Consider the following 72,089-nt stretch of genomic DNA (forward strand, 5'->3'; position numbering starts at 1 on the left):
TTAAATAAAGAATATCAATAAAGAGAGATATTATAATAAACAAGAACCAACTGGAAATTCTGGAGTCGAAAGTATAGTAACTGAAATGAAAAATTCAGTAGTCGGGTTCGGCAGTAGATTTGAATTTACAGAGCAGTAAGAACTAGCAAACTGGAAGCTACATTGACAAAATTATGGAATCCAAAGATCAGAGACAAAAAAATTTAAGAATGATGAGTAGAATCTCAGAGAAATGTGTGACACCATTAAACACACCAACACACACATAATAGGAATTCCAGAAGGACAGGGGGAAGGAACAGAACAAATATTCAAAGGAACAATGGCTTAAAACTTCCCAGATTTAATGACAGAGCAATCATCTCCACATCCAGGAAGCTCAACAAACTTCAGGCAAGGTGATCACAAGAAACCTACAAATACATCATAGTAAAAATGCTAAAAGCAAAGACAAGGAGAAAAGCTTGAACGCAGGAGGAAAAGAACTCAATTAATAATGGAACCTCAATAAGATTAGCAGGTGACTTCTCAGCAGCTACAGTGGAAGCCAGAAGGCTGTGGTGTGACATCTTTAAAGTGCTCAGTGAGAAACCTGTCAACCAAGAATCTTATTGTCATCAAAGCTGTTTTTCAGTAATGAAGGTGAACCAAAACCATTCCCAGGTAAACAAAGCAGAATTTGTTGCCAGCGGACCCACTTTATAAGAAATACTAAACGGAGTTCTTCAAGCTGAAAACATGACCATCGGATGGTAATTGAAATACACCCGAAAAAGCAAAAAGCATCAGGAAAGAAGCACTCCTTGCAGCAAGTTATTTTTGGAAGAAAGTTCCAAATAGCACATCTCCTTGGCTGCCATGACCCTGTATCAGGATACAATTTTTTTCCTCATTCCTTTTTACAGCTCTCTAATACTGAACGATTATACCATAGTTTATTCAGTCAATAATAATTTATTGTTTATAGTCTTTTGCTATAACATGGGTATAAGTTATTTTTTTTATTTTTGCAAGTATATTTTTGGCATAGATTTCTATAAGTGGGATTAATGGCTCAACCAGTAAACCATGTATAACGTTGCTAGAGAATGCTAAAATTACTGCTCTGGGGGTTGTATTATTTTGCCTTGCATTAACAACTTATCAGAGTACCTTTTTCCTCAGAGCCTCACCACCATTAATGTTATCAAACTTTGGGGGTTTGCCAATCTAACATCTCAGTGTAGTTTAAATTTGCATTTACCTTTCATTAATGAGCTATGTGGAGTATGTTTTCATAAGTTTAAGGGTCATTTCCATTTTTTCTGTGAACATTTTGTGCATATCTTCTGCTCAGTTTTTAAACTATTAATGTGGTCTTTTTCTTCTGAATTTTTAGGTGCTTTCTACATATTAGGGATAGTAACTCTTTAACTATGATATATGGTGCAAATATTTTCCAAATTTGTCATTTGGCTTTTTACATCGCTTAACAGCATGAACTTTTGAGCCAAAAGACAGTTTGAGTCTTGAGTTTTCCTCTTTGTATTTGGGTGACCTTGGTCAGGTTATTTAACTTTCCTGAGCCTCTGTTTTTCCATTGGTGAAATGAGGATAATAATTGCTCTCGCCTCAAACTTTTGTTATAAAGACTAAATGGTGTTTGTTGAAAATGCTTTGTAAAGTGTTATTCAAATGTGAGTCATTCCAAAGTGATACCTAGCACATCTAATAATATAATTTATACAGGCAGGAGAAAGGTGCCTTCTCTTTTTTTCCTCTCATTCTCTGCTTAGAGGTAACCTTGATGTAATATAATAGTAGTCTTCTCAAATCAGTAAACTAACCTACCTATCATTACATCCACAACTGTAACTGACCTGAAATTAAGGGGGAAGGATAATGATTCTAATCACAAATTAGTAAAAGCAGTGGGCACATTTCAAAGCCCACAAAGTGATAACATGTCAGACTCCATGACTTTATTTTTATCATTCAAATTATATTTAGAAACTTTTTTGTTCATCATTTGATTATTTGAAATCAAGCACTGCTTAAACCTATATAGAGAAAGAGCCCTGAAGTGGGTAAGAAAGAGATTTTGAGACTACAAAACAAACAAAAAGATATGACCCAGCCCTTGACCTACTCAAAGTATTGTCGGATGGGCTAATATTAACATACTTATAAGTAGCTGATGTCTTCATTGGATGTCAATCAGAATTATTGGTTACAAGCATAGAATAATTTTGGCTAATTTAAATTACAGAATGAAAGGAGAGTGGAGACCCCATGGAATTGACAGAAACCATGAACTAATGGAAATATCGGTAACCACAGCCAAGGTCTTGCCTCAGTATCTTCTTAGGGCACTGCCACTGACAAACCATCACTTGATACCTGCCACTGTTCTTGGCAGCCATGAGATAGGGCAATGGAACATCTTCCCCCACCAGCTTTGGCTACAGAGGAAGAAAGCACATTCTATCCCCTGTAACACTATACATAGAGGAGAGGTGATAAGTTCCGTGGAGAAAAATAGGGAGGAGAGAGAATGCTGGGGAATTTGGGCTACAATTTTTAAAAGGGTAAGTGAGAGGGGCGCCTGGGTGGCTTAGCCAGTTAAGTGTCTGACTTCGGCTCAGGCCATGATCTCAAGGTTCATGAGTTCGAGCCCTGCATGGGGCTCTGTGCTCACAGCATGGAGCCTGCTTGGATCCTCTGCCTCCCTCTCTCTGCCCCCTCCACAACTCTCTCTCTCAGAAACAAATAAATGTTTTTTTTTTAAATTAATACAACAACAGCAAAAGAAGTGGTCCGTTTCTGAGTATATTTAAAGATAGAGCCAGTAAGAATTGCTGGTGGATGTGATGTACGGTATGAGAGAAAAAGATGGAGTCCAGGATGACTCCATAACAGCTTCTGGCTTGAGACACTTAGGTAAAGCTGGAGACGGGGAGGAGAAGGCCCAAGGGAGGAAGAACAGAAGTTCTTGGCTTGATCCGTTCTGGTCAGAGCAGCCCTGCCCGACGACGGTGTTCTGTGAGCCGGGTCCACAGGCGACGACGGAGGCCCGGCCGCCAGCTCCGGGCCACAGCGAGGCCAGCCGACCGCGTCAGGCCAGCTTCTGGACGTCAGGAGCCGCTGCTTCTCACTCTCTCAAGGTGCCTGGGGAGATGGGGGCGGGGGAACTCGACGTTCTCTTCTGACTGTTGTGTTTTCCTATGAAACAGGAAGGGAGGCTTCCTGTCGAGGGCGGGAGGATGGCCGAGGTCCGACGCAGGGAAGGTGTCAGAGCCACTGGATGCCCGTAATGGCGGGAGCATTCTAGGGGTTCTTGAAGTTGGTGATGGCGACTGAGCGAGACAGCGCGGCTGTGATTTTCTGCAGCCACGCGCTGCTGCGTGGGCTGTGCTCAGGGTAGGTGGAGAGTAGTTGACACAGCTTTGGATGCAAGAGGTCTGAATCCTAGCTTTGCTGGCTTGGTAGCTACATGACCTTCAGGGCTCTGCACCTCAGATTCAACATCTGCAAAACAGGAGAAATATTAGTACCTATATCTCAGAAGGTTGTTTTGAAGGTTAAATGAGCAAATAGATTAGCAGGTACTCAGAACAGTGCCTGGCTTGAGGCAAGCACTCGGTAGGTATTAGCTGTTCTACCATTTCCCCCCTTTATCACAAAATCAACGTACAATCTTTCCTGACTCAGTGTTCTAACATCCGGGTCTTGGGAGGTGTTTGCAGTGGGGAAGAAGGCGTGAGGAACAATCCCGTTAGTGCTATGGTTAAATAAGGAGATAAAGCAGGAAGCTGAACAAAAGGGAAAGACGGTGAGCACGAGTAGTGCTCCACATGTGAATCTAGGTCTAAGCAGACAGCCCTTCCAAGGGAGCAGGTGCTCTGGGGTGTGTGTGTTTTAAGGTTTAAGGTAAGTTTTGAAAGTGCATCTAAAGACAAAGTCATAACACATTTTTTATGCATTGGGAAGTTTTACTAAGAAAATACACACATCTCATTGCAATTTAACTATCTCAAAAGAGAAAAAACAATTCACATCATCATGGAGTGTTTACAGATTCCCGAAACCATCTGTAATGAGTCAGTCTGGTATAATAACACTCTACACAAGGCTTTCCCCTGAAACTGGTAATTCCCTTAAGCAATAACCACAAGACTATCCCATCCTTCTGTCTTAAATGCATAGGGGAGAAAGGCTACGCAGTGACTTTTGCAATGCATGATTCCCTTGAAGTTAATAATTCATGTGTCGGATGTTATCAAAGGGAACACAATATCAATTGCAAAAATAAGGTTTTAATTTCAGTTAATTTTAAAGGTCATTAGGCAAAGTATAATAAAACATTAGGCAGAAATGCTACTTTGTCAAATATTTAGCTAAAATAGTTTTCAGAGATTGCTTATTTCACACATACATTTTACATTTCTACTTTTTAACTGTTCTTACCTCTTTTCCCCCCCTCACTCTCCCCCTCCCTTTTTTTAAAGTAAGCTCCATGCCCAGTTCGGGACTTGAACTCATGACCCCAAGACCAAGAGTCACATGCTCTACTGACTGAGCCAGCCAAGCACCCCAACTGTTCTCGGTTTTTAATGGAAGAAGTTATATATATGCATATAATACATTAGTTATCAGTGGATCAAAATATCGTTTCAAGATATGGAAATACATCTCACAATTCAAATTCACATTGACATTGACAGAGTCACAAAGTGTATAAGCATTTTTGAAAGTGGTCTGCACGGCAGTGATAGCAGTTGGTGGTTCTGGAAAGATTATCAAAAGTGTTAATGAACCAGCTATTGAGAATCTTTGATGTAAGTTATCAAATTCAAAACCAAATCTTTTATGGTTATATCCAGCACTTAAAATGCTGAAGACTAACAAATAGTTTTATATTGTATTTGAGTTATATATGGAAACAAAGTAAAAATCAAATAAACTGCTAACACACATTAAAAAGGACCTACGTCTATCTCAGAGGAATAGGTGAAGAGTTTTCATCTGAAATAACAATTCGTGAAGATACTGTGTTTAAGATCCTGATGAAATCACCTGTCACGGAGGCCCTTCTTCCTTGCGAGGGGCTGGGGTGAAGAACCCTGACTCTACTACTCCCCAGCTAGGACCTCGGGCAAGGCATTTAACCCCTCTGTGGCTGTAGTCTTCTTTGTAAAACAGGTGCAGTGACAGGAGGTGATTTGGAATAAAGTACGCTGATGCTTATCAGATGCTTAGAAGGAGACCTGGTGCTATCCAAAAAATTGACTTCAGCATTATTTTCTAACTGTACATACCTAACGAGGTGGTGACATTCAATGACTCTGTAGGAATCAATGATTCATTAGAATATACACTTAAAATTAGAAAAATATACACTTAAAATATTGAAAACTGGGGAACATAGACCATAAATTTTCCCTTAGTCTTAAAACTTTACAAAGTGTTCTGAAGGTAGGGATAACTTCCCAAACAGTGAAGTGGCAAAGAAGTTTTTATTTGGAAAAAACAAGATTAAATACTCATACGAAAAGGGGTGTTTATTGGCAAAAACTGTTACATAAATACACAAAGCATCCAAAAGTCATCTGGCTTAATTTGTATGTTTTATGCAACTAAATTATGAACACATGTCCATATCACGTATCATAATTTATCATGTCACTTTTCTCTTGGATAATTTTCCTCATCCAAGAAAGGGAAATAATTATTGTTTTAAAAACTAATCACCAGTTTACCTGAGTAACTCCTGGCAAGAATTATGCACTAAGAGTCATGTCCTAATCAGGCCCAGCTGAATTTATTAAAACTTGAAACAAAGCATTGAGCTTTTTCTCTGCTTCCATTTAAAACATCCTCATTTCGGGGTGCCTGGGTGGCTTAGTCGGTTAAGCGTCCGACTTTCGCTTAGGTCATGATCTCGCGGTTTGTGGGCTCGAGCCCCGCGTCGGGCTCTGTGCTGACTGCCAGCTCAGAGCCTGGAGCCTGTTTCAGTCTGTGACTCCCTCTCTCTCTGACCCTCCCCTGCTCACGCTGTCTCTCTCTCTCTCTCTCCTAGAAATAAATAAAAAAAAAAATTTAAAAAAATAAAATAAATAAATAAAACATCCTCATTTCAGATGAGGGGGAAGTTGTCTGTAGAGAAATTATGTTGGCTGTTTTAAATATTAAATATGTTACTTTATTTAGCATGGTTTAGAGGACTTATTTCATTTTAACATTTAGATGCACATCAAAGTACAAATCACAAATCAGTTGAGAGCCAAAGTAGATAATGATTTTGTGTTCTCTTCTACAAAGTCAGCAATGTGCCTGCCCCTGAACACGTGTGGTCTTGTTTTGGATGGAAATACGATATTGGTGCTATTTCATTACTTAGGATAGTCCCTTTAAATGGAATCCCAGCAGAGAGCTTTGAGATTTATATTAATGTCCTTAAGTGTTATTTACACTCAACAGAGGGGATCCCATTTTGATGAATTCAGCAGAACCCTGGAGCTGTTCAAGAGTATGAAGAAGTTCTTTTTGAGAGCTACGGAGAGGGCTTGGGCACAAAGCTACAGGAACATTTGGACAAAGTGTTTCTTCTAAGGCAAGGCCTTCCCTACTCTTCTACCACCCCTTTGGGCTTTCTCGGTTATCTGAGAGCAGTAAATATATTATGCTCCACACCCCTGAATAGTTATGCTTTGGTCTCAATTCATTAGCAACTTCTTTGCAAAAAGGAAAATGCAGAATCTTATTTCTGCAGAAGCTGATAATTTAAAAAAAAAGAAGAGAAAAAAGGATAAGTCGTATATAAGGCAACCGATAGAGAAGAAACAATTACCCATTTGATAACTAATCTTTTTATAAATGAAAACTGTCTGCTAGGTTTTACTTAATAAGTCACTTAAAAAATGTACTTCAGAGGCACCTGGGTGGCTCAGTCGGTTAAGCGTCTGACTTCAGCTCAGGTCATATTCTCATGGTTTGTGAGTTCAAGCCCTGTGTTGGGCTTTGCGGTGACAACATTGAGCCTGCTTCAAATTTTCTGTCTTCCTGTCTCTCTGCCCCTCCCCTGCTCGCTCTCACTCTCTCTCAAAAATAAACATTAAGACTTTTTCTAAAAATAAAAAAAACCTATACTTCAGAAGTGAACAGTATTCTAGTTATGTATTTTCAGAAAAATCTGTTTAAAATTCTATATTAATTCTTGTCCTTATAAGCATCCCATAAAAACTCTACATATGTAGTTGAAAACAATTACATGGAAGAACATAATTTACCTTTTTTTATATGAAAGATGTACTATATGGGCACTGACCAAACTGCACATCACACTCAAAACTCTGGAACAAAGCCACTCAATGCCTTCTCTGTACGCAGCGGCCTAGACGTCATCTGGGAGTTCGTAAGAAATCCAGAATCTCAGGCCCCATCCTAGACCCACTGCATCAGCAGAAGCAATCAGTCGGCTCTCCGGATAATTGAGATGTCCACTTGAAGACAGTGGTTGGGAGGCAGGGGACATATGCACCAGGATCACCTGGGGACCTGCTGAAAATACACCTGCCAAGGCTGTCCCTGGTGGTCCAGGGGACCTGGAAGGAAGGGGCAGAGGCAGAGCTTCACGGTAGGGGTGCCTGGCTGGCTCAGTTGTACCATTCTTGATCTTGGGGCTGTAAGTTCAAGCCCCACATCAGGTGTAGCGATTACTTAAATAAAAACTTCAACAACAAAAAAAAAGCTTCAGGGTGATTCTGAGGCAGCTCCCTGGTTAAGAAAACATCATTTAAAAAGATTTTAACAAAATCTTTAACATGTTTACCATTATAATCAATAAACCTTACCCTTACTCCTTTACCCAGGCTGTTTCACACCGTGGGTGCCAGGGCCAGAATAGAACATGTGTTCTCACATGTCCCCTACTAGGTTGTTTCTGACAGACTAAGCTTACTAAATTCCTTCTCTGTTCAAAAGAATGAAAATGACCCTCCACTGATGTTTTTAAAATAATTACCTTCTTGCTAGATGAAAGTTTCCATAGAAAGTCTGAATGTTTCTTTTCCAATTTGATGCCATAATGCCAGCAACCCCCTTCCACCATCCTGATAGCTCCTGCCTATATTCTTAGAATTTTTTCTTCAATATACATCCAGTAATTGTTACTTGGTTGGTGAATACTACATGAGAATAGGTCGCTTTTAATAAATATACATTGGAATATATATATGTATGTATTTAACATTTTTTAAAATGTTTTATTTATTTCTGATAGAGACAGCATGAACAGGGGAGGGTCAGAGAGAGAGAGAGACAGAGAGAGAGAGAGAGACAGAATCCGAAACAGGCTCCAGGCTCTGAGCTAGCTGTCAGCACAGCCGACAACACAGCCCCCCCGACATGGAGCTCGAACCCACGAGCCATGAGATCATGACCTGAGCTGAAGTCAGATGCTTAACTGACTGAGCCACCCGGGCACCCCTGGAATATGTATTAAAAGCAACCTATTCTCATGTGATACCAACCCGGATTTTACTGGTTATATGTATATAATTTGTCTTACTTAAATAAGCAGGCTATATGCCAGTTAGCCTTATTTTTTCCTTAAAGTATAATTTCCATGAAGACTATACTAGACAACTTTACTAGGCTTAGTAAAATTACTTTAATTCAGCGTATGGTCCTGCCTTCAATAAACACGAGGCAAAAAACAGGATTTGTAATTATTCTGCTTGTAATGTTAAACTCAAGAGAGTATTTTGGGGGGTGATGGTGTTTTGACAAAGGTAACATGAAAAAACATAAACCTTTCATCTTTAGTTAACAAATAAATTGTGACCTGGTTGCTTATTTTATGGAACAAATTTATTTAACAGACTTCTGACTTCACTCATCTGTTAAATGGATTAATCAACTGCATTTTTCCATACTCCAAATGACAATGCCATTTCGAGCATTCTTAAAATGTTGAGTTATATTCAAAATTAGTATCAATCAATCTCTACCTCTAGATAGAAGGAAATATGAACATAATTAATAAAGCCCTTTTTTTCCGTACAGAACATCACATCTAACATATCAAGGACTGTGGAGAGAAGTACCAAATAACGGTCTACCCTTAAATGAAGCTATGAATAACTATCAGTAGTTAATATCCTAGAATGAGCATTTAAAAGTTTTGTTCCTTCAAAAGCAACTATGTTAAGCACATATAAAGTAATACTACTAATTCTCAAAATGCTTTGGGGTTTTCCTTTAGATCTCCCCAATACAGGGGCACCTGGGTGGCTCAGTTGGTTAAGTGTCCAACTCTTGATTTCAGCTCAGATAATGATTTCAAGATTTGTGAGTTCAAGACCCATGTCCACACTGACAAAGTAGAGCCTGCTTGAAATTCCTTCTTTCTCCCTCCCTCTCTGACCCTACCCTGCTGTCTCTGAAAAATAAATATATAATTTTACAAAAACCCACCTCTCCAGTACATAACCCACATAAGAAAACTGGACTCATGAGCCAATTGTTATCCATTTTAATTGGGATAAAAAATAGCATTTCCTCGTATGAACACCTACCTTATTGATCCCACTTAGATCTAAATTAATTTTGGTGGTTTCAAAAAATTAATGCCATCTTCAGTAGACACAGCTGTCACTAATGGTATTCTAAGGAATGTATCATAGAAACATTGCAATATTATCTAAATAAAAAACAGCACCACTACTGGAATACCAGATATGGCTTCTCCAGTTAAATACTCTCCTTTTGGATGTGAAACACATGACTAATTTGTTGAAAGTCACACGATGTCACTTATAATTTATGCATTATACCCCCTTTGAATCATCTAGAAATAAATAAAGTGAAAACAGGTATTTTTCAAATAAGCATACCTAATTTTCTAGTTGGGCAATAAAATCGCATCACTGAAGCAAATTAAATTTAGGATACTACCTTTATTAAATAAAAAAGTTACACTATGATTTTTATACACCGTTGAAAACAATGACTATTTTGTTTATTTGTCTAGAGGCAGCAGTACTTCCTGTTTCTCTCTCATGGTATTAAAGCTTCAAATTAGGCTCAGAAGGTAAGTAACAGGGTCGATTTTTCACATTTCTCTAGATTTATCAACTTGAAAGGGATTTCAGAGCATAAAGGTAAAATGAGGCAGACGTAAAAGAACACTTTTAGATATTGACAGTTTGTCCACAGAATTTGGTTAAATTTGGCTTCTTAAAATTCTATACTCCTATCCACAGAAGTACATTTTGATTTTAGAGCTGGGGAGAGATTATTACTATAACAGTAAACAGTAAATACTTTGGCAAGCAGGAGTAAGAGCACAAGTGAAGACATTTATAAATACATCTGTAACATCTCTTCGATGAGGTGTGAGCTACAAATCAGAACGAAAGCATCATGGTTATTGGACTTCAGGGTCCTGGGGGGCATTAACAATGTAGCCACCACATCAAACCTCTACAGAAGTATAAATTCATGAAAAAAAACAGGTCAAGCAAAGTGGTGGGGGAGAATAAAACACAGGAAAAAAACCATAAATTTGAGAACATTCTATCTTTTGTCTGAAAAAAGGGGTTCCCTGAAGCACGGAAGGTGTTTCTCAGTGGGTATGCTTCTATTCTGTTATGAGGGGAGGGCTTAATGCAGATTCTGGCCAATCATAAACATCTGGCAGCAGGGAGTCATATTCACTTCGCCATATTCTTTCTCTAATGTACTTGGCCTTGTCCTCAGGTTCTGGGTATCGGAAGGCCATTTTGTTGGCATACAGGTATTCTGTAACCTGAAAAATAAATAAGATTACTGTGTAGGCTCTAAGTATCAGCCTGTTTGAGAGAAAAGGTATTATTAAAACACAGAGAAACAAACTTAGAAGAGTGACATTTTCAAAATACAATATAACATTACTTTGACTCACTTCAAAACATTTGAAAACTATTAAAAACTTAAAAGATGAAATAAAAATGATCTGCAATCTCACTATAAGTCTGATGTGTTTTAAAGTCATCCCCCCCATTATTGGGATTTCCTTGATACTTCAATCTAACAATTATGCCTTTCTCCTCCTCCTCCAGCTCCCATTCTAAACAGTCATCACTACTGAAGTTTATTTCAGCTTTCTAAGAAAAAAAATTAACAAAAACTGAAGGTTATTAAAAATAACTTTTCATCCCAAAGGCTCAACCTTCCTGTATTTTGCAATGGACATGTGTTTCAATTATTTATTTTCTGGTCTATTGTAGGCAACATATTTGTACCCATGGAAAAGACTGGGGCAAGGCATGAGATCAGAGTGAGTTCTCCTTGGTCAGGCAGGCATGCAGTAGGTGACTGGTACTATAAAGAGATGCTCAGTGGCTGTGGGTTGGGGTGGGGGACAGAAACAAAGCACTGACTGGTATCCTGATCCCTTGTTCTTAAAAAGGAAAGCCCCAGTGAAGGAGCAAAGTCTCTACTCTAGGAAGTGGGAAGAGACACTATCCTGGGGCTATACTCCTGTGCCCACCCCTAAGTACAGGTATCTCCTATTTCATATGACCTTCCATCTGGGCACACTGCTAATCTCTTGACTGACTGATAGTTCCCAAATCTTTCCCACATGTAATATCATCCTATAAATTCTAAAGCTGAGCTCTATCTATCCTAGTTCTGGGCTCTAAAATCCTCAATTGTTTCGCAACAGTAAGGTAGTCACACTCTTTAGTGTGGCATTTGTGTATCTGTACACGCTGGCCTTAAGATAACTTTCAAATCCTGTCTTATGCCATGTTCCTACCTATACTTTAGATTCCAACTCAACTGGAGTGGCTGTTAGTATTATTATTATTGTTATTGTTATTATATTAGGATTTTATTTTTAAGTAATTTCTACACACAATGCTTGGGGCCTGAACTCATGACTCTGAGACCAAGAGTTGCATGCTCCACTGAATGAGTCAGCCAGGTGCCCCTGGATTGGCTGTTATTTCTTAAACATATCATCCTTTACTATAATTCCCGATCTTTGTCTAATTTATAAGTACTAAAATAATGCAAAAATAACATTTATAGTCAAAGGGGTAAAAATCTTAGGATCATGAGTACACAGTCAAAAATGTGGTTGATAAATTCCACATCTAATCCTGATGTTTAAGAAAATCTTAGTAAACTAGGAATGAAGTCTTTAAAAAGATAAAAGAATATTTATTTCAACCAAAACCTAGTATCACATTTAATATTAAAATACAAGGATGTTCTTATCAACCAAGTTGCTTAAAGCTGATCTTAAGGGTAAAAAAAAAAAGCAATACATATTAAATAAATAATACAATTACTTGCAGCTGATTTAAAACTCAGACTTCCAAAAGAGTTAATTAAAAGACTTAAAAGAATTAAAACTGGGGGCACTTGGGTGGCTCAACCCCCAGTTAAGTTTCTGCCTCTTGATTTCAGCTCATGTCATGATCTCTAGTTCGTGAGATCGAGCGGTACAGGGCCTGCTTGGGAATCTCTCTCTTCCTCTCTCTCTGCCCTTCCCCCACTCTCTTTCTCAGAATAAACAAACAAACAAAAAGAATTAAGACTGTTCAACAAACCAGTTATCAAATAAATTCATAAAAATTAATACCTCCCCTCTATGCCAGAAATGACCAGTAAGGAAATAAATATGGGAAGAAAAACTGTTCATTATAAAGAACCAAAAATTTTAAATATCTAGGAAAATAAGTATTGAGCAATGTACCACATTTACAGAAGAAAACAACAAATTATATTGAAGGACTTTTTAAAAAAAGAAAAAGACTGTGGTGAGTGAAAAGAGATACTTGGGGAAGGAAGAGTCAATACTAAAAGACAATTGTGCCAATTTAATTGATAAGTATCATAGTTTCATACATAGTTGCAGGGTTTTCTTTAAACTCAAAAAAAACTGGGGCGCCTGGGTGGCTCATTTGGTTAAGCGTCCGACTTCGGCTCAGGTCATGATCTCATGGTTCGTGGGTTCGAGCCCCGCGTCGGGCTCTGTGCTGACAGCTAGCTCAGAGCCTGGAGCCTGTTTCGGATTCTGTATCTCCCTTTCTCTGACCCTCCCCTGCTCACGCTGTCTCTCTCTTAGAAATAAATAAAACATTAAAAAAAATTAAAAAAAAAACACCTGATAGAAAAATTGATCCAAAAGAATGCACAGTTTAAACAAATTCTGAAAAACCATAATCAGAAATACGTAGTATAAAATAATACATAATATATATATCACAATAATAATTATTTTTTTAAGATTTTATTTTTTAGTAATCTCTACACCCAACTCACAACTGCCAGGTCAAGAGTCACATGCTCTACTGACTGAGCAGCAACCCACATATCACAATAATTGTAACAGTGCCTAGTAACAGGCCAACATGGTGAGGAACAGGCTCTCAAGATATAAGAACTGTATGTTAATAAAAGGACCATTCTCCATCAATGGTGCTGGGGCAAGTGGTTAACTACTCAGAAAAAAATGTTTCTCTGTCTCACATCATATTTTAAAATAAATCCCAGAGGGATTAAAAAGTTTTACATTATTAAAAATGCAGGTGGATATTTATATGTTTTGGGAGTGGGGGAAGGCATTAACATTCATAAAAGAATAATCTATAAAGTAAACAGATCATTCCATAAAAAAACTTACGAAATATGGCATTCCACAAGTTAAAATAAATGGCAAATGGGAAAATACCTCCACCATAGCAAACAGAAAGGTCACAACACTTAATATATAAGGAGCCTTTCCAATACAATATAAAAACAAGCACAAGTCGAGGCACCTGAGTGGCTCAGTTGGTTAAGTGTCCGACTTTGGCTCAGGTCATGATCTCATGGTTCTTGAGTTTGAGCCCCACATCGGGCTCTCAGCTGTCAGCACGGAGTCTACTTGGGATCCTCTGTTCCCCTTTCTCTCTGCCCCTCCCCTGCTTGTCCTCTCTCTCTCTCAAAAATAAATAAACATTATAAAGAATTAAAAAAAAAAACAACAGGCAAAAGTCACTAACAGGCAGTTCATAGAATACAATTCTTTAATAAACAAAAAAATTCTTTTTAAAAATGCACCTGTGGGGATGAGCACTGGGTGTTATATGGAAACCAACTTGACAATATACTAGTAACAAAAATAAAATATTTAAAAAATTTAAAAAATGTATTTGAGAGAGAGAGGGAATGAGCACAAGGGGAAGAGGAGTAGAGGGAGAGAGAAAATCTTTTAAGTAGGCTCCACCCCCAGGGCAGAGTCAAAATCAAGTCAGACGCTTAACCAACTGAGCCACCCAGGCTCTCCAATAAAAAAATTCTTCAATCTCACTAATAAAAAAATAAATGCTTTAAATAAAAATGAGATATGGGGCACCTGGGTGGCTCAGTCAGTTAAGCGTCCAATTCTGGCCCAGGTCATGATCTCACAGTTCATGAGTTCGAGCTCCGCATCAGACCTGTGCTGACAGCTCGGAGCCTGGAGCCTGCTTGGGATTTTGTGTCTCCCTCTTTCTCTGCCCCTTCCCTGCTCACATTCACACACACTCTCTCTAAAATAAACATTAAAAATTTTTTAATGAGATATAATCTTCCACTTATGAAGTATGTGAGATTAAAAAAATACTAAGTATTGGCAAAAATGTGGGGAAACAGAGACATTTCATATCTAATATGTACAATGTGAATCGATACTTTTTTCCTGAAGATGATGGTAATATGCATCAGAAGCCTTAGCATAGTAATACTTTTTGTTCTTATGATTAGACATTTATCTTAAGAAAAAACAATCACAAATGTATGCAAAAATTTATCTAAGGATGTTCACTATAATATTTCTAACAAAATGAAAAATGCTTAAAGTCCAAAAATACAGAAAAGGTTAAACAGATTATGATACACCAACAAAGAGAACCCCATGCAGCATTAACAGTCATACAGGAGAATTACTACTGATCTACATGGGAAAAGGCTTACAATATACTTAATGGAGAAAGTGCAGCGAGAAACCAATTATAAAAACAGTCACAGGTGACTGCATATGTATGCAGATGTATGCATGCGTTCAGGAAGAAAAGAGACTAGAAGACAACAATCCAAAATAATAACGTAGGTTACATCCTGGTAGAAAGAATATGGGTCACTTAAAATTTCTTTTGTGCTCTTAAAATGTTTCAAACTTTTCTTTGTAAACTTGTGCTACTTGCGTAAGAATATGCCATTAAAATTTATGAGAGGAGGTATAAATTAAAACCTACCTTAATAGCAATGTTAATAGAAACTTCCTGAATATCAGCAAGTGGTGGGTAAAGTCGCCCTTGAGCCAGCTCTTTATCTGTCAGTTGATTTGCCAGTGCCTGAAAAGAAAGACAGCAGTTTACTTTTGTTTAAATAACACAGAATAAGGATCTAATAAAAGGGGAAAGGGGTTTGGGGAGCAGAAAATAATACAGGTAACATAATTCTCCTTATTTTTATCAGGAATATGCATAAAGGACTGCAGAAATTAAAACTATTCACTGCTAAACAATAAATAATCAGATTTAAGACTTATTGACATATTCTTAATACATACAAAGTTTGGCATAATTAAAACACCTACTATGAAAACCGACATTAAAATCTGTATTAATGTGAGTTTTTCAAAACTCATATTGTAGTCTGGCACTCCAAAAGGCCAGCACACTCCAAATAAACCAGTATTTGTCCATTAAAAATATGAAGGTATCATATTATGTTACCTTCAGACATATATACTACATATATATGTATAGACACTACACACACACACCACATATATACTATATATATATATATGTATATAAAACAGGTACAGTATGTGTCATAAATATGAAAAGGATTCATAGCTTACAATCAAATATCTGAACAATTGTGATAAAAATGAATTTTATGCAAAAGTAGATGGGCAAATCACAAAAGCAACAGATGAAAACCTTCCTTTCCATTCATAAGGCAGATATGACCCATTCTCTCTCTCTCTATGATTTTAATTAGGATCCATTCATCTTTATAATTCATCCTTTATAAAAGAGCCAAACAATACTTAAAGCATTTACCTTTGCAGCTTCTAGGAAAACATGGTCACTAATATGCCGGGTGTTACAGAGAATAACAGCTAAAGCCACACCTAGAAAACATTTTAAATAGTTTATTTAGTAAGGTCACTTTTCAAATTATGAAAGGACCCAAATAAATTCCTAGACTTAAATTAATGGTAACCCATCCCCCCAGAGAGACCCCAAAACAAAGTGGTCAAGAGAGAACAGAAATCTGAGAGTTAAAAATCAAATGATCTTTGTTAACTGTTACAATTCTTATTTACTAGAAGAATTTTAGCAATAGCAAATGGCTTTTCTCAGTTTAACAGTTAGCAAAATTACAATGCATACAATTCATCAACCCTTGTTAGAGGGAACATCAATCCCCAGCCCACCTCTAAACACCTTTCCACTTCTTAGACACAACTATCTAGAGAGGCAGCTACTTTCCATTCTTTTAGCTGATTATTTTAATGTTTCTCTCTCTCTGACAGCTTGCTTGCATTTCTCCTGACTATGGAGTTTTAGAGATCACTGAGTCCTTCCTGCAGGAAATGAGTGTTAGCATTATTTCACACTCTTTCACTTACTGCCTTCTTCCCACACGGCTAGGGCACAACTTTGGCTGACTGAGTATGCAGTGGTTACGTTAGTAGGACTTCATGAGTCTTACCCACAGCTGAGCCATTATTAATACCGTATCGTGACTGTTTCTCCTCTCCTGCATAACGTTTTGTTTTCCCTGAAGTTATGTCCAGCCGTACTCTTCGTTTTAGATTTTCAGTACTTGAAATTATTTCATGCTGAAACACTCATGCAACTGTAGTGTTTCAGCGACCGGACGTATTCTCTTCTTTCATCCTCTAGAAGAAACCTGTGCTGAAGCTCCCATCTGGTACGGTGGCTCTGCATCCCAGACACAGCGTTTATCATCCTGGAAAACCCCTCATCTTCATGGGGACTCCCTTTGCTTCTTTCTGAGTTTACTTCTTAAATCCTACTTCTTCCTAGTTGTTTGTTACTCCTCTTTTTCACAGGATATATCCTCCTGTAGTTTTCTGAAGATGCTTCCTCTCCTGCCCCCTCCTTTTTTACTACTATTCACTTATTTGATAGTTTACAATTCTAGTTTGGAAATAATTTCCCTTCAGAATTGTAAGCATTATTCCAGTACCTTCTAGCAGCCAGCACTGCTGGTGAGAAATCAGAGGTCAATTTGATTCTAGATCCTATTCAGTGATTATCTTTTAGCTGCATCTCTGGAAGTATTAGGATCTTTTTTCATGTGCCCTGAGTGAGGTTCATGACTTTCACACACCACGTCTGGCACTCAGTGGGAGGCCATCCTATCTAGAAACTTGGATCTTTCAGTTTGGGGAAATGTTCATGAAGTTTTTCATAATTTTCTTCCCTCCATTTATCTGTTCTCTCTCTAAAATTTCTATTTTCCGATATTATACTTCCTGGACTATTCTGCTAATATTCTTCATGTATTTTCCACCCCTTGTTCTTTATTCTATTTCTAGGGGACTTCTTTAGCTTTTTCTTTCTTTTTTTGATGTTTATTTTTGAGAGTAAATGGGGGAGAGGCAGAGAAAGTGAGGGAGACAGAGAATCCCAGGCAGCCTCTGCCCTGTCAGCACAGAGTCCAAAATGGGGCTTGAACTCACGAACTGCCAAGATGATGACCTGAGCTGAAATCAAGAGTCAAATACTTAACCACATGAGCCACCCAGGCGCCGCCTTAGTTTTTTCTTATAATCCTTCTGCTATCAAACCTTTCATTTTCAAGAACTCATTTTCGTTTTCTAATAAAAAAAATAAAATTCTGTCTTATTTCTGGAACATATTTTTGTCTCCATTGACAGTTTTTTAACTTTCCTTCTCCCCACCTAATCCCTGCTTCTTCCTAAAGGCTCTCCCCACCCACCCTTGTTTATTTTGGTCTCTTTTAAGAAATAAATTGTTCACGTAAGAGATTTTCCTCAGCTGATTAGTAATTTTTGAGTGTTTCTCATAGATAAGGGTTGGGCACTAAAGAAAGATTCGTGGCTCTGAGACGAGGACGGGGCTAGCCCACTCCGAGTATCACTATGGTGACTTGGCTTTTAATCACCCTACTTTCTGGCACCTCTGTCCTCAATTTTATCTGGCGTCTTCCAGTCTAGAAATTCTCAGTTTTACACTATTCCAAAGGTACCCCAACAGCCAGAGTGGGCAAGAATTAATTATCTAATTACCCAAGGATGAGAAGAAAATCAGGTGGTTAATAGCTTCCTTATTTAATCCAGCCTCTGGATAATATATATATTTTAGAAAGTAGAGCATTTGTACTATCTACAGTTAATGTTGTTACTTAAATATTTAGGGCGAGATCTATAATCTACTTATATTTTTCTTTTCTATTCGGCACATCCATTTTTTTCCTCTTTATTCTTGGCTTTCATATTTTTTAAAAAGCATTTCATTTCTTCCTCGAACACTCTCTCATGATAGCTGGTAAGTTTTTCTAGTCTTATAGTGATTATCATAAAATTTATTACATGCACCCTTATGAAAATTCCATGTCAATCTCTAATTTACTCTCCTGATGCACAATGCAATCCCTCACAACAGTTTAACTCTACTTAACCGACTAGCTATATATTATTATTGCTCCTTTTAAAGAAATCTTTTTGCTCTGGCTGCATTCAGTCTTCATTTTGTTGTTGTCAGCTAAAGCCTCACAATGATGTTCCTGGACGTGGCCTAGTTTTTTTTTATCCCACAGGGGTTTCACCAAGCATCCTGAGTATGTGTACTGACATCATTCATCAGGTTCTAAGAAATTCTCGCCATGAAGCCTACCAATATTGCCTGTGCTTCATTCTCATGCCCATCTTCTGGGACTTTAATAAAGTATATCAGTTAAAGATATACATCTGTTTTTCTATATTTTCCTCTTTTTTCGGCCTCTGGATCATTTCTTCTGGCCTATCTTACAGTTTAATTCCCTTTGGTCTAATCTGCTATACGCCTCATTCACTGAGTTCTTAAAATTTATTTTTCAATGCTAGAATTTAGTGTTACTGGCTGAATTTTTCAAGTTTGGTTTTATCCCCATAAACTAACAGGAAGCATATTTGCTTCATAGCACCTGTCTGACATCTCGAATTCCAGAGTTTTCCTGTTGTTTCTGATACTTTTGGCTTGTGCTGTCTTGTCTGTTTATGTGCCTCTGTATCTTTTAATTTTTAACTGGGAGTGTTTTTCAAAACCTGTGAAAGTAACTTGAAGACTAGGGTAGTGTTATCTTATTCCACAGAAGATTTCTATTTGCTTCTGCCAGGCACTGTGGATGCTGGGAGGCCAGAATAAGGCTTGAGGTTTTATAGATCACTGATGTGATAGTGCAAACTATACCCCTATTCCAAGGTACAGCTGTAGGGTCTCGGCCCCCTCGTGGTTCATTGGAATCCCACCCCTGGCAGGTGACAGATGCTAATGCTGGTCTTCCCTTCGGGAAATGCACCGTTTTACTGCTCAGCCACTTCTTGCTGATCAGAGAAGTGATCAGCAAGTGTAAAACTCCTTCACATGTTGGTTTTCTGAGCTCTGGTTCTTTCCCTAATCCCGATCCAGAATTCCCCTGAGATCAGGAGTTGCAGGCTCTACTGATTGAGCTAGCCAGGCTCCCCACAAAAAAAGATTTTTGAAACATACACTAAAAGTGCTAAAAAACAGATGAATGAATGAGTATCACAGAAACCCCCCACATTACAGTCAATATCTTGTTAGCCTTTTGACTACTTTAAGGTTTTATTTTTATTGTTATTTCATCCAGTTATAATTACTGGACTAGGTAATTCAAATATTATTGGAGGCTTACATTTTTAATTGCTGTATAAACACACTCTTGTCCTCTCGTTATAAAGCCCATGTTTACCTCCACTATCAATTTGTTTTTACACCTATATTTATAGTGCTAATAACGGTTATTAATAAAGTTAGAAGTTTTTACTGTTGTATAAAAATAATCAATTGCCAAATTCCTTATTAGCTAAATAAGATACAGAAAATGCCTTTGTTAAAATGAGCAGAAAGGTATTCTTTTCCATGTTCTTATGCTTTTATGCAAAAAAAATATTGTTGGATAGAATAGCTTGATTTTGAACATTATCAAGTTCGAGAAAGAGATCACTGATGATGGGAGAGTTTCTACTACAGACCTTCGGTCTCAAGAGATAAGTAGGGTAGAACTCTAGACATAAACTGCTGCATGGAAGAAAAAGAAGGAAAGTTCATACACAAAAGCGCTGGGATATTCACAGGCTAAAAAAGTCTTCACTTTGACAACAGTTGTGACATGCTTGCTTGATGCCAGCCTACGTACACCAAAACTCTACCTGTCATCAAATCGTAGAGCCTACTGTCAGCTCTTCAAGGAGAGGCCCACAAGGAGAAAGACACAAGTACAAAAGAAATTCAGGTCAAATCCCTATTTTACTAAACATAATCTTTCATTAAAATGAACGAACAACTAAGGATCACCAGAAATTTATAGAAAGTGAACAGCACAAAAGAAGAAATATTTAAAAGAATTTTAGCCCTTAGGAGACATTTGAAGGGATGCTGCAACCTTTAAATAAAATAAAAGTGGCTATTAAAAAAAAGAGTGACTTTTAGGATAAGAAAAAGGTATTGGGAATAAAAAAATATCTGAACCTACTAACCCGATGATATGTGATATTAAGCAACTGTTAATTTCATGTGGTGTGATACTAGTATCATGGTTATATTTAAATTAAAAAATTACTTTTTTAGAGATATGTACTTAAGCAGTTATGAACAAAATTATATAATGTCTCTGATTTGCTTTAAAATAACCCAGTGAGGAAGGAAAGGGTGGGAATATATGGTTACATGTTGATAACTGCTTTAATGTGGGAGACTGGAGCATGGGACGTCATTCTCCCCTCTGCTTTTGTGTATGTTTGAAAATTTTTATAAAAAAAGATTTTTGGTTTTGTTGTTGTTATTTTTAAAATTTTTATTTTAAGCAGACTCTACACCCAATATGGGGCTTGAACTCACAACCCTGATATCAAGAGTGCATGCTCTACTGACCCAGCCAGCCAGGCGCCCCACAAAAAAAGACTTTTGAAACATACACTAAAAGTGCTAAAAAAAACCTCAGATGAATGAATACCACATAAATCCCCCACATTACAGAATAAAAAAGGCAGAGGTGAATATGTGAAATAAAATTTATAAGAACAAAAGAAGGATTTGGCCATGGTCTAACACAAGTTCTCTAAGAGGAAAACAGAAATAATGGAAGGAAAAATTGAGAAAGAAAAAAAAGTTACGACAAATGCTTTGGAAAAGAAGGTACAGTGTAACTGGCCCACACACAGATATGCATAATACATGGAAATCAAGCCTAAACCTGGATGCAGCCTAGGAAGCTTTCTAAAGCGTTCTAAATCTAAAGAGAAAAATTTTAAATCTTTTTAGGGAGAAAAAGCTAGTACATATGAAGAAACGAGGATCTCAGTGACATCAAATTTCTTAACAGCAGCACTGGCCACTAAAAGGAAAAATATTTTCAAAGATCTGAGAGAATGGGCCTTTAATCTACAAATCTCTACCCAACCAAACTGTAAGTGAGAAGACAAAATAAAGACAGTTGAAGATACGTAAAAACTTGGGAAGTTTAAATCTATGCTTAATAAAAACACTTGAGGAATAGCACCGAGACAGAAAGAGCATACATGCGGGTGAGAGAGGACAGTAACACAGGGCATAAGAAGTAGTCAACTGTGGAGCAGGAGCTAACAAGAAACTAAAGAAAGATTCACTATACTTGATACCTGAAAGACTTTTACTTTTGAGTTTCAAAAATTTTATAACACAGAATTACATACTCAAATCATACTCATTTAGACATAATCTATAATCATACAATTTCAGAGTCAATCCACAAAAAAGCACAGGATACAACAAAACCCAACAGAAACGTCCAAAAACCCTCTCTACAGTGTAGAAATAGTAACCAACCAAACTTGAGAGATGGAGTAAGAACAGATAAGAAGGTTAAGTGCCAGATTTTTCAACTGTGGCAAGCTAATAAAAATGGTCTTGGGGCACCTGGGTGACCCAGTCAGTTAAGCGTCTGACTTTGGCTCAGGTCATGATCTCATGATTCTGGACTTCAAGCCCCACGTAGGGCTCTGTGCTGACAGCTCAGAGCCTTGAACCTGCTTCAGTTTCTATGTCTCCCTCTCTCTCTGCCCCTCCCCTAATCACACTCTGTCTCTCTAAGATAAACAAACATTAAAATTTTTTTAAAAAATGGTCTTAAGTTGTTATCAAAAGGTCTTTAAATAAGTTATATAAAAATACAGTAACTACTCGAAAAACTAAAAGTAGTAACACAAATTGAGAGGTCGAGAGAAGCAGCAAGGAGGTATGTGGACAGTATTATATTTTACAGTAGGAGGTTCATACATATGGGCTACAGCTGGAATCAAGATAAGGGAAGATAAATCTATCAGTGATGATGGTAACCATCAGAAAAACTCAAAGCAAACCACTGGCAGTGGTTACAGCTGAGAAGATAATGAGGTACCAAGAGAACACTTGGGCTGTTTGCATAATCTGGCTATTGTTGATAATGCTGTTATAAACATCAGGGTGCATGTATCCCGTTGAATTAGTATTTTTGCATTCTTTGGGTAAATACCTAGTAGTACAGTTGCTGAATCATATAGCTGTTTTACCTTCTACTTTTTGAGGAACCTCCATAGTGCTTTCCAGAGTGGCACTACTAGTTTGCATTCCTACCAACAGTGCAATAGGGTTTCCCCTTTTCCATATTCTCACCAACATCTGTTGTTTCTTGTGTTGTTGATTTAGCCATTCTGACAGGTGTGAGATGATATCTCACTGTAGTTTTGATTTGTAGTTCCCCGATGATCAATGATGTTGAGCATCTTTTCATGTATCTATTGGCCATATTCTTCTGAAAAATGTCTATCCATGTCCATTTTTAAATTGGATTGTTTTTTGGGTGTTGAGTTTTAGAAGTTCTTTACTTATTTTGATACTAACCCTTTATCAGATATGTCACTTGCAAATATCTTCTTTCATTCCGTAAGCTGCCTATTGACTGATGGATGAATGGCTAAAGATGATGTGATACACACACACACACACACACACAGGAATATTACTCAGCCATAAATGAAATATTGCCATTTGCAACAACATGGATGGAGCTGGAGAGTATTATGCTAAGCAAAATAGGTCAGAGAAAGACAAACACCATATGATTTCACTCCTATGTGGAATTCGAGAAACAAAACAAATGAGCAAAGGGGAAAAAAGAGAGAGAGAGGCAAACCAAAAAACAGACTCTTAACTACAGAGAACAAAGTGATGGTTACCAGAAGGTAGGCAGGAAGAGGGATGGGTTAAATAGGTGATGGGGATAAGGGAGGGCATGTGTTGTGATGGGCACCAGGTGTTGTATGGAAGTGTTCAATTACTATATTGTATACCTGAAACGAATTTACACTGTATGTTAACTGCAATTTAAATAAAAACTTAAAAGAGATACCAAAGGAAGATGAAGAGGCTTAAATAATTTTAAAACATTCTGTTCCTTCTGCATTTTTATATACCATGTAGTACATTAGTTCTGTAATAAAAACAAATTTAATGAATGATATCAATAAATACATTTATAGAGTAAATAAAGCAAACTGGATTTTGCTGAATTCTTTTAGTTTCCCTGTACAAACATACCAAAATTCTATAAATACTACTGTTCATTTTATTCCTAAATTCTAAGGAATTTGGTGAAGTACTTTAACATAATTAAATATTGCTCTTTAACATAAATAATGGTAGCATTTACCTGGAAAAATATATACATTGTTTCCTTGGCCTGGTGTAAATACTTGCCCATCACTGAGTTTCACTGGCTCAAATGGACTGCCACTGGCAAACAAACACCTTCCCTGTTAAGAAAGGAAAGAACCTCAATTTGTTACTTTCTGGGGACTAAAATATTGAGGTGAATCAAAACAATGAATCAAAACAAAATTAAATCCTGTACTAAAACAGACCAATATATTATTTGGGAACAGACATAATTCACTTTATAACGTAATCCTTTCAATAAAATTCTTATTAGATGGGGCCTGGGTGGCTCAGTTGGTTAAGCGTCCAACTCTTGATTTTGGTGCAGGTCATGACCTCATAGTTTATGGGATCGAGCCCTGCATCGGGCTCTGTGCTGACAGTGCAGAGCCTGCTTGGGATTCTCTTTTCCCCTCTCTCTGCCCCTCTTCCTCTTGCACTCTCTTTCAAAATCAATAAATACTAAAAAAAAAAATTCTTATAGAATGAGGGGTTTTTGTTTGTTTTATGTTAGAGAGAGGAAGAAAAAGAGCACAAGTCAGGGAGAGGGCAGAGGGAGAGAGAGAGAATCTGAGTCAGGCTCAACATTTGGACTTGATTCCACAACTCTGGGATCATGACCTGAGAAAAAATCAAGAGCCAGATACTCAATCCACTACTGAACCAGCCAAGCACCCCTAGAATGAGGTTTTATGCTTCACACACATTCAAATAAAGTTGAAAACTGCCCATTAATAAACTTAAAAAACTTGACACTTCTTTTTCCTTTAAAAAGCTTAAAATGTAGATGGGCCAACAAAGGCCACCCTGAATAACAATGATTGCTATAAACACCTGTGAATGAAGGGGAACACAAAAATTAAATTGTGACCACTGACTGTCCGTCTGCTGTTTCAGGCTCTGTACCAGGTATAGCCTGCATAAGAAAGCTTCTGAGATTATCATCTCTATCTCACTGAGATAAAACAATTCTCATAAAACTATGCCTTAGATGTCCAAGTGCTTTGTAAAAAGTCACACATCACAACTGTAGCAGTTATACTTGAATCCAGATTTTTTTTTTATAACTCCAAAGCCCATGATCTTTCCACTGCGCTATAATGCCCCAGTCAGGCAGTTTACACAACAAGCATATGATATACCCACATTATTACTCCAGAGAAATATGGCATGTTGCCTTGTTGAAAAAAAATAAGTCTCCAAATTTGTTGTGTCACTTCTAGTACTATGCTCAACAATGGCATATAATGTTACTAGCATATTCAATATGTCTTTTAAAAAGTTTTTAATGGGGGCGCCTGGGTGGCTTAGTCAGTTGGGCGTCCGACTTTCGCTTAGGTCATGATCTCGCGGTTCGTGGGTTCGAGCCCCGCGTCGGGCTCTGTGCTGACTGTCAGCTCAGAGCCTGGAGGCTGTTTCAGAGTCTGTGACTCCTTCTCTCTCTGACCCTCTCCTGCTCACGCTGTCTCTCTCTCTCTCTCTCTCCTAGAAATAAATAAAACATTAAAAAAATTAAAAAAAAAAAGTTTTTAATGTCTATCTATTTTTGGGGAGGGAGGAGGGGTAGAGAGAGAGAGAGGGGGAGACACAGAATCTGAAGCAGGCTCCCGGCTGAGCTGTCAGCACAGAGCCTGATGCGGGGCTTGAACCCATTAAGATGTGAGATCGTGACCTGAGCCGACACTAGACACTCAACCAACTGAGCCACCCAGGTGCCCTGAATATTCACTATTTCTAAGAGAATTAGATGTCCATGAAATTGAAGAGTATCTGAAAGTAAATTCATAAATCCTTTAAATACTACTTCCCTGTGCCAAATCCCACCTGCCCTACTCCTCCTTGGCAAAAAAACAAAAACAAAAACAAACCCCACAGAGAGCAAGAAAACAGTAGTTCTCAAACGGGATAACCTATCTTGGAAAACTTGAGGTATGACTAAAGTAGGTCATGTTTAAACAGCTACTTGGATTAAATAAAAGGAGATTTATAGGAAACTGAACGATCTCCACCCAGATGGATGGACAAACTGACATGGCAGCTGAACACCGGACAGAATAAGAAGCATGTAGACAATGCTTTTGTCTTCTTTCCTCTACATCTAAAAATGTGTATTATACCATTTTACCAATGGTATAGTGATTATTCTTTGAAGTACAGTGGACCCTCGGTGTTAGTGGAATTAACACTCAAGAATTTGACCCATTGGATCACATGAGCAGATACTTGTAACTGGGAATGTAAGCCTGTGGCAGTGTTAAAGAATTCAAAAGAACTAAATCTTAAAACAATTTGGATGAAAGTAAAAATGTGTTCCTGACAGCTGTCAGATGACGGAGAACAATGGTCCTCATAAAGACACACACGACAGTGAAGATATGTTTGAAGAGGGTAAAAAGAATTGCTTTATGAAATGTGAGGGCAAGAAAGCAGAATTTATTTATGAATTATTTCTATAATAACACCTTTGTATGTCTGTGTCACTAAATAATTAGAAAAACAGAAATTCTACAAAGGAAAAATACAATAAAATTAAGAACCCAACAAAGGATTAGCATTGCTTAAAAAAGAATCTGCAAGCTGGAAGAGAAGTTCAAAGAAAATCACCAGATGAAAACACAGTCTGCAAACAGGATGGCATATATAAAAACTAGAGTAGGAGATACAAGAGAGATGGTGAAAAAGTCTGACATTCATACAACTATAGTCCCACAGGAGGAGAGGGAGAATGCAGGCAAATCAGAGATACTGTCAACACAGACCACAAAACAGGGCATCGAGATAAAGAGCTCAGAGTCTCAGGGGGAATAAATACAAAGAAAAACACATCTACGCTCACTGTAGTAAAACCCAAGACAAAATGGTATATCCAAAGGAAAACAGAAATCAGAAAACAAGAGAATAATGTCTTCAAAGGGCTAAAATAAAGTCTCTGTCAACCTTTATTTCTATGCACAGTGAAAATATCCTTCAAAATGAAGGAAAATAAAACAATTCTCAAGAGAATTCATCAGACCCACGCTCAAGGAAAGTTTTTCTGGTAGAAGGAGAATGATCCAAGATAAAAGCACAGACATATAGGAAGGACAGAATGGCAACAGAAAATATCAAAATGCACCAAAATGAATACTTTGTGTTTAGAATAATTAGGTCTTTGGGGATTTAAAATATAGAGAAAATTAAAATGTATGACCATGGGGCGCCTAGATGGCTCAGTTGGTTAAGCGTCGGACTCTTGATATCGGCTCAGGTTGTGATCTCACCACTGAGAGATTGAGCCCTGCATTGGGCTCTGCACCTGCTTGGGATTCTCTCACTCCTCTCTCAAAATAAATAAATAAATAAACATAAACAAACAAATAAATAAAATACACAATAAGACACACAAGATATGAGAGTGTTAAAATGGAAATATAAGGTAACTGCTTTCAGGATTTCAAATGAGTAGTAATATCAGAATTCGACAATCCATGGGTACACACTGGAATCTCCAGAGTAACAGTGGAAAGAATTACACAAGACTGTATATGTACAGGCCACTAGAGAGAAAATAATAGACGTAACCAACTCATAGTTATCTTCAGTACCTCTGTAAGTGTATATGCTTCTTCAGCCGTGCATTCAGCCTTTGCGGTAGGATTGCTCAGTGCAAATATTACAGGCCTCTCGTTGATGTCAGCCATGGCTCTGATTACATCGGGGGTGAAAAGGCGGCCGGCTCCTGCAACTCCTGTAATACACAAGGGGGAAGAAAGCAACTTCATTACAGGTAAAATAAAACAATTCTTATCAATAGCATTTCTACAATAGGTTGAATACAACAAAAGCACAGGTCGACTCCCATTACGGAGATGGATTTTGTACAGCTGAGGAAATGCCATGGGAACAAAATCTCAAATCTGAAAACAAGAAAATTCTAAAAGTTTTCAGTTAAATACTTATTGTTTACCCCAAACATAGTGAATTGTAGGAAACAAAAGAAGAGCAGAAGACTACCTCCGTCTCTGTGTAATTAATTAGATAAACCTTGCTACCACACAGAGGAACCCCGAGGACATCATGCTAAGTAAAAGAAGCCAGTCACAAAAGGATAAGCACTGTTGGATTCCGCTTCTCTGAGATACCTAAAGTCGCCAAATTCATAGATACAAAAAGTAGAAGGGAGACTGCCCGGGGCTGGGGGCAAGTATCTGTTCAATGGGTGTGGAGTTTCAGTTTTGCGAGACGTGGAGTCCTGGAGCCTGGCCACACGGCAACGTGAAGGCACCTAACTACCCAGCTGTTCATCTAAAAATGGTTAGGATGGCAAATTTTACATTATGTGTGTTTTACCACAATTAGAAATGAATTTTAAAAAGATAAAAACTTGCATCTCAGATGTTAAGTTGTCAAAACTCTGGTTTCATCACAAAATACCAGAAATTCAGAAGGGATAACACGTCATCTTGATGAAAGCCATCTACTTTATGGTGGAATTTAATGCCCTTTTTATTACGCCCCTGCAGTGTCTCAGACACTGTGTTAGGCCACCGGGATATAAAAATGAGCATAACGCAGTTTACAATTGAGAAAAAAAAACAGTAAAGAGAAAATGAGAAAACCTATACCAGGTGCCAAGTACGCAGGGCCACAGAGGCACGGCGGGAGGAAGACCCACCACGACGCGCCCTGGGGGGCACCAAGCAGTGCCTCAGCTGGGCACTCTTCTAGTTCAGCCCATAAGAATGCTCGGACACAACAGTCAAAACAACTAATTTTCAATTCCATTTTATAAACTGCTATGTAATAAAGAGAAATACGGATCTGGAGACCAGAGTTTTAGTGCCTGCTCAGTCACTCCTGGATAGATGAAATACTCATCAATCTTGGGCAGGCTGTTTACCATCTCTGAGCTTGTTTTTCTTATGTAAAATAGGAACTTATATTCAGTGTTTCTCCATGTGGAGGTGTGAAAACCTATTTTTAGGAGTCCATGAGGACTACAATAATTAAACATTAAAAATTTTTGTTTTCTTGACCCTCCAGAGATAGGCTGAATGGACAGATTCTTAGGTTTCCATAGAGAGTTTTGAGAGAAATTGACTGGATGATCTTCAAGATGTCCTTTTGCTCTAAAACAATTATGAGTTCTAATCAATGAAGAAGCTAATGGCCATAGAAACTTATGGTGTGTGACTGGTTTACTATTTAAAATTCAATACGGCTTCTTCAAGAAAGTGATAAAATTATTAAAAAATTATAGATTCAAATCTTACAGCTGTATAGGAATTGAAATAGCTCCTCTTTTAAAGACTGATATTTTCGGAGCACTTGGGTGGCTCAGTCGGTTAAGCGTCTGACTCTTGATCTCGACTCAGGTTATGATCTCACAGTTCATGAGTTCAAGCCCCAGATCAGGCTCTCCACAGATGGCATGGAGCCTGCTTGGGATCCTGTCAATCTCTCTCTCTCTCTGCCCCTCCCCTACTCGTATTATCTCTCTCTCTCTCTTTCTCTCTCTCCTCCCCTCTCTCTCCCAAAATAAATAAACCAACCTTTAAAAAAAAGACTTACATTTCCTGCTATGAACTCAGTGCCATTCTGGCATAGCTGGAAGTCAGCTATGCAATGCCTGACTTTCAAAACGTACCAAAGCTTTCTGCTTTGTTGCCAATGCAAAGCTTTGACTCTGCATAGGACTTTCTTGGTTCAGTCTGTCAGGTGACCTTGGTCTTTTCAGGTTGTGAGTGCAATGGTCAGTCACACCAACTCTAAAAGCAAAGCATGGTCAATTGCGCAGCTTCCAGCACTTAAAAGTGCAAGCAGCATCTGTTAACTGAACTTTACACACTACGACGAAAAGGCTTTCACAGAAAACAAAATCACATGCTGAAAGTGAGATAAAATCAGTCATTTCATTTTTAGTGCTCCTGTGTGAGAGTTATGACCAGCAACATACAGTACGTGATACAATGATTTGTCAACAACTCTACTTACCAATTATAGCTGAAGGCTTGAGTATATTTACTGCATCTTCAAATGTATCAGGTATACGCTCTGGGGCTGAGTGAGCAAATGGCTCCTGATGGCTCTCGATTTTAGCTTTCCGTCCCTGAAATTGTGGGGGGAAATACAGCATTTTTTTTAGTAAATGCTTAACAGAGAATTAATCGAAAAGACATCATTATCCATCACATATTGTTTCTATAATACGAATGTCTTTTCATTCGCATTTCCTTTCTCTTCAACCTCTATCCTTTGCACTTCTATCTTTGCAGTGTCCACAAAACCCACATATAAAACATAAATCCAATCTCGTCATAACCAGAAACTTTCTAGTCCCTCTCAAAAACATACTTTGGTTTACTTTGTTAAGTGCTTTTAAATCCAACAGGGCACAAAGACTTACAATCCCCTTATCTGAGTTAGATGCATTTTGGAATATAGAATTTTTCACATTTTAGAAATGCATTATGGTAATACAGCAAGTATTATAAATCTTCTCACCACAGACACCCCAAAGCAAACAAAACTTATGAATAGTACTATAAATGCCCTCTCTGGTTTTGCTACCAGATAAGTTCAAATCAGTGAGATTTGTTACCAATTTCAGAAAAACTTTGGGGTTTCAGAGCTTTAAGGAATTCAGAATTGCAGACAGACATCATGGGCTTGTACTGGCAAGAGTTCTGAAACAAGAGGACAGGGAATTGTGGCTCAAGATGGCTGAATGAAGACCATGCTTTCCTCCCCAAATCCCAGGCCAAAAATTAGAGAAATGAAATCCTTAGTAGTATTACAAGGCCAGGAGAGATACCACTGACAAACCAGAACAGTGAATTTCTCAGCAAATGAAAGCAAGCACTGAACGCAAAAACCAACCAGGCTGAGAAATCTATTCCCTTATTTTTGCAGAAGAGAAGACCAGGCTGCTGAGGTGAAACTTTCCATCAGAATTCCAGAAGAGCCCCAGATAAGAACTAGCGTGGTTTGGGAAAAGCAACACACCACCATCCGTTGGCTGGGAAGTTGATTACAGGACTGACACCTAGCCTCAATAGATCCAGGTTTTCAGAACAGCGGCTTCCTGTGCCTGCTTTCCACTATGGGGGTTCAACAGGAAACTCTCACAGTCTCAAAAAGGAGGGCAGTGTTTGGGTCACCAGGAGAGACTGGACACCTAAAACCCACAGGTTAGGCTATCCACCCACCCTAAAAGAATAATATACTTTAACTTGCAGATATACAGAGATTCTCATTGGTGCTAATCAATACCATATTCATTCTTGAGTGGACTCGTTTATTAAAAAGAATCACAAAACATCTGTGAAAATGAACACAAAAAGAAGCACCAAACTGGGCACCAGTAAAAATATGTATTCTGCCAACAGCCTTCTCAAAGCACAAGGTTTATAATCCTTGTATTTGATATACAAGCAAATACAGTGGCTACAGCTCGCTTGGGAGGCAGCACAGTCAGGCTGCTCGGGTGTGACTCTTCCATACATGACTTATAAGCGGATGACCTTGGAAAAATCACCTGCCCATTTCAAACTGCAGTTTCCTTATTTGTAAAATTTCACAGAATTTTTTAAAAGATTAAATGACATAATACCTGTAGAGTTTTATCACAATGTCTGGTGCATTTTAAACTACTATTTAAAATTATATATAGTTTAAGCACTCAAAATTTTTTATTCACATACTCTTCATTTCACTTTTTGTACCAATAGTTGTAAGTACTAATTAAGAAGGAAAGATTGCAGGATGGAAACAAAGCACACGGAAATAAGCTTGCCCCAAAGATGTATATTTCAAGTAACTGCTGTATGTCATTATATACAACAAAAATATAATAGCATTGTGTACTGGACAGGTTCTACTATGGAACAGTTTACCTATATTTTAATGTGTTACACAATATAAGACACAAGGCATTTCTTAAGATACTAAAAATGGCAATCAATGCTAGGAGGTCCAAAGGATACTAAATTCATCTGGGATAGAAGCTTCTTATCCATAAACTGGCTTCAAGAAAAGGTCCGTGGACTTCTGTTAAGATAGCTACAAGGGATTATGATCTCCAAATGGTTAAAGAATTTCTGTTCAAACGTCAGATTTCGAGCTAACAATTTAATTAGAAACTTCTGAGTCCCCATTGAAAGCCTAGTTTTAGAAAGGTCAAGTACAATCTTATTTGTATGGCTACCTGATCTCATAAGAGTCAGAGAACAAAGCAAGAAAGAAAATGTCTGGTGCCAACATGAAGACTATGATTTGAATAAAAAGCAACAGTCTTTATGAAAGACAAAAAGTAGACTGGAGATGCCTGGGTGGCTCAGTCAGTTAAGCATCTGATTCTTGATTTCAGCTTAGGTCATGATCTCACAGTTCCTGGGATCAAGCCCCATGTCAGGCTCCAACAGCGCAGAGCTTGCTTGGGATTCTCTCCCTCTCTCTCTCTCTCTCTCTCTCTCTCTCTCTCTGCCCTTCCTCCACTCACGAGTATGCTCTCTCTTTTTCTCTCTCTCTCAAAAAAAAATAAATAAATAAATAAATCAAAATAAATAAACTTAAAAACAAAAAAAGACTGGAGGATTTCTGTTGAGAATATACTGGAAGGTCCCCAACTGGCACAATCTGGATAGTTCGGTGCAATACAGTACTTTAAGGATCGATAATATTTTAAAAAAGCAAACTAAAAACACCATGGTAACAACATTCTTTTGCTTCTCCAAGATTTAAATACCTTACCTTAAATAATAAACCAAACTTGTCAACCATCCAGATTTTCTTTTGTGCCTCTTCTTCGGAAAGGCCATTTTCCACCATAGCCATAACTATGAGGTTTGCAATTCCAAGAGCAGCCTGTCCAAGAAAATATAAATTTTAAAACTAAAGATGAGGGCGTGGCACGATGCTCGAGTTACTTTATATAGGAGGATTCTACGTTACTTGCAATATTTGGTTTATTCTTCACTAACGAATCCCACAGAAGTTGACTGGTTGTAATATTCTCTCTAAACATATTTTAAATTATCTACTTTACAACAGAGATCTTCAATTCATACAAGATCTCTGCAAAATTAAAAGTTCATCATGCCCCATTTTCCAATTCTAAAGGAAGATGTTGGTTTTAAACTCTAAAAGCTCACCAAAACTTACCTCTCCTGCTCCAAGAAATAAGATTTTGTGTTCTGAGAATGACTTCCCGATAAGTTTCTGCGCTGCAAGAAGACCAGCCAGAGCTACCGCAGCTGTCCCTGTATGGGAAGGAAGATTTCTTAGCATAAAAAGGGACACATTAAAAACATTTAAAGAAAGTAAGGGTCAAAAACCTAAGGCTTTCTTTTTGCTTTACCTTGAATATCATCATTGAAGGTGCAATACTTTTCTCGGTATTTTCTCAAGAATCTGAATGCATTATGATTTCCAAAGTCTTCAAACTGAATAAGTGTGTTCTGTCCATATCTAAAAGCAGCAAAACCCATAATGACTGTGTTGCAAATACCACTATTAAATAGCTTTTGTGTCTAATATTCTTTATGATCCCACTTAAAAATAACATATTATGTTAGCCCATTTAAGGGCACCTGGCAATTTTCAGAGAGCCTGTGAAAAACTGGAGTAGAAATGTAAAAAGGTACGACCTATGGGATATTAATTGGCATAAACTATATCCAAGTGTTACCAAGCACATATAAGCATGAAATTAACTCCCTAAAAAGAAAGAGATTTTATCTCTGAGTCTCATAAAGTATCTATTTGACATGTATATTCTCCCTATACTAGCAGTTAAACAGCAACACAGGAGAGCATATTAAGTAAGAGTATATATTAAAGAGATTAAAAAATAATTTCTGCATGAGTTCACTGTCATTAAAAAAAAAAAAGACATCGATCATCTTGGTGAATTTGGGTAGGAAAGGCTTGAAAAGGAGATGAGACTTCATTTGGGCCCTGAAAGAACAAAACAAGAGAGGTAAGGTGGAGATGAAATGGAGAGGAGAGAAGCTGGAGGAAGGTTTAGAAGCATCCCGGAGAGAGAGGAGGATTTGCAGGAAGGCTGTGGCAATGGAAAAGAGGAAATGGATCCCTGAGGCACCCAAGTGGCACTACCACCTGGGTCGGAGGACTGACGGACACTGTAGACGGCTGATGGGGAAAGACGAAGAGTCAAAGATGATATCAAAAGCAAAGTTTTGGCCAGCGGGAAAATGTTGCTGCCATTAATAGAAGCTGGCTAAAGAGCAGAGAAGCAGCTTGTTAAGGGAAGGAGTGGATTTGGACACAAATACGAAGTAGCAACAAAATGTCTAGATGGGATGTTAGAAATGCAGACCTCAAAGAGGGGTGGGGCTAGAGACAGGTTCAGGAGTCATGTGCCTGAAGGTCATGGCTCACATGACTCAAAGAGAAGAGAACTATGGACTCACCCAGTTAACAGACGAGAGCAAGAACCAGTAAAGATAACAAAAGACAGAAAAAGGTGAGAGAAAGACCAAGTAGGAAAGTCTTTCAGTAATCGACAGAAGAGAGAATTTCAAAGATGAAGTAGTAGAAAACGTGGTCAGATGCTGCAGAGGTGGAGAGAGAGGAGGACCGGTGGTCAGCAAATTTATTATTATTTTTTAAATGTTTATTTATTTGAGAGAGGGAGGAAGAGAGAGGGAGAGTGAGCACATGTAGGGGAGGGGCAGAGAGACAGACAGAGAGAGGATCTGAAGCAGGCTCTGCTCTGACAGCAGAGAGCCTGATGCGGGGCATGAATTCATGAACCGTGAGATCATGACCTGAGCCGAAGTCAGACACTTAACTGACTGAGCCACTCAGGAGCCCCATTGATCAGCAAGTTTAAAACACAAAGGCTGCACAAGTCCCAGGAACGGTGCAAGTGAGCCCAGAGGCCAAGGGCTGGAAGACCTGGGCAGGAGGGTCTGGCAAGAGCGGGGAGTACAGACTTCCCACAGCAGGTCAGATAAGTCAGGAAAGCAAGGCAGAGTATAAGGGTGTCACCAGCATCAGCACATCTAAGCAGGCAGGACAGAACTCAAATTCTCAAACATTTAATCTCCTTGTACCCGTCTTCAAAAGAGATAAAGGAAAAGAAAACTGTGGTTCCTTTCTTCTGTTAATTAAAGATTCTTGCATTTACTCAACCTTTTAAAAAAATACCTGTCAGTAATGGCTTTCATAAACTCATCGATCAGGTCATCATAACGTTGTGATCGATCTCTTTTCTGATATAAGCCCATGTAAAACGGATCTTTTAAGAGTGCCTACAAAATAGACCAAATGTAAAAATAAAATCATTTTGTTACATCACCAGTTTAAACATACTCTATAAAACAAGAATTGCAAAACATAAAAACTACTATTGTAATATTTAAAAATTTATTATATTTTCTTCAAGAAACTCTCAATAGGCTTAATTTACTACTTGTATAAATAGCAAAAGCACAGTTTAAGACAGACTAACTTTAATCACAACATTTTCCCATCTTATAGTATCTTCAAAAGAAGAATATAAAAAAATTTTTGTTGTTAAATGTGACAGGAAGATCAAAGGGGAAAAACGGTTTTACTCACTGGATTATCAGTTCCTACATCAATACACACGGGCAGGCATCTGTCAGGCCTTATTCCGGCACAAGCTGTATACAAACAGAGTTTTCCTACTGGGATCCCCATTCCATAGACACCCAGATCTCCAAGACCCAGAATTCTCTCTCCATCAGTCACCACAACAGCCTTAATTACAAAAAACACATACAAATTAAAAGTTGTCAAAAATGGGGTACTAAAGTATTTGAAAAAAGATTCTCTTCATATATTTCACTCTTTTAAAAACAAAAATTGTTTCTTGATTAACTTCCAACGTAAACCAACCAAGCATACTTAAAATTCTAGGATTTCTAGAATCTTGGTGTAAAAATGAAAATGAACTGGGTCTGATTTTCCTCTGTCTTTGGTTTAGGAACAATGCTTCTGACTGGAGGGTCAACTTATATATCTTCACAAAGACTAAACCAGGGAGAGGCAGGCAAACTTCGGACAGAGATCAACCAGAGGAGAAAATCAAGTTTAGAAATGAACATGCTACTCCCACGTAATGACCTAGGCCAAACAAGAAAACACCTTAACAACAGTAGGCGGAAAAGATCTAGAATACAATATACACCTACCTACAAAGTTTTTTAATTAGCTGACCAAATTTTTTCTAGATTGCTAGAATAATTATTCATTAAAGATTATTTTGGGGAGGAAGACATTTTATAAAGGCAAGTAAGGTTACTGCCTGTAAAAGCACTAAAGCTACCAAAAGATCTTAAATAAGTCATCAGATTTTATTTTATGAAAGACAGCCAGACTGATAAAAATTTATATTTATTATAAATGAAACTCTAAGAGTTTTATACTTGCTTCTGGATCTAAATCTATTTGAGGTTTAGAAGAAAAAAGGCATAATAAATCCTCTCACCACCCACCAAAATAAAAGTTTTTTTATGGCATTGTAATGTATTTTCTCTTCCAAGAATAATATTAACTGAAACGGAAAAGGAACACAAAGAGGGTAAGAAACACCAGTGGTATCGACAGTAAGAGGTTCACCTTGTGAACTAGCTCCAATTTCTCACCCAGGGTAAACTCTGCACTGGTCACCCGTTTAGTAATTATTACTATCCTGATCTCCTCGGAGCACTAAATCTGCATGTACGTAAATGCAAAATAAATCAGAGCAACAATGAAAACTGTTCTTGGAAATTCAGAGGTAACTTACAAAGAAAGAAAACACATTGTGAAGAGGAAGGTTGTGCTATTAGTAGTACCTTAACATGATTTTCTGGCCAGTTATCCACAATTGATCTAACATGACCTCTGTCTGAGATTGAAATAAATAATCCCCTGCAACAGAACAAAAACACCTTTGCATTTCACAACAGTTTTTTGCTTTCTGCTAAGTTTTTGTTCATAACTGGAATATTTAGATATTGTAATAAAACATCAAGGCAAAGCATCATTTCTGAGCAGATTTAGCTAAATCACACTGGATTATTTTCAAACATTTTCAACTATTTCAAACTGTAATTGCATTGCTCACACACTAGCTGCAACAAAGATGATTATTATATGATGTGATGGCTTTATCCAAGAAGGAATGCTTCCACATCTCATGTTGAAATAAACTCCATACACCTCCAGTAAAAAGCAGTATAAAAACAAACCACCAATGCAGGAGAGCATAATAATGCTATGTACACTCCTATTAAAAATCACTAAAACTGAAAAATTTGAAATATGAAGGAGCGGGAAGGGAGAGAAGAAAACTACAGTAAGTAGCTTCACACAAAATAGGACGTCCTTGAAGCATTAGGAAGAAGTGAAAAGTTATTTTAAACACACAGCGTATTGTTATCCAATTGGGATAAATAATTCAAATTTTTAAAAAGGAAAAGAAGGGGGTGGGGAAGAAACATAGGGTGTAGAAAACGGGTCAGGTAGATGTGAGGGCCAAGAGGTGCCCAGCGCCTTCAAACTGGTTCTTACACCTAACTTCATCATTGACATCTCAACTTTGGCATTACTATCCTGTCTCAAATCAGTTTAAATAGTTTCTCAACCATAGCTACTTAACAGAATCATCTGATGAGCTTTTTAAAAAAAAATGCCAGGGGTCCCACCACCAGAGACTCTGATCGAACCGGCCTGGAGTTTAGGTCAACTAAACTACTGAGATTTACTGATGATCTTCTGTGCAAAACACCAAACACCACCGCGGCAGTATACTGCGTAATGGACCCGCGGTCCCTGTCCTCACCCACGCTCTTCATGCTTCGTGTCAGTTCTGAGTGCTGGGTACACATCAGAATCACAGCAAGAGCTTTTATGAAACACCTACCACAGGGGCCCAACTCCAGACTGACTGAAATCAGAGTCTCCACAGGTGGCGCCTACACATCAGTATTTTTTTCACTTTCTCTTTGTCCTTTAATCTGGATTGAGAACCACTATTCTAAATGAAAAAGAAATAGAAAAGAGCCGAACAGCTGGGTTAACCTAAGAAATGCTTAAGACTCATTGACTGATGGCAGCGCACAGGACAGAACAAGACAATGTTCTCCACGTGTCTTCCAGGGGATACCTGCAGCACCATTACCAACCGTGGTCATTAAAATCCAGACCTCCGGACCTTTCTCTTTTTCAGCAGAATCTTGGGAACGGGAAGGAGAGGAAGGTTGCCAGGGATCAACACTTTAAGTCCCACAGGTGTTCTGTACGCACATTAAAGTCTGAACGCCACTAGGCTAGATGAGGGGAGAGTGAAGATCAATGCTATCCCACACGGTTTGAATTTGTATATTTGTATCGACATGTAAGCAGGACACGGGAAAGGTGTGAGGACGGAAGAAAATAACAATAGGTTAGAGGAATGTGACAAGAAAACACAAATAATTCAAAAATTTACGAAGAACTGTCCCATCAGTTCCTCCTCCGACCTTCTCAGCTCTCTGATGGATGCTAGCATCCCCATGTTATGAGAAACAGTTTCAGAAGGAGAAAGTGACTTATTGAAAGACTTAAGGAGATGGCCATTCCAGTACTCTTCCTACCCAAAATATGTGAGGTGCTGGAACTATTTGAAATTAAAGTTCATAGAAGTTCTAAAAAAAAAAAAGAACAAACAACACAAATTAAAGCCAACAAAAAAATGAGAATCTCTTAATTTGGGCAGATTGTCAAAATGATATTAATGTTCATTCTGGAGACTCTGCCACCAAAATTAAGAGTACATCCTCCCTTTTTTGGTACAGAAATGCACAGTTCTTCTAATCACCAAAATAAGTTACAAAAGGTTAGGAATGAAGGTTGCTATTTCTACAAAAACAAAGGATATGAACATGCTGGGTTTTTTAAATCCCTTCTTGTCCAGATTAAGCTTTTGTGAGGTGGGAAATGTGATCGACATAAGACTGCGTACGTTAAAGAGATGTAAGAGGGGTCAGGGGGTGCGATTTTTCCTATACAATAGTCATTTACAAATATAGTTTTAAAAATAAGCCTTACTTAGGTCTTCTAAAGATATGTCCATACTGGGAGCAGGCAAGGCCGACTGTTGGTGTGTATACAATTGGCATCAGAGTTTCGATATCATCTTGCAGAATTCTATAAAACAACTTTTCATTTCTTTCCTGTATTCCCATTATATAGATGTATCTGAAATTAACCACAGTAAATAATGTCTGCATCAGTCAGCATTTATACTTAGAGTTTTGGTCTTTGAAAGTTATATGCAAACATCTAAAACTGAGGACTCCCTTCCTCGCCAGAAAACAAAACCTTAAATTATCATTGTTTAACACCCAGGCCAAAGATTAACACAAATAAGAATGTACTTAAATTGTGGATGATGATGATGACAATGAAGAAGAGGAGGAGAGCAGCAGAAACAACAGCTAACATTTACTGAGCCCTTACTGAGAATCAGGCTCTACACCAAGAACTAGATGTGCAAAGACTACCCTTAAGGAACTAATATTCAAAGTGACTAACATAAATATGGAAGCAAAATAAAGTGGCATTCATTCAAATATTTACTAAATACTACGTGCCAGGTGCTATTCTGGACTCCTGGGATGTAGGGAGTGACCTCTGTCCTTGTGGAGTTATAATCCAACGAAGTTACAATCCAATAGGCTTAAAGGCATTATCAGGTCTATATAAAGCATAGAGGTAGCATAAAGGCAATGGTCAATTAATACACACATATCAACAATGACATGGTCAAGGACAAAGTTTAGAAAACTGGAAAATGTGGGCTTGAGAAAAAGCAGTGATGGGGCATCTCACTCAGAAAAGCATGCAATTCTTGATCTTGAGGTCATGAATTTGAGCCCCATGTTGGGTGTAGAGATTACTATAAAAAATAAACTTAAAAATAAAAAGTTGTAGATGTTTTTATCATTAAAAACAACAGTGGTCACCCTGAATTAAATATGTGTAAAACAGACTCATTACTTTTTACTCAAACTTGTTTCTCTTCCTGTTATCATCTGACTAAATGAGAATCCAAGATCCCATTCTTGATTTCTCTCTCTCCTGCTCTACAGAGTCCACCTACGAAATAATTTTCAAACATATCTATTTCCCCCTCTCCACCCTCACCCCTTCCAAGCCAGCATCATTTCTCACCTGGGCCACCTCAAGACCTTTCTAACTGGTGGTCTGTATACACATGGTTTTGCTCCCCTGCTCCAATCTAGTCTTCTCTTAAAAAAGAAAATAACTCTTACCATTTCTATTCTTTTTGAATGCCTTCCAAACACCCATTAAATAGGCTTATGCTTCTAAAATAGTTAACAAAACCTGTGCCTACTTTCTAGCCTCATATTCATACTGAACTTACTTCAGTTTCTCAAATGCACCCATCTCTTACCTTGGTGTTGCTGTATACAACACATCTTCTGAACACCCCCCATCCATGCATAGTCCCATACTCCTCCTCCAGCTCAGGTGGTACTGCCCGTTCTGCCCGTTCCTCTCTCCCACCCCGCATATACACAGATTTTCCTCTTTTCAGATCCCTTAACACCTACTCCCTCTTTTGCAACTCTTACTCTACTTCCTGACTCCTTCTTCCCTCCAGCCTGGATAGTATCATGAGTTAGGGATTATTGCTTTATATACCTCTGTATTGCCAGTAACTAGCAAAGTAAGTGGAATATAACTGGTATGCAAATATCTGGTGAACAAACAGGGAGAAGTGACTCTATTTAGAAGAGGAATAATATCTTCTATGCAGCTACCACAAGCAGAAATAATATCAATAGACAGAAGTTAAAGGGAAGAAGACTGCTCCTCAGTCTAGGGGAGTAAACAGACAAGACCGAGTAGCTCTGTGAAACAGACAGCAGAGACCTATCAGGTACACACGATTCACTTTCACCTCCGATCTAACTTCGGTCACTATTCTGAGTGCTTCATGCTGGATCTTGTCCTCCCCTAGGACTACGACAGTTCAGAAATTCTGAATACCATGAAGGCAACAATCTCCGCTGTGGCTAGCTATCCACTGCCCCCACCTCACAATTCTTCAGATCTCTGGTTCCTGGATCCCTCTGTTTTCTCCTGTTCTATAAGCTCCCTCCTGGCTCCTCTTCTTTCCCCACGCTGGATCCCATGATCAAGTCTCTCACTCTCAACAAATCTTCACCGTTTTGGAACACCCCTGTACCTTTACCAGTGCACTCCCCTTCCATGGGGTCTGTCTTTCCCACCCATGGGCTCCCTGAAGGAAAGGACTGGAATTTCTCATTTTTGTAGTTCTACAACTTAAAACAATGCCTGACACATAAGAGCCCCGAATGAATACTAGCTGAATGAATTAATGTAGCATCTTTGCCAACCCAACAAACCCCAAACCGGAATTAATGTTACATTTCACTTCCATGTAAAAATAACATTGCTGGGCAGAATGACATCAATACAAACAAGATTAAGCCACTAGGTCTTCAGGGCCTACCTACCCATCCCTTTAACCTGTCCCTGTTCAGCTACACTTTTTGGCTAAATGGCTATTCTAAACATTTATCACTGTCCTCACCAATTCTATTCAATGTTGGCCCTTTTAAATCTTAGCCACAACCTCCATATTCCACATCATAGAGAAAGTCAAGGTCAACACGGTGGGATGAGCTCTCACAACCTCCGCTCTACAGCTTGCATAGTTTATCCATATTGTGCCTGTATTTATCTTTGCTCTTGCCCCAGAAAATGACCTGTTCTTTTTTCTTACACAAGACCAGCCTCTACCTCTGCACTCAAACCACTGTTCTCTATCTTTGTACTTGACCCTATTCCCTCTACCTCTGCACTTTTCATATGCAAGGTCAGCCTCTACCTCTGCCCTCGACCATACAGCTTCTACCTCTGCACTCAGCCCAATGCTCTCCATCTTTGTACTTGACTCTCTGCCCCTTTCACTTCTCTGGCACCTTGTTCTATCAATTACCTTTTCTTCTGTGTTCACTCCCCACAGCGTGAGCACCTTCAACTTCCTTCTAGCCTGAAATATACCTCCTTAAACCCAAGTCCTGCTTTACTTACTGTTCAATGTCTTTCCTATCCCCTTACCTAACTATGTGAAAGTCTGCATTTCCTCTACTCCCAATCATTTCTCAGTCTACTGCATTCTCCTTTTTGCCCCATCACATCAAGGAAGCCACTCTCACCAGTCATCAAATGATAATCTCCCATATTTAACAAACCCAAAAGATATTTTTAATTCTGCATTCAGACTGATCCCTCTACCCAGAATACCATGCTCTTCTTTCTCATTTTGCCTGCCACCTATAACATACTGTTTAAAACTCAGCTCAGGAATCACTTCCACCAGGAAACTTTAACGGATTCCCCAAATTCAGCTAGGGGGTCCCTATTTTGTGCTTCCAGAATATTCTCTACATGTACCTTTTTCTCATTGTCCTGCACACAGTTGTATAGAGTACAATGACCAACACAGTAGAACTATCTACTGATGAGCTCCTAGAAGTCAGGGCTGTGTATTACTGGGGTGATAATACATTCTAGTTTGTCTGGGACAGTTTCAGTTACTCCTCTTTTTCACTCCTCTGGATTGGATGATATATTATACGGTCACCTATCTTTTACCTACTTTATGTCCTCAGTGGCCAGTACAGTGGCAAACACAAAGTAGATGATTAATAAAAGTTGTTGAATAGAAAGGATACAAATCAGATAATAGCTTTTGTTTTTAACATTCCATTTAAGCCTGAAATGCTCTGTGATTTTAAGCTTAAAAATAGATTTCTGCTAAATTTTACAACAGCAAACACAAATATTCAGTGAAATAAAGGAAACATAATCATTATAAAGATAATAGTTAACTCACTAAAGTACAAACTTCATCATGAGACTACATATATTCCTTATTCAATAATAACCATAATGCTCCCAATTTTTCTGATCAGGACAGTAATTAAAAAACTAAACATCTGGGGTGTGTGAGTGGCTCAGTAGTTAAGCATCTGACTTCAGCTTAAGTCATGATCTTGCAGTTTGTGGGTTTGAGCCCCACATCGGGCTCAGCACTGATAGTGTGGAACCTGCTTGGGATTCTCTCTCTCTCCTCTTTATCTGCCCCTCCTCTGCCTGTGCTTTTTCTCTCTCATAATAAAATAAACTTTAAAACAGTTTTTAAAAAAAACTAAACATCCAATCAACTCTTACTTTTCCAAAGGACTATTCAATTTTTTCACATTTTTATGAAATCGTAAAGCTTGTATATCTTGTGTCTCTATTTTGGGAGGTAGAAGTCCTTGGAGACCAAGCATTTGTCGTTCTTGTAATGTAAACGCCATTCCCTAAAAAGGAGAAAAGAATTAAAAATTATTGCTTACTGAGGTTGCAATGGGGCTATCCAACAAAATGTAATTTAAATGTAAATTTTTAAAAATCAGTAAGATATCATTTGCCCAGACTGTCATGAATTTGTAAGACTGATCATCCCTAGTATCGGTGAGGGTGTGGTAAAAGAGTTATTCTCACATACCATTGCTGAAATGTAAACAGGTTTTAGCTTTTTAGAAGACAACTAAAAAATATTCTTAAATTTTAATGCACATATTCCACAACAGAGCAATTCCACTTCTAGACAGCCATCTTAGAGAAATATTCATACATAAAGAGGCATATACAAAAAGATTAGTTATAGTACTGTTTCTAGTTCTCTTGACTACTACAAACTAACTAAAAGCCCAACAATTATGGAATAGTTAAGGAACTTCTGGTATTTCCATACCAGGAAATACCATACATTTAAACACAGATCTCCAAATATGTAGGAGTATCTCCCAGACCCACAGTTAAGACAAAAAAAAGTAAATTTCAAATCCTACACACTGTTAACTGTTATATTCAGAATCCCCCCCATAAAGTACATCATATACACAGATGCATACATACATTAGAAATGAAATTAACAGAATACAGCTTAAAGAACAGAAACCAAACTGATCACAGAAGCTTCCCCCACTAGAAAGCAGTGAGGCCGAGTTGAGGAAGAGCTTGGAAGAAATGATACTTAAGAAAAAATTAACCTATGTCACAGGAAAATCTTTTTTAATTTCTGATATTCAGCTGTGTGTTAACTTCTTATTATTAAAATGCTATCTGTAAAAACACTGGAGTAAGGACTAAAAATCTTCTCCATAAAAGCAATAAGAATCATGTCCAAATGATCAGAATAAACTTTTTCAGAATTCTGGAAACTAACCAAAGGCTTCAGCAATCAGGGAACATTTTAGTCAAGAGAAGCAGCTGAATTTTCATATGAAAAGCAGGATTCATGACATTTTTTTTGCCTTATTTCAATGTTTCCCTCCCCAGCTCCATAGAAGCCTAGAAAACAGCAATGACTATGAAATAATCGCTTTGAAAAACAGAGCCTGGAAGCTACTAAAGAGACGTTGGAGACTTTTCTACAGCCCTGTACCCAGGAAAGTTGCCATTATTTGACCAGTCTGGTGGTTCAGTGGAAGAACCCCGCCCCCTTGCAAATTTGTCTTTATTTAACTTTATATGGTGCTCACCCAGCGTGCACAGCTTTTTCTCCAGAAGAGCTTGCTGAAAACAATCAGAGGCCGTTATTTAACATGGCAGCTGCCTAAGGCGGTGGATAACAGCTGAGGCAAACAATAGGCTAACCAAAAAGCGGAAAAGGAGAAGCTGAGGAACAAAATGTCCACGGGGTGGGAGTGGGGGCGGGGATTGAAAAGCTTGACTTACGCCTAAGAATCTAGAAGGTCATAATGCATGAACTGTAGGCAAGTCCGGGAAAGATCTGAGAAGGCCCTTAGCTCCCATCTCTGGCTAACCTTGAGCCTCTGTAAGCAGGAAGTAAAGGCTAATGTGTACTTTTAACCTTCCTGACTGCGTACTAAAGACACTCTCCAACATATACACTGAGCCCTTAGGTATTTAAGTCTCAGTCCAATCATTGGTTGACTGCTACGCTAATGAAGCAGACTTTAGTGGGCATAACAAACAAGAATAAAGACTTTAAGGAAGTAGTTCAATTATACTTCACACACAGAGAAAAAAATTAGTTCAGAAATGTCACTAAACAGACAAGAGCAACACATCAAACGCTGGGAGGAATATCTGGTTTCTAGAGCAGCCACATTAGTTAATATGTCCAGTTTTCAGCAAAAAACTACAAGGCATGCAAAAAGACAAAATCTGGCTCATACACAGGAAAAAGGGTGGCTAACAGAAACTGTCCCAGAGGAAGCTCAAACACTGTACTAATTATTTTGAATATATTCAAAGAACTAAAGGATACCACATCTAAAGAACTAATGGGAAGTAAGAAAATGAGATCTCAAGAACTACAGAATATCAATGAAAAAATAGAAACTATAAAAAGAACCAAATATAGGAATTCTGGAATTGAAAGTAAAAAAACTAAACTAAAATTCAGAGGGGTTCAACAGCAGATTTGAGCAGGTTGAAGAAAGAATCAGCCAACTTAAAGTCAACTGAATTTCTCCAGTCTGAGAGACAGAAGGAAAAAGCAATGAGTAAATATGACCAGAGCCTCAGAGACCTGTGGGACACCATCAAGTGAGGCAGCATATGCATAACAGGAGTCCCCAGAAGGCAAGAAGAGAGGACCAAAGGATATTTGAAGAAATAATGGCCAAAAGCTTCTCAAATCTGATGAGAAACCTGAACCCTAGAAGAAATGCATATCCTAGAAACTCAACAGCTCCAAGCAGAAAAAACTTAAAGAGATCTACACCTAGATACATCATATTCAAACTGTTGAATATTCAAACAAGGACAAAAGAAGAAACTTGAAAGCAGAGAGAAGTGACTCATCATGTACAGGGCATCCCCCCCACCCCCCCAAAAAAACAGCTAATTTCTTATCAAAATCCATGGAGGCCATAAGGCAGTAGGATGACATATTCAAAGTGCTAAAAGAAAAAAAAAATACCCTGTCAACCAAGAATTTCTAAGTCCTTACAAAATTATCCAAAAGTGAAGGAGAAATTAAGATATTTTCAAATAAAAATAGAGAACTCATTACTACCAGGCCTGTCTCACAAGAAATACCAAAGGCAGTCTTTCAGGGTAAAATGAAGACACCCGACAGTAACTCAAATCTACTTGAAGAAATAAAGAACATGGGTAAGATAATCATATAGGTAAATATAAAAGTCAATATAGGGGTGCCTGTGTGGCTCAGTTGATTGAGCATCCAACTCTTGATTTCAGCTCAGGTCATGATCTCACAGTTGTGGGACTGAGCCCCACACTGGGCTCTGCGCTGAACTTGGTGCCTGCTTGGGACTCTCTCTCTCTCTCTCTCTGTGCCCCTCTCCCTCACTCTAAAATAAAATGTTTAAACTTTTTTAAAAAAAGAGAAATAATTATAAATCTGTACTGATGATCACAAAATGCATAAGCATGTGCTTTGTATGACAAACCAGCACCGAAGGAAAGGGTGGAACTATACTGCAACAGTTGTTGTGTACTATTAAAATTAAGTTGGAATCGATCTGAACTAAATTGTTATAAAGATGGTAATTGTAATCCCCAGGGCAAACCACTAAGAAAATAATTCAGAAAAAGGCAGTAGAAGAAATGACAAGAGAATTAAATTGGTATACTAGAAAATATCAATTTGACACAAAGGAAAGGAACAACAGTGGGACAGAGGAACAAAAAAGACATTTAGAAAATAAACAGCAAAATACCAGACTAAATTGTATTTTATCAACCATTAGATAATGTAAATGGACTAAAATCTACAATAAAAAGACACGGGTTGGCAATTTTATGCTGTCTAGAGCAAAAACAATTAGGTACAAAGTAAAAGGATGGAACAAGATATACCATGTAAACAGTAGCCCAAACAGATTTTGAAGTAAACACTGTTACCAGAGAAGGACATCTTATAATGACAAAAGGGTTAATCCATTAAGAAGATATGACAATTATAAACATATATAGATTTGTAAAAGAGGTCCAGAATACATGAAGGAAAAACTGACAGGATCCAAGGAAGAAAGACAAGTTGGAGACTTTAATACCTCACTTCCAATAATGGAGAAAACAACTACACAGAAAATTGGCTGAGAAAACAGAAGGCCTGAACAACACCATGAAGCAACTAGACCTGACAGACATGATTGGGACCCTCCACACAACAGCAGCAGGATACATCCTTCAAACCAAGTGCACACGGAATATTCTCCAGGACAGACCGTATGTTAAACCATAAAACAAGTCTCCATAAATTTTAAAGGATTTATTAAAGCATCCAAAGTCTGATCTCTAACCATAATGCCATGAGATTAAAAATCAATAATTGAAGGACATTTGGGGAATTCACAAATATTTGGATTTTAAACAACAAACTCCTAAATGACCAACTAACCAAAGAAGAAATCACAAAGGAAATTAGAAGATATTCTGAGATGAATTAAAACACATATACCAATCCAAACCAAACCAAACCAAACCACCACAAACTCCAAAACTCAGGACTTAAAACTTAGGATGCAGTGAAAGCAATGCTTAGAGGGAAATTTAGAACCGTCAATGCCCACATTAAAAAGGCAGGAAGATCTCAAATCAAAAATTTAAACTTCCACCTTAAGAAACTACAGGGGAGAGAAAGAGCAAACTAAACCTGAAGCAAGGAGGAAGGAAATATTAAGGACTAGAGCAAAAAACCCAAACGATCACTCTTACTGCCTTTTCAACTCTAGTACAAGGCAAAAGTGGAAAAGCTAAACTTTATTTATTTTTAAATTTATTTATTTATTTATTTATTTATTTATTTATTTATTTATTTAAGTAATCTCTGCACCCAACACGGGGCTCAAACTCATGACCCCAAGATCAAGAGTCACATGCTCCACTGACTGAGCCAGCCAGGCACTCGTGAACTTTAGATTTAAATGCATTAATGAGTTAACTTAAAAATGCCTATCTTACTGCCAAAGATAAATGAGCTGGCTATACAAGGTGTCACTGCCTATTTCCTATCTAGGTTTAAGGAACACTCAAAAGCATTTTATTCATAATGCAGGGTAGAAGTTTAAGTGATATAAAAATTTTTAAACGCTAAGTATTTATGTTAATCAAACGCCTAAATTTGCTAGCCTGGTATTAATAGATGACATTAGCTTAAAATGAATGCCTTGATTACTTCTTTAACAGTCAGCATCTTCTCTCTCTCTCCATCCCTCAATGCCACCTATTCCAAGTCTGCCCTTTTCTCATCTATGCAACAGCAATGCCCTTCCAATAAACATAGTAGAAGTATACCTCCTTTGGCCAATCCTGAAAGAGCCCCTGAGCTATTTTACTTTAGACACACCTAATTTTTTCACATAATATTGATAAAAATCTGTTAATGAGATTTGAGTGTTACAAGTAAACACACTGGGGAGAAATAAAAGGCCCCTTCTACACCTTTCCTTCCACGTGCAATTAGCATAATCTGTCAGGGATTAAGAAATTACCAAATACCTACTTACAAAACTGACAACTAGTAACTAATGATTCATAATGTCCAAATTGAAAACAATACGGAATAATAGGGTCATGGCTAACTAAATGACAAAACATCCCCTGAAGGGGGAAACTCACATTTATAAAGAATTTATAGCACCTAAAGTAGCTTTATAATTTTCCTTTTTCTCCACAGCAGTCTAGATAAAGACACTGGGATCCAAAGAGGTTATATCTATACTGAAGATAACACAGCCTGTAAGAGTCAACGGGGTCTCTATTTAGTCTTCGTGATTCCAAATGTATCTACTAAACTATGACACAGCCGTATATAAAAGGCTTATGAAGCATCATGGAGATTACTTATACTCGTCCCAGTAGTAAAATGGCATATAAAATTGTATACTACAATCTTAAAGGTGGATATACTTCTAAGGGGATTTGGCAAAATAAAAACAGATGATATACTGGGGTAGGAGGAATGCGATTTTTCATTAGTCATAATATGATTCTTATTATTTACACAAACAATAAAAATTTGAATTAGTTTACCTATCAGACATATAGCCAGGGGAAGTTAAAATAAAAACAAACAAAACACCTCACAGAACTAAGAACCATAAAGCCAGAGTTCCAGGTACAAAACTGGCAAGTGCAAACTTTTTACAACAAAAGATGCAGAGGTGAGTTTCAAAAAATTATCTAGAAAGTCAGCCAATCAGTCAGTTAAGCATCGGACTCTCAATTTTGGCTCAGGTCATGATTTTGCGGTTCGTGGGATGAGCTCTATGTCAGGCTCTGAGCTCACAGGACGGAGCCTGCATGGAATTCTCTCTCTCTCTCTCAAATTAAATAAATAGCCAAATGAGCATGAGGATGAAAGGGGAAATCCAATCTTATACTTGCATAGCCTTCTGAATGTTTCAAAATGCTAAATTACCTAATGATTTAAGTGTGAAGACTGAGGTCTGGAGAGGTTAAATGAAGAGCCAAAGTTTCATGGCTAGCAAATTCAAATTAACACCTAAACTCCCGCTTATACCATAGCACAGTGATGTTCAACCCTTTAAAGTATAAGGACTTAACATTTTTCATAAAGAATTTCATATTCATACCAGAATAGGCAAATCTATAGGAAGGGAAAACAGATTAGTGGTTGCAGGGGCTGAGGCGGGGAGAGGGAAATGAGGAGTGGCTGCTGGATGGGCTCTGGGTTTCCATTTCCGATGACGGATGCATGACACTGAATGTACTCAATGTGACCGACCTGTCAATTTTAAATGGTTAAATAGTGTAAACTGTACACTATTTGCCACAATGAAAAAGTCTTACAGACACAGTCACAGGTATGCTTTTAGGAGACAGTGATTACAGACATCTTAAAAGATTACAAACTTTGTAAATTTTTATTTCTTAATTGTCCTATTCATCCTTCCAATTTCTGGGATCTGTTTTTATTTTTTTAAGTTTATTTACTTGTTTTGAGAGAAAAGAGAGAGAGAAAGAAAGATATAATCCAAAGCAGGCTCTGCACCCTCAGCGCAGAGCCCGATGCGGGGCTCAAACCCATGAACCGTGAATTAATGACCTGAGCTGAAGTCAAATGATTAACAAACTGAGCCACCCAGGCGCCCCTCTGGGATGTGTTAAAAGGCTACTGAATCTTAAAATTCAGTACTGCCTTAAATTACTATTTTATTAACCACAGCAGCAACACACTCTTAAGACATTTAGTCTACAATGTTTGAAGCACATACCTGATTTCTTTTAAGTTCCCAAGAAGGTCATGACCCTCAAACTGGGAATCACTAATCTATGTTCCTTCTTAAACACACACAACAAAAAAAACTCTTCCTGCCTCGTAAGGGGCTTCCAAAACGGATCCTTCAATGAGATAACCATACAGATGCTATCCAACCTTGGAGATTTCAGAGGGCCAGAGCATTAGACTTTATTTTCTTTACAGAAGTACTGTAATGCATTTCAGACTACCCTCCTCCTTAAAATTAACTGGCCACCTAAAGTATTTTATAAATTTCCTATAATCTCCTTACAGTACATTTTAAATCGTTTCTGTAAGGGTAAAAATAAAATAAAACCAACATATTTAGCAACTGTTTACTATACGCATGTCATTGTAAAAAATATAAAGAAATTCTGAATGGTCTCTATCCCTAAAGGAACCTGAAATATAGTTAGAAATATAATTTCACGAAAACCCAACTACCATCAACTACTTCAATGATAGTTTAAGACATGAAAGGAAGCACATAGCAACATATATTGATTACTTCTGAAAGGAACAGAAGATAAAAACTGCGACAGGAGTTCAGAGAAGGGAGTGTTTATTCCGGTCTATAGGGGTATGAAAAGGCTCTCCAGGAGAACTGGATTTTAAATGAGGTGCATCTTGGAGAGCAAGCAAGATTTGGGGAAGTGAGGCAAAAAAAGAGAGGATGAGAACATCCCTCATTAAGCTTCATTTCATTCGCTATTGCCTACTGAATTCTCATTCTGTGTAAGGTACCAAAAATGCAAAGACAAGGCGCTCTGTTGACCCTTGATCAAATTTCCTCCTGAAGTCCTGAAATCCTTCAAAACAGATCACACGGTACAATTAATTATACCGAAATCCCCACCAGGGGAAACAAATGAGACTGGCGAATTTCTGAAGACCATCATTTTAAAATACATCACAACTTAATCTGAATGCACCCTTCCCAAGAGGTAAATCTCACATATTACAATAAATCCAAAGTATCCTCTTACAAGCTTTCTGTAAGAAATCCCTTTTCAGAAGTGTGTGTATTTCCCAATTAATACCACCACTAGAAAAGAGAGAGGCACTTGCCCAGTGAACACAGTTTGGATAGAGAATAAAGGCCAGGGCTAGATATCAATAACGCCCATCACTTCTGCCCCAAGACTTGTAAAGAGGATCCGAAGTCTCTCCACTTTGAAGCAGCACTGTGAGACTCATGGGCAAAAGCACATGTATACAGTGATCTGCGTCCAAAAAGCTGGGTGGAGGTAAGCAAGAGTGGACGGGAGACAAAATTTTATTTTACAGTTTTGACTCCATCTTCCAAGGGCTCAATTAGATTGGTCCAGGATGAGTATACCTGATTTGAGCTGGGTAAATCTAAATATCCCACCCTCACCCTGGCAAAAAGTCCTGGCCAGACTGCTATTCTAGGGATTTTTCTGAGCTGAAACCAGCAAATAAAGTCTATCTCTTTCTGGTGGTAGAAGCTGTGAGGGGTGAAACTGGGAGCCACAAAGCAGCCATGATTCTTGCCACGTGGAGAAAAGTGAAAAGGCATGCAGAAAAAGAAATACCTCTGAATAGTTTCAGGATAAAGCTACAAAATACAAAAAGGTCTTACTGGATCAGTCTAAAATATCAAACCTTTACCAGGAAGAGAGAAAGTGTTATGTTAGCATTAATGTTACTAACCTTGTTTGTTCTTGGGTTCAACATGAGTGGCTTGCCTTTCTCTTTTATGTGCAAATGACGACATGCCAGAGTACAAGGAGCCGTGACTACTCTGACCCGGGACAACATCTTTCCTTGAACCTGGGGAAAAAGAAGCAAATAAATGAGAAACTTTTTGTAGAACTGCATGCACATCAGGTATCAGTTTTCAAAAGCAAATATAGAAAGCCTAATTTTCCAACTGAAAAGGCTTTTTCAAAGCACATTTATGTTTCTACAGGTTGCAAGGGTTGTAAAGAGTAATATGAGTTGGGTGAAGACAAAGACGGACAACACTCTTAAGTCCCTGGTTACTAATCACTGCTATTTTGTATATACCATATACTAAAGTGTGTACTAAACACTTATTCTTTTTCTAATCCACCTAAGTGTAGCAGGTATGTATCTCCCATTTGTGAGAGAAAGAAATTGAGAGATTAAGAAACAAGGTAACACCTAGTAAACATGAGTTCCAAGTAAATGGGTGTGGAAGTTTAGGCTATAGGTGGAAAAGTTAAGTAACAGGAAAGCCTGGAACATAAACATTCAGAGGAAAACAAGCTATTCAAATTCTTCACCTAGGGGCACCTGGGTGGCTCTGTCATCAGCTCAGGTCATGATCTCGCAGTTTGTGAGTTCGAGCCTCACCTCAGAGCCTGAAGTCTGCTTTGGATTCTGTGTCTCCCTCTTTCACTGCCCCTCCCCTGCTTACACACACACACACACACACACTCTCTCTCTCTCTCTCTCTCTCTCTCAAAAATAAACATTAAAAAAATTTAAAAACCAAGTTCTTAACCTAGATGTAGAATTTTAATGTACTAATATAGTCAGCGTTTATATATTATGTGTTCTCTATTATGTAATGTACTAAATATTTTATTTTCAAAAAACCTGTTACTTAACATTGAAAAACATGCACATTGGCTAGATTTTTATGTTTTTACCCTTTCCTGTCCATCACAAATATATGGGAATTTTTCAAAATGAAAAAACTCTGTATATTAAATAGTAAATGATAGGAATATAACAGATTCTTCTGTATATCAATTCTCCTACAAAAAAAATCAATCTGCAATGTCCATTTATCTTAATCATTACAACTTATTGCAATGATCTTACAGTAAGTTTTTAGTGGAATGTATAGTTTTTGAGAAATCAAGGGGGATGCAGCAAATTATTTTCATTGGGATTATTTTTTAAGTGAAGTGAAATTCACATAACAAAACTTGCCATTTTAAAGTAAGCAATTCAGAGGGATTTAGAAAAGCCATAGTGTAGTGCAACCCCACCTCCATCTAGTTCCAAAATATCCATCACTATCCCAGCAGGAAACACTGTACCCATTAAGCAGCTTTCCCCCTCCCCCAATGCCCGCAACCACCAATCTGCTTACCGTCTTTATGGATTTACCTATTCTGGTTATTTCACATAAATGTAGTGCATAAGTATGGCCACAAAAACAAGAAGTCTATATGACTATACGAACATCAACAATTGTGAGAAACGGGGGGGGGGGGAGAATAGGACAGATGTTTAAAGGTACAAACTTTCAGTGAGAGTCTTAGAGATAATAATTCCTAGAGATCTGATACATAATACAGTGAGTGTAGACAACAACACTGTATTATGATCATTAAACGCCCTAAAGACTAGATCTTGTTTCAACCACCAAAAAGAAGTAACATTAGAAATAATAATTATCAATACAAGAGCAATCATATATCTATAAATCATATAAATATATCTAATCAACATGTTGTACATTAACTTTATGCAGTGCGTTATGTCCAATATACTTCAATAATGACAGTAATAAAGAATTACAAGAGATATACAACAAAATAATTGGGCCACTTTAAAAAGTTAATGTCCTAAAAGAAAAACACTAAGGAACTACTACAATTTAAAGACTAAACATATGACAACTAAATGCAAAACCTGAATTTAAAAAAATGCTATAAAGGACAGTTACTGGGACAACAAGTGGCAAAACCAGAACACACACCATAGCTTACATAAAAGCTTTGTAAAATTTCAAGTTTCCCGAATTTGATAACCATATGGAAGAGACACCCTTGTTTTGAAAATACACAGTGAACTACTAAGGGCCCGAGAAGTATGATGTATGCAACCAAAGTCCTTCAAGTTATTTCAAAACAAATTTTAAGAAGACAGAAATTGAAATGGTAGCACTGGTCCAGGAGAGATAGCATTCTGTGTCACAATTAAAACTTTGGTACCAAAAGATTGTATTAGTATTGCAGTGTATTGGTGAGGTAGGCAAATCTAAAATAGTAGGGAATACTTTTTACTTTAAATCAAAGAAAATCGGGGGCGGGGGGTAAGCATTTTGTAATCAGCACATGTATAATAAGAAATGTATTTGCTTTTTGGCCCTAGTTTCTGGCACAGAGATCCTAAAAATCTTTGGAATGATGGGAGGATATTTTATTCAGAAGAAGCCACCCATTTTGAGGTGACCCAGAGTGGATGACTACAAAGGCCTGGGGTAGAGCCGGTCACCAGAAACACCAAGCGATGAGAGAGCAGGAACTTCCAGCCCCTCTGGAGCCTCCATAAAGGGGAAGTGGACAGGGGCTAGAGACTCCGTATCAAGGAGATGTGCCAAGCTTTCAGGCTGGCGAACACACCTAGATACTAGGGGTTGGCGCGCTCAGGGTGGGCAAGGAAGCTCCCCGTCCTCCCCCAAGTCCCATCAAAACCCAGTTCTCTGGATCTCTTCCATCTGTTCTTGAGTTGCATCCTTCTATAATAAACCAGTAAAGACAAGCAAGTAAAGTCTCTCTTTGAGTTCAGTGTGCCATTACAGCAAATCATACAATTTGAGGAGGGGTTTGCGGAAAGCCTCAATTTATAGGTCAGAAGTATAGGTCACAACCTGATCTTGCAATTGGCATCTGAAGTAGGGGCAGTCTTTGGGGACTGAACCCTTAACCTGTGGGATGTGAAGCTATCTTCATAATGGACAGTGTCAGCATCAAGTTACATGAAAGCACACCCAATCCACATCTGCTGAGAACTAGCAAATTGCTGAGTATGCGGGGAGGAAAAAAATCCCACGTTTGGTGGCCAGAAGAATTGAGTCTGCTAGCAAGAGAATTCATTTTTTCTTTTAGAAGAGAAGATCAGCACTCTATACAAGAAAACTATTTCCAACTCTGGGTTAAAGTTTTGCTATCAAATACTGAATTTAGCCTGTTTAATAAAGATAATACCACCTGTCAAATCTACCTTATAGATAATTATGATGATCAAATGAGAGAATACATACAAAAATATATAGATGTTATATCACTTAAATTACTTTATTAATAAGTGATAGTAAAATAAAATATAAAAGTAATTTTAACAGTGTCTTTAAAACAGTAGACATGTGGGGCACCTGGGTGGCTCAGTTGGTAAAACAGTAGGCATGAGTAAAAAACAAGCAAAGAAACTTAAGGAAAAAAAATATTCTGCCAGAATTAGAACCAAGGACTATGGGACAGGTAGCCTTACTATCAACTGGGGAGGCAACAAGATAAAATGTTACATTATTGCAGATAAGACAGAAAGAGAGTGAAGTAAAAACAAGAACCAAAAGGCAGGGCTTCTAATTTTTAATCCACATGGAAAATCAAGCTGCCTGCTTACGTGTGAGTTTCTGGGATACCGAGCTATGCCTGGGGTTTCTCCCCTGGTGTGTCATTCACACGGCCTTGCCCTGGAACTTACTCTCCAGTGTTTACAAACTGGGCCGGGACAGAAACTGCCAGGCCACTGGCTTCTGGAGACTACTCACCTTAGCCTCCTACTTGGGGTCAAAGGAGGTCAATGCAAAGGAGCCTGAAATTAGATCGAGGTCATGGCTGGGGGCAACGAGTACAAGTTCTGCAGTCAGACCGGAGTCTGAATCTGGACTCGACTCATCACCACTTTGGAATCAGTGGTATTACCCAGGCATTCCCAAATGGTCTCTGAATTGGTGTTCGTCTGTGACACATTTTTCACAGGTCTGTGGCCAAATGGGAAACATTGGGACGATGCAATATAGTCTTTCATAAAACAAAACTTATGGTCTTTGTTTTTGTGTCCTAGTTATGATCTTCGTATGTTTTTGATGATAAAAAAAAATTTCCTTTCTTTTATGAAAAGATGGGCACGGTAGATTGCAGTCGTGTTTTTTTTTTTTTTTTTTTTTATTTCTAGGAGAGAGAGAGAGACAGCGTGAGCAGGGGAGGGTCAGAGAGAGAGGGAGTCACAGACTCAGAAACGGGCTCCAGGCTCTGAGCTAGCAGCCAGCACAGAGCCCGACGCAGGGCTCGAACCCACGAACCGCAAGATCATGACCCAAGCGAAAGTCGGACGCTCAACCGACTAAGCCACCCAGGCGTCACGATTGCAGTCGTTTTTTAAAAGATCCTTAACCCTGACAGAATTAAAAGTTGGCAGTCTATGTTTGCTCCCAACGGTTCCCCTGTGCATGCTTGCCATGGAGTCCCAAAGTCTGGGAACCAGTGCCTTAGAAGTCTTACTTCTCCCATCAATGAACTAGGGAAGGGCAAACTCTATTGTGCAGAGCTGTGTATAGTAATGATGGTATTTATAAAGTAGCAAGCAATTAGAGTTTTATCGTCATCATTAAGAGCTTGACTACTTGGCGTGAAAGTTTATTCAATAAAATCCATATCCGGGCAGGTTAGCTGAGTAGTCAAAGGCAGCTTGGGGCTCAAACTGCCGGATTTAAGACCAGCTCTGTGATTCTGAGTAAGTGTGTTGCAGTCTTCTCATAGCTTGAATGGGGATGATGAACAACAGGACCTACTCAACAGGGCCATTTTAAGATTTAAATTAGATAATTCAAGTAAGATGCTTATCACAGTGCCCTCTAAGTGCTCCATAAATGTTAGTTATCCAAGCACTATCAGTAGTAGTAAGAGACGAAGGCGGTCAGAAGGTGCTTCCTGGATGCCTGTTAGATTCTGCGTCAACATCTTCTGGTGTGGAATCCTTATTAAGAGGCTGGAAGATTAATCACGGTTAGCATTTATTGATACCCTTTCAAATTAAATATCTAGGTCAGTAATGAAAATGTGGACGGCATTCAAGCCCAGGCAACATCAAATGTCATCCTAAACAGCATCTACAGAATCAATATTGTATTTTTCATTACTTTTGAAATTTGTACATATTGATCAAAGGAAATATAATATTCAGCCATATAATCAAAATGGTGACTTAAATATAAAAGTTAACTTTAATAAAATAGGTTTTTAGAAAATCCTAATGTGGAGTGATTTTGATATTTAGTTTGAATTATGAATCTTTATACAGTTTAAAATAGCTTTATTTTTATAGGAAATTAAATACAGGTTACAGTATTATGGAAATTAATTTACAAAAGAAATTCTCAAATGGTAAATGAGTTTTTCTTTTAAAAAATTTTTAATGTGTTTTCATAACAAATGTATAAAAGAAAACACATTACACATAAACACCTTCTAAGGGAGAATTCTATAAGCACTTCTTTCTCAGGAGTAACTATTGAACAAGAGTATATTTGTCAAGAAAATGAAGAACTTCTAAAAAGCATAACCCAATATTTCCTATTAACATATGATAAAGGTTATAGCAGTATATCTGGCCATTATGCCTAACTTCTCATTAAGTCCTTATAACTACCATAAAAGAGTCATATACAGATTACAAATCAGAGTTCAAACCTAATTAAAGGTTCAACATTTGAAGACCAGAGTTAAACTGTTTTGTCTGTATTTCTGCAAACCATGTAACATAATAACATGCAACTCAATTAATTTCAGTAATTTCAGTAAATAACAATAGATTATATACTTATCTATATTTTGTAAAAGCTACTATAATTAGTGTGTGTGTATAAATATACATACACTCATAAATACAAGGGCAGGGGATGAGGAGTAAATGTGGGCACCATTTCTTCGCTAACTTCCAGAATGCCTGGAAACTAAAGAATAAATTCATGAGTGAAGATTAAAATTCATGAGTACAACTTTGCAACTAGCTCAACAACATGAACAATGCTTAAAGCATACACGACAGAGTTAAGAGGGCGCTGGAGCTGTTATGCTAAATCGCCTGATTCTGCTTGAGTTCAAGTCCAGGCTTTGCTACCTAAAACCTGTGATCCTTTACAAACTACTTAAACTTCTTAAGCCTGGGTTTATTCATTTGTAAAGTGGCAATAACAGTACCAACTTCAAAGTTATTTTGAAATGATTCATGTAGAGAGAGTAGTGTCCAGACCATAAGTGACAATCAATAGTGCTTCTATAGCTACCAATAGCAACACTAAAAGAAACAACAGTGCTATTAACTATTTTCCCAGAAGTGGCTGCCACAAGCATTAGGAAAGACAATCAGACAGGAGATAACACTATGTTTTGTAAGGAAGCACTACTGTTAAGATGTATTACTTTGAAGAAAAAAAACGTATTATTTTGATTATGCTTCCCACTAAAAGGCAACACGTTTTCTGGAATTATTTGCATAAGAAAGTCAATTTCAGGATGGAAAATCGAACACCACCACACAAGCAGAGGTGCTTGTCACCAGCGTCAAAGAAAAACCTGCCAATCTTGGTCTACTTATGCCATTTCAGCTGAACGGACAGAACTGTTTCAATCTTAGAACTTACTAGTTTGTAACAAACTTCCTTTAAAGCCAAGAACGAACGCATCACACTCACACTCTCTCTCTCTCTCTCTCTCTCTCACACACACACACACACACACACACACACAGCCTAACTCCTTTCATCTCTGCAGAAAGACTTGATAATAGGTGTCTAGCCACAAAATCGGTCTTCAAAGGACGCGGGAGGGAGCGATGCTCGGGTTCTGGAGGCCACAGGATCTCACTCCGGGGCGGGAAGGAGGCCGCCCTGGGACCAGCGAACCTGGAAACGAGGAAGTCGCGCCCCAAAACCGTGTCCGGAGAAGAGCTGCGGACGCTGGAACTCGGGACCGCCGCAACCTGACCACTCCCCCGCCCTCAGCCCCCGCTCCGGGCACCCCTTCCCTTCGCCTCGCCCCGCCCATCCGCTAAGCGGGTCGGCGCCGGCCGCACCCGCGGAAGCCGGCCGCGGGTCCGCAATCGGCTTCGCGGGCGGGGCGGGAGGAGGCCGGCGCCCGCTGCCCTCGCGAAGCTCCCGCCCTGGCCCCGCAGTGCCAAGCAGCCCGCGACCGTGCGCCACGCGGAGCCTCACCCGAAGTCCCCGCGACAGGTGGTGCTGCCGGCGGAGAGGCCGCGGCCCTGCCGCCCAGCCAGGCGATGCTCAGCTGCGGGCGAGTCCGGCCCTCCCCTCCGCCTTGCTCTGCGGAGCAGGAGCTGGCTCAGGCTCGCACTGGCCTGAGCGGCCAACAGCCGGCGAGGCAGCCAGTAAGGCGGCGTAGTGAGCAGGGGAGCCGGGAGGCCCGCCGGCGCGGCCCCGGGCGGAGACTGACGGGCGCGCGGACCAATGCGGAGGCAGAAAGCGGGCCGCGGGGGGCGGAGCTGCGGCCGAGGCTGTGCTGCCCGCGCGCCGGGGTTCCTTCCCCTTGGGACCTTCCTCGGTCTGTTTCCTTGAGGTTTCTGTTTTGAGGCCGGGCTCGCGCCCGTGTGGACTCGATCCCGAGGAATGCGAGAGGGGCCGTGTGGAGTAAGAGGAGTCCCGGAGACACAGGCGACTCCCGTCGTTCCACAAAGGGAACGGGGGCGGCTTTACCGCGGACCTCGCATCCCTGGGGCCTCCGGCGTACTCGAGTTGATGGCTGCGCGTTCGCGCGATAAGAGGCTCTGCGCAGGCGCGGGCGGGCCGGGGGTGGGGGTGTCGGCGGGTACCAGTCTTTCCAGCCCCAGGAGGCAAGCGGAAGGCTGGGAGATTGGGTCCATCCTGAACAGCCAGTGGAGGTCGCAAAGGATGAAGGAGAGACTAAGAGCTGGATACAGATCAGGAGACTGAAGAAGCAGAAGAGGGGGGACCCAGGAAATGCGAGGCCTCTGCACTTTAGGAACGATTTCCGTTTCTGAGCTATTTTTGTTTGTGTGTCTAGGCCTCATTCTTTTGCAGAATTCTTTGCCGCTCTCCACGCCTGCTGGCACAGTTACCGGCCTCCAAGGAATTTACTAATCCCTACCGTCACAGAGCCACCATAAATAGAAGTTCAATGTTCTCTCTCAGAAGAGCACTGGAACCCTACGTTATCGTCTTGAAAGCAGCAGGGACGGTACCTTAATATATATCTTCACTCACTCACGGTTATGACGTTGGAGATTTCTTCACTTTTTTCAGAAAATCTTATCACCCAAGATTCTTGGCTGTAATTGAGTTTGTGTACTTTCGAAGTATGGTAATGATCATTTTAAAGTGAAAATGTAAAGGGTAAACAAAGAGTCAAGGAAGATGGAATAAGAAAACTGAGTGATGGAAATGGAAGATAGAGAAAATTGAACAGAAGTGTAGGAAAGTGAGTTATTCTTTCTTAAACTTACATGAAATCTGGAGCAGCGGGGCGCTATGAGCATGGAAGGGTGGGGCATGCTTGGAAACTGTAAGTTGATGAATGATAGGTACGGCTCTATAGTAACCATCGCAGTAAAAGAAGGACTATCAATAACCACCACCTAAAATAACCCTGCTCACCAGGAATTGTCAAGAATATAAAGTTGATTGAGGAAAACTTCAAAAATTATAAGCCTCATAAATGCTCTATTAATAGAGGTGAAATTGTTTGGTCTTTGAAAGACAGTTCGTCCTACATAAGAATAACCCATGGATGGGACTTATTTTGGTTAAATTGAGGTCGTCTCATTCCTTAAATGAATTATTTGTTAATGTCAATGAGACATACACTACTTTCAGCGGCCCACACCAATTCATTTTTCCTCCTGAGTCCCTTTGGTGACTGGTCTGAGGCTTCTTATCCAAGACAGCATATGGCTATTGAGCACCTGAAGCGTGGCTAATCTAAATTGAGGTATACACTGAGTATGGAAACAATACAATAAAGAAGGTAAACCATACATGTTGATTTCTTTAAATGTTTATTTCTTTTGAGAAGGAGGAGGGGTACAGAGAAAGAGAGGGTGAGAGAGAGAATCCCAAGCAGGCTATGTGCTGACAGCGCCTGGGGCTAGAACCCGTGAACCACGAGATCCTATGACCAGAGCTGAAGCCGAGAGTCAGATGCTTAACCGACTGAGCCTCCCAGGCACCCCTCTTGATTTTTTAAAATACTGATCACACGTCAAAAACTTTGGAGAATTTTGGTTAAATGAGATTTACTATTAAAATTACTTTCCTCTCTTTTTACCTTTTTAACGTGACTACTAGAAAATGTTAAATTATGTATGTAGTTCCCATTGGTGGCTTGCATTATATTTCAGTTGGATAGTACTAGTCCAACAGGACCCTGTTAGAGTCACATACATGGAAACTGCTGAGTGGGACTTCGGGAAAGCCTTTTAAAAAACAGCCTCAAGGGTTATGTGCCTTTTGCTTTTCTGCTTCATTCCACTTCTTAGCAGAAATGTTTGGAGGCATGGCCGCCATCATTGGACCATAAGATGACAAGTGAGTGGATGAAGGCTTACACTCTAACGGTATTGGTAGGATTAAAGAACTTGGAGCCCTGCTAGTATCATTGAGCCACATTCCACTTTGGTTCCTAGCCTCATATTTCTTATTTTGTGAAAAATAAGCTTCTGTTTGTGTAAATCAACTCCAATAGGGTTTTCTGTTGTTTGGAGCTAAAAATAGTTATTAACAATTACTATTAAAATGCACAAAAATCTTGTTCCTTGCCATAATATCTCAGTTGTATACTTCTTTAGCTCATAACTCAAATTTAGGATATCAAATGTAAAGTAGCAGGAGCAAGAGAAGTAGTAATGATAATAATAGATTTTCCACACATCTGTTTTCAGTCATATGGAAAACTTACCAACAGGAGCTGTATCCTTCACTGAAGTTCTTGCCTGTCGAAACCAGTAGAGGAAACTTTGGGAGGTTTTAGGTTTTATTTCTCTATTAATGATTACTCATGTTTCCCAATTACATTTGTTGTTTTCTTACCCTTTCATTGTTCAGGTCCAGAATATAACGTATGTTAGATATCACCAAGTACCTGTTACATGAAAGAACATGTTAATTGCAGTGTTAACTTTTCCAGTGTGTGTGTGTGTGTGTGTGTGTGTGTGTTGCAGAGAGAACTTTCTAGTTCAAACTTGTCCAGTTCTAGGTTTTCCACTTTCTGGATGTTCCTTAAGAGAATGAAAGAACTTCTCCTCAGTGCAGGGTTCTCTCCAGTGGAAGTACCTGACAATCCTTGACGAGAAATACAGCTGAATAAAAACTGTAACTCCAGGGGCCCCTGGGTGGCTTAGTCGGTTAAGCGTCCGACTTTCGCTTAGGTCACGATCTCGCGGTTCGTGGGTTCGAGCCCCGCGTCGGGCTCTGTGCTGACTGCCAGCTCGGAGCCTGGAGCTTGTTTCAGTCTGTGACCCCCTCTGTCTCTGACCCTCCCCTGCTCACGCTCTCTCTCTCTCTCTCCTAGAAATAAATAAAACATTAAAAGAAAAAAAAGAAATGTAACTCCAAACGGAATACAGATTATCCACCAGTTAGACATCCCATTTATGGATAACCTGGGAATGATGGAAGATCGTTGAGATTCCTATGGGCATGTTTTATGTTTAGTGGGGTATGTTTGTAAATTATCTGAATAAATGCCTTGCTTCTTCAACAGTTTTTTGCTTTTGGCTTTGTTTTTTGTTTGTTTGCTTGCTTATTTGTATTGAAGGAAAGAACACACTTTGGGAGTTTGAAATACTGGAGTTGTAGTACTCTCTCGCACTCTCTTGAAAAGTCACTCAACAGCTTTCTCCATCCGGTAGGCGGTATTAAACTTTCCTTACCTATCTTAAAGGTCACTGAAAGGAGGAAGTGTGATTTAAAAAAATGTGCAAGGGCTTTGTAAAGTCAAAAGGATACAAATGCAAAGTATTCGCATTCTGGCTCCCTGCCTGGCATATAGACAATGTTCAATAAATAATAATTAGCATTCATTGAGCACTTATTATTTGCTAAGCATTGTTTTAAGGTACCTTATGTATACACTAAAATTATTTAATTGTCTCAACAATATTATGATGTAGGTATGGTTATTTATTCCCATTTTACATATGGGAACTCTGAGGATTTAGAAGTTGATTCATCAAAGAGAACAGGGATACAAACTGTGTTGTACGAGCTCTGCATGTTTTTGAATACTTTTACCTACAGCTAAATGTCTTGGCAATGAGAAAGAATGAAATCATGCCATCTGCAGCAACATGGATGGAACTGGAAGGTATTATGCTAAGTGAAATAAGTCAGTCAGAGAAAGACAGATATCATAGGTTTTCACTCATATGTGGAACTTGAGAAACTTAACAGAAGACCAGGGGAAAGGGAAGGGGGAAAAATAGTTACAAGCAGAGGGAGGCAAACCATAAGAGATTCTTAAATACAGAGAACAAACAGGGTTGATGGGGGGTGGGGGAGAAGGGAAAATGGGTGATGGGCATTGAGGAGGGCACTTGCTGGGATGAGCCCTGGGTGTTGGATGTAAGCCAATTTGACAATAAAAGACCAGAAAAAGCATTCAGAACATCATGCCATTCCAACCCCCAACCAGTGAAGTCAGAAACCCCTTCCTGCTTAAGCTGTTTATTAAAATCTTCTTCATAACTCAAGGACAAATTCTAATCTCACCTCTTCAGTAAAGCCTGGTGTGATGGTATGTAAATACGCATTGGGATTGCCTGGAAGCATTAAAAACATTGATACCTGTTCGCTACCAATTAAATAAGATCCTTCTCGTATGGGACTCCAGCACCTGTGTTTCTTAATAATTCTCATGTATTTCTTTTTTATATATTTCTTGTATAGTAGTAGCTCCATGAGAGTAGGGTCTTGTAAGAATTATTTCTCCCTGTATTCCTTTCAAGTCCTCACATATGACTAATGTTTGATTAATTAACAGGCAGGTTTAGAAATGTCAACATCTTCCTTGCTCTAATGAAGGAATTATCAGAACGTGATTCCGGATCATCATCATCATACCCACTACCACCTGGGAATTTGTGAGCACTGCAACTACTTGGGCTCCACCCCAGACCCACTGAATCAGAAATGCTGGGGCTGTGGCCCAACAGGATGTGTTTTGACAAATCCTCCAGTCGATTTGGACACACACTCAAGTTTAAGAACCATGGTCTGAGGCCATGTATTGATCAAAAATCTAATTTATGGTTTTGTGTAGCAATCCCTACTGAGAAGAGCTCACTGGAAAACAAGATACAGTACTTGCCCTCAAGGAATCTATATTATAATGTTGGAACAAAGCGTTTACTTATATAATAAATGTAATTTAATAAGCAATGTGTTATTAGGTATTTACAGGTGAAGTGACGTGATCATGATGCATGGAGTTTGTTTTAAATTATTCTAGGGAAAAAACAAGGCTTGATGAAACAAGATTTGCAAAATGCTACTATTAAGGCTGGGTGATGTGTTTAAGGGTGTTTATTATACTATAGTCCCCACCTTTTAAATTATTGAATATTTCATTATAAAAAATTTAAGGCGATATGTGACAAATAAGCTCAAAGTGTTGCAGTAGTTCAAAAGAAGCGATCACTTCTTACACTTGGATTACCTAGAAAGCTCTGTGGAGGACATGCTGTGAAAGCAGGGTGTGACTTAAGTAGAAAGTTTCTTAAGTGATATATTGCCTACAAGTCCACAAACTCTCACCCATAATTTCAAGTCCAAAAGTTTTTATTTGTCATTTTGGTGGTGCTAGAATTTATTTGATGGCAAATAAGAGTTGATAGAGGCTATTTATAGCCTATGTTTCTCCAACATAATGTAAATACTTGTATTTATATGAGATATCCTTACATATTTGTATATTATATATTCTTCAGTAATTATTAATGTTTTTATGAGGCATGCTGCCTCAGATCCCACTGAACATAATATATAACACATAGGATATGCTCCTTTAATGTCTCCTCAAACCCAGAATTTCTTAAGTTCTCAAGTTGGCTCCAAGGGCTTCATCCATTTGTATGATCCAGAAGTGCAATCTTTATGGTACAGTAAATTAGGGGAAGGCTAATTTCAATTTTGCTGGAATTAAGGAGAAAATTTATTACTTAAATATTGCTTATTATAATACTCAAGCTAAACTTATTGTGAATGACATTTTACTTGGTGCTGTGAGCACAGAAATGACAGACTGGGTGTTATAAGAACTTAGCTTTTAAGGAGAAATACTTGATGATAAAAGTCAATAAAGTGTTTAGCTTTAATGGAGTTTGGCTGAAAAGGACAAGGAAACATTCTATATATCAGTCTAGACGACTATATATGTGTACATATGTTAAAATTCATTGAGTGAAGTATTTATACGCCTCACTGCATGAATTTTATCACTACCCCCAACCAATATAAAATAAACCTTTTGCATTGTGCATTGCTGTTTCTTTTGGAGTAAATGCCCCCTGTTGAAGATCCAGTACCTTCATTTTAGGCTTCTTCCTTGGTGACCTCCTCTGGGCCCTCTTAGAAAAAGCGAGGGACCGTTTGTGGCTGTCCAGAGCATAGCTCACTGGGCCCTGTAGAGTTGTGAAAATGACCGTGCAGACAATACAAGCCTGGAAAGAAAGCACAAGCTCTTCTAGAAAGGATGGATTACAAAACAGGGGATCCAGTAAAACAAAGTTCCAAGGCCAAAATTAACAAGAAGTAGGAGGAGGAAATAGGTATAGAGCTTGGTCACTAAACAAATAGAGAAGGACATGGGTATGGATAAGTTTGTGTGAGTCCTGCCCTGTTGGGAGCTGAAGCTGCTATTTCAGCCTTTGTCTTCAGTTTGGCTAGTCCACCTGTGAGTTGGGAGGAGGCTTCCAGGGCACACTTGGCCAGGTGACTTCCCTATATGCCAGTTATCTCAAGATGGGCACACTTTTGCCTACCTTTTTAAAAATTAAAGGAAGATTCTTGGAAAAATTTCTGTACCAGTTGTCATGAAAATAGAGTAGATTTATTTCATCTAAGCACCAAGTGCATTTCCTTAAGGAAAATCCATATTATTGAGCTCTCAGAGAATTATGGAAGATTATTCTCCTTATAATGAGAATATATGTGATAGGATCATTGGTTTTAGGTTGACACATCATCTATAGCAGAAGTAGATTGTGCTAATCACATGTTTAGCTTTACACAACTCCATCTGCCTTAGAATAGAAAACATTAATAATGAATGCTGACTGCACCACTGGGAATTATCCTTCAATAAATTAGGGTCATTAAAAATGCAAAGTCTTTAAAAATAAAACAGAAGATAAACAGTATATCTAAAAGCATTTGTGTCCAATCAGCCTAGTTTGGAAGTGAGACCTAAAAGCATTTGCTGTTAAAAAAAAAAAAAAAAGACACTTCGTGTAGGTACTATCATTAAAAAAAAAAAACAATGTGTGTGTATATGTGTTTTTTAATGTTTATTTATTTCTGAGAAAGAGACAGCACGAGCAGGGGAGGGGCAGAGAGAGAGACACACACAGAATCCAAAGCTGGCTCCGCTCAGAGCCTGATGCAGGGCTTGAACCCACAAACCACAAGATCATAACATGAGCTCAAGTCGGAGGCTTAATTGACTGAGCCACCCAGGCATCCTCAAAACAATGTGTTTTAAAGTACAATGAAGTCCCAGGACGCCTAGGTGGCTCATTCTGTTGGGTGTCCTATAGAGCAGGTCATGATCTTGCAGTTCACAGCTTGTGAGTTTGAGCCCTTCCTGCCCCTCCTGCACCTCCAGCCCCACATTGGTGCCCACTTCACAGATCTTCTGCTGTCTCTCTCTCTGCTCCTTCCCCGCACATGCTCTCTTTCTCAAAAATAAATGAACATTAAAACTTTTAAAAAATAAAATACAATGAAGTGCCAATGGTGGTAATTACCACTAAAAAAAGTACTAACCATTTTTTATATAACGACGATAATGTAGCCTTTCAGGCTCTCTAAAAGACTAAACTAATACTGTCATAAGTAGTACTTTCATTACCAAAATATTTTAAGGAAATTTCTAGAAACTTTTGTGAAGCACAAAGAAGTTAATATCATAGGCTTATTAACACTAGAAGAAACTTTACTCCTTAAAGAAAAATAACACTTTGGTGTTTATGGATAATATTTTATCTCTTGATTTTTATCTAGGACTTAGGTAACTTGGAGAGAGTAAAGCAAAATTTGCTAGCATCACATCATTGTGGAAATAACTTTTTTCCTTTTTTTAAATGTTTATTTATTTTTGAGAGAGAGAGAGAGACAGAGCATGAGTGGGGGGCGGGGGGTGGGGGGAAGAGGGCAAAGAGAGAGGGGTACACAGAATCCGAGCTGTCAGCACAAAGCCCAACAGCTCTGTTGGTTGAACTTACTCATGAACCACAAGATCATGACCTGAGCTGAAGTCGAACGCTTGATCGACTGAGCCACCCCGGCGCCCCAATATCTTCTTTCTTCTATGAGGGTGATTCAGTCTTAACTAGTGCCACCTCTAAAATTTTCCTGAGGCACTGGCTGTTTGGTGTTATTCATCCTCAAACCCTAGTGTCTCTCCATCATTACCTAATAAGCCCTTAAGGGGCACCTGGGTGGCTCAGTTGGTTAAGCATCCGACTTCAGCGCAGGTCATGATCTCACAGTTTGTGGGTTCGAGCCCCGCGTCGGGCTCTGTGGTGACAGCTCAGAGCCTGGAGCCTGTTTCGGATTCTGTGTCTCCCTCTCTCTCTGACCCTCCCCTGCTCACACTGTCTCTCTTTCTCAGGAATAAATAAAACATTAAAAACATTAAAAAAAATAAGCCCTTAAGAGAGGGCTGGAGGAGCAGCAATATTGACATCACAAGATTGGTAGAAAAATGAAATCTGTATCCCCACCCCAGACCTACTGCATCACAACCCAACATGCCCAGGTGGTCCCGTGCACATTAACATTTGAGAAACATGGAGGAGGCCTGAAGTTCTAGATTCTGTGAGCTCATGCTGCTGGGAATGAATGTTTCTTTCTAGATATGGGATTATGAGAAACTCGTGATACTTTCTTTATCTTCAAGAAGTTGCTGTGCCAAGGCAAATGCAGTTCTCTCCCTCCCACAATGAGAATATGTTATGGTTAAACCACAAGCAGTACAATTTTATTGTTCATTCATCAGATGTGTAGTTATGATCTAGGCGCCAAGTAGAATGTTTGCACCAAATAGAATGTATGCAAAATCTCTGGCTGATGTCAGGGGGAAAAAATCCCAGAAATGTTTGCCTTGGTTATTCAAATAATGTTCCTGGCATTTTGAGCATAACTTTATGTACAGTCCGTAATAGATCCCACATGCTTCATAGTTCTTAGACTATATGGGATAAAAAGTATCTCTGAGATTCTATCTTTTGGGAGCATTACAGGGATATTTTCTTTTTTTAAAAAAAAAGATTTTTAAAATATTTATTTATTTTTGAGAGAGAGACAGAGACAGAGTGTGAGCAAGGGAGGGCCAGAGAGTGAGGGAGACACAGAATCTGAAGCAGGCTCCAGGCTCTGAGCTGTCAGCACAGAGCCCGACCTGGGGCTTGAACTCATGAACAGTGAGATCGTGACTCAAGCTGAAGTCAGACACTTAACAACTGAACCACCCAGGTACAGGGATAATTTTCTTCCATCCAAGTACTAACCAGGCCCAACCCTGCTTAGCTTCCGAGATCAGACAAGATCGGGAGCATTTAGGGTGGTATGGCCGTAGACACAGGGATACTTTTCTATAAAGTTTTCAAGATTTCTGTTGAAAAGATTTTCTACCAAGAGAGTAGCTACAATAGATAATAGTAATTTGAGATTTTTAAAAGATTTTCTACCAAGAGAGTAGCTACAATAGATAATAGTAATTTAAGAAAAACATGAATTAATAACTTGGGCTTGATTATCAATATATTTTACTACTAAACAATAAATGGTGGGTTCTTTGGCACAAGGGATATCAAAATCCTAAAAACAGCTTTGATGTTGTTAAATTGAATATGTTGTATCTGTCAAATCAACAAGATGTGGTCCAACCATAAAAAGAAATCTCGTAGGCGTGCCTTCCCTTCCATTACTGTTTGACTTCAGACTTGTTTGCGTTCTGAAATGTTTCAAAAGTGAATCACCTCCCACACCAAGCTGCATTCCTGGGCTGTCAATTCTTCCAGATATCTTACCCATGGCCACTGGTTATGCCATGAATGTCTGGCGACCTCAACACTTCCCTGAAGGTTTGACTCAATATTATCGATTCATATTAGAGCTTGACCGTCTTGGGGTCTGCACCAATTCCAGCAATTAACTGGAGCACTCTGGGTTTTTTTAAGTGTATTTATTTATTTTGAAACAGAGACAGACAGAGTGCATTTAAGGCAGGGAGAGGGGCAGAAAGAGAGGGAGAGAGAGAATCCCAAGCAGGCTCTACACTGTCGGCCCAGAGCCCAGCTTGGAGCTTGATCCCACGAACTATGAGATGGAGATCTGAGCCAAAATCACCCAGGCGCCCTAGAGCATTCTGTTTTAATAGACATCCAAAGTGAAGTAGAAGGTTTTCCCTTCATTATACTTGAACCAAAATGATATTGCACAGAACGCAGAACGAAAGGTTAGTCCAAAACATCACAGCCTTGCAAAACTTATATCTGGGTTTTTTAAGGAATATTTATTTCTTTTTTTAAAAAAAGGTTAATTTTGAGACAGAGAAAGAGAAAGTGTGCGAGGGAAGGGTGGAGATGGAGAAAGAGAATCCCAAACAGGTTCTGTGCTGTCAGTGGGGAGCCTGAACTGGGGCTTGATCTCACAAACCATGAGATCATGACCTGAGCCAAAATCGAGAGTCGGACACTTAACTGACTGAATAACCTAGGCACCCCTCAAAATCTTTTTTACCCCCAAATTTCTGATATAATAACATATGCTACCTTATAATACATTAAATAAAAATCTAATGGTGGGTCTAATAACTAGTAATGATGAATATAAATGATATTCCAAAGGATTTGCAACACCTGTAAGGTGATATGAGAAATCTGTGGTTTCTGTTAATCCTAGGAGTTTGTTGTCTTCATCCATCATCAAACAAAATGCTAAATTCCAGTTAAGAGAGTGAAGATAAATATACTCTTCTCAATCCAAGTTCACCTACCCCCTGTGGTTAAGAATCCTGTGGACTGGGCTGTTTTTATCTCAATTCAGCTAAGAACCTCCTTCTACCAGTCAGCAATTTATGAGTTCAAGTTCTGATCCTGGAAAACAGTTTCCTGTAGTAATTTCTTTCGTCAGATCTCCAGTTTCAAGGATATGTGGAGAATTTCCCTGTCAACGGGTGTTTTGTGGCTTCCAGTAAATTCTACTCCCTTTCAATTTATTGAGCATTACTAGGGACGGTGTTACCTGGGCTTCCCTGTGACCCTCATGAAACACATGCGGGGTTGCCTGGTCAGCATTGCAGAGGTTGCTTTTAAGTTGAAAACTGGCCAAATTTCCCAGCCTCCAAGGTTGATAATTTAGGAAACTTCCCTTATCAATTACTGTTCCTTGTTAAAAGGAATTTGTTCACATCTCTCCTTGTGCCAGAGACACATATTGTTAGGCATGTTAAGAAAGTAATTTATTACTGGGGCGCCTGCGTGGCTCAGTCGGTTGAGCGTCCGACTTCGGCTCAGGTCATGATCTCACGGTTCTCAGGTTCGAGCCCGATGTTGGGCTCTGTGCTGACAGCCAGCTCAGAGCCTGGAGCCTGTTATGGATTCTGTATCTCCTTCTCTCTCTGACCCTCCCCTGTTCACGCTGTCTGTCTCTCTCTCAGAAATAAAATAAAACATTAAAAAAAAAAGAATGTAATTTATTACTGACGTTGCTACTCTTGGAGTAATTGCTCTAGAATATATATTTTTTTTAATTTTTTAAAATATTTTATTTATTTCTAGGAGAGAGAGAGAGACAGCGTGAGCAGGGGAGGGTCAGAGAGAGAGGGAGTGACAAACTCTGAAACAGGCTCCAGGCTCTGAGCTGGCAGTCAGCACAGAGCCCGACGCGGGGCTCGACCCCACGAACCCCGAGATCATGACCCAAGCGAAAGTCAGACGCTTAACCGACTAAGCCACCCAGGCGCCCCTCTAGAATATATTTTTGAGAGCCCACCATGATGATTTTTTAAGTGCATTTTACAATTTTCTCTTGGTAGAAAAATGTATCTGAGCTCCTCTTGCGAAGAAAAATGACTTGTTCGTATTTTTAAAAACAAAAATACAAGAGAACAACTCTACACCTTTATTTATTTACTTTTCAGTTGGTTCAAATCCTTGAGGGGTACAGTGTCACATGGATTCTATGGCCAGTGGCTTTAGCAGGAAGGTTGCTTCGGAATTTGGCTCAGACCATGCCACTGTTTCCATGAGCACTAGCTACTTTTCCCCAGATGACTCTGGTTTTACTCAGTTCGTCACCAGGAGTCACTGTGCTGTTCTTTGCTTTGTACACATGAGCACCTCTCTTGCTTACACAGAATCCAGTTTCATCTCGAGCATAAACACCTTCAATTTTAAGAAGAGCTGTGTCCTCTCTCTGGTTCTGGAGACCCCACTTGTAGCCAGCAAAAATGGCTTTGGACCCCAGCCTTCCAGACATATTTGTTCTTTCAGGAGCCCTGCTCCCAGCAGGCCTCCACAGTTTCTAAGATGGCGGAGAGAGTGACGTGTTTGTATTTTTATATTCCACTCACATTTTCTGAAGTAAACACGAAAAGCAACTGTCATCTTTATGTAAGTTTGGAAAAAGGAATAGAATTTTATTTCATGCCAGCTGTGAAAATAACATTCAAAAAGCATTATGCCAACAATGAGAAAAGGGAACTCAAACTGTTCAGTCATGAATTCAGCCAAGTCTGTACTTATTAAGGAGGAAAGGAGAAGTGAGAAGAAAGTGTGAGAAGGAGCATTCTGAAGCTCATTTTATTCTGTCCGTGTGGGAGAGCTTGACTTGCCTCCAAGTCAAC

General features: G+C 38.8%; 1 protein-coding gene and 1 long non-coding RNA gene across 3 annotated transcripts; one reads left to right on the forward strand and one right to left on the reverse strand.

Moving 5' to 3' along the window:
- The first annotated feature begins 3,000 nt into the window (after nt 1–3,000).
- On the forward strand, nt 3,001–54,411 carry LOC120229696. 2 transcript variants are annotated; one of them, XR_005527812.1, is made up of 3 exons: nt 3,001–3,143; nt 10,013–10,072; nt 54,358–54,401. It is a non-coding gene; the product is annotated as an uncharacterized LOC120229696 (long non-coding RNA). The 2 variants fall into 2 exon arrangements; XR_005527811.1 differs by lacking the exons at nt 3,001–3,143; nt 10,013–10,072 and adding exons at nt 52,067–52,113; nt 52,196–52,352 and having other exon boundaries at nt 54,358–54,411.
- Nucleotides 9,919–59,424, reverse strand: ME2 (malic enzyme 2). The gene is made up of 16 exons (XM_039228850.1): nt 59,204–59,424; nt 51,937–52,056; nt 43,182–43,315; nt 39,000–39,149; nt 36,764–36,839; nt 35,523–35,684; nt 35,109–35,212; nt 33,295–33,404; nt 33,099–33,196; nt 32,688–32,801; nt 29,931–30,045; nt 27,542–27,684; nt 23,953–24,055; nt 16,071–16,141; nt 15,252–15,350; nt 9,919–10,789 (listed from the first exon to the last, which is right to left on the reverse strand). Exons 2-16 carry the CDS (start codon nt 52,042–52,044, stop codon nt 10,622–10,624), a joined length of 1,755 nt encoding a protein of 584 aa, XP_039084781.1. The 5' UTR covers nt 52,045–52,056; nt 59,204–59,424; the 3' UTR covers nt 9,919–10,621.
- Between the last annotated feature and the right edge of the window lie 12,665 nt (nt 59,425–72,089).

Source organism: Hyaena hyaena, unplaced genomic scaffold (assembly GCF_003009895.1).
Source record: "Hyaena hyaena isolate Hyena2069 unplaced genomic scaffold, ASM300989v1 scaffold_33, whole genome shotgun sequence".
Classification (NCBI taxonomy): Eukaryota; Metazoa; Chordata; class Mammalia; order Carnivora; family Hyaenidae; genus Hyaena; species Hyaena hyaena.

Bases quoted from the DNA above. Each gene is read 5' to 3' on its own strand.
- ME2 (XM_039228850.1), bottom strand. From the start codon at position 52,044: ATGTTGTCCCGGGTCAGAGTAGTCACGGCTCCTTGTACTCTGGCATGT. The intron at 35,685-36,763 runs GTACTACTAATA...TTTGTAATTAAG, and splicing joins GGCCAGAAAATCATGTTAAG to GCTGTTGTGGTGACTGATGG. The intron at 24,056-27,541 runs GTACTGAAGATA...CTTTCTTAACAG, and splicing joins AAGCATATACACTTACAGAG to GGAAGGTGTTTGTTTGCCAG.